This window comes from Odontesthes bonariensis, chromosome 6 (assembly GCF_027942865.1).
Source record: "Odontesthes bonariensis isolate fOdoBon6 chromosome 6, fOdoBon6.hap1, whole genome shotgun sequence".
Lineage (NCBI taxonomy): Eukaryota > Metazoa > Chordata > Actinopteri > Atheriniformes > Atherinopsidae > Odontesthes > Odontesthes bonariensis.
In genome coordinates, this window is record NC_134511.1 from 22310057 (window position 1) to 22378610 (window position 68554).

Consider the following 68554-nt stretch of genomic DNA (forward strand, 5'->3'; position numbering starts at 1 on the left):
AATGGCTTTACATGGTTTTAATGGCAATTCAGGCATTAGTTTAGGCCGAATAGGAGTTTAGGGGCACTTGGATTTTACTGAAGTGATTGTCAATTGTTGTTGTTGATTGGCTTATTACTGTGAGGGCAAGGATTATACGATAACTATCAAAACATAAACGCTGTCCTGTGGTGGCCCTTGAGGGTCAATTACCATTTGCTTCCTGTACGTGCTCCAAAAACATTGTTGTCAGAAACGACCTTGCTCATCATGATAATGCTAATGACCATGTCATCAAATGACTGCAGCCAAGGGTTGCTGCTCATAAAAGACCAAGAACCCAATGTTTGAGAATGGTTTAGACACCCAAATTTTTCACATAATCAACAGCAAAGTCAGCATTTTGTCACCTTTAAAACATGGTCAAAGTTCTTCATTATTCATGAATTAATTCATGTTTTTATCACAAGTAAGGCAAGGCAAGGCAATTTTATTTATAGAGCACAATTCATACACAGGGCAATTCAAAGTGCTTCACAGCTACATAAAATCACAAGAAGGCAATAAAACCATTAAATTGAAATAAAAAATAAAAATAAAATAAAAATAATATAATAAAAACCCATTAAAATAATCATTAATTAATTAAAAAGTGAAGAGTGCAGATAAAATACTTTCAGGTGTCATATGCACAGCTAAATAGAACTGTTTTCAGCCTGGATTTAAACAATGTCAGAGTTGAGGCCTGTCTCACATCTTCTGGAAGACTGTTCCAGATTTTAGGGGCATAAAACTGAAACGCAGCCTCACCTTGTTTAGTCCTGACTCTGGGCACCAGCAGGAGATCCCTCCCTGAGGTTCTCAGAGCCCGAGTTGGTTCATATGGCTTTAACATGTCAGAGATGTACTTTGGCGCTTGACCATGAAGAGATTTGTACACAAGCAGAGCTGTTTTAAAGTCTATTCTCTGAGCGACAGGAAGCCAGTGCAGAGACCTGAGCACTGGACTAATATGGTCGTATTTCCTGGTTCTAGTCAGGACTCGAGCAGCAGCGTTCTGGATGTACTACAGCTGTCTTAAGCCTGATTCTTACTCGGCGTAACCGCGCAACTGTTCTGGCTCGAGAACCATTAATGACGTCATCGAAAGCGCCAGCCCCTTCACAGTTCCTTCAGCTCATAAGCGCAGTTTGCGCCGAGTATGCGTCACATTTGCAGTTCTCTCCAGACCAGCGGAGAGGAAACAAGCTGAAGAACCGGACGAAGAAAAGCATACGAAGAAAGCATACACAATGCCACCTGTGGTGTCACGTCAGCAGAGGCTGGCACATCTGATGCGGATGCGGAATGAATTTACTCTGGGTGTAGAACTGTATATGTATCTCAGAGCTAAGCGGCTGCGGCAAAAACAGAATGCACGGATGCATTTCCATGTTTTCTTCACCTCCACCACCGACTGCCCCAGATGCCTGCCGATTTCCCCCCAGGAATTCGACACTGCCGTGTTGTCCCAGTGTAACTTCATAGACGTGTCGTACAGATGTTTGTAGAGGCGCACCCTCTCGGTCACCGCGGTCTCTGCAGTGTTCATGTTTCCTTTCTCTTGGTCAGCTGTTTCCGGTTGAGCTCGCGCGAAGTCAGAAAAAAAGACCTTGCGACGCGCACAGAACTTGCGCAATGTATCTACAGGTCCGTGTTCTCCTGCCGTCAGTGACACGTAGATCTGAGTGTCATCTGCATAGTTGTGGTAGGACACATTATAGTTGCGTATTAGCTGGCCTAGTGGAAGCATGTACAGATTGAACAATACGGGTCCCAGGATTGACCCCTGGGGAACCCCACAAGTCATAGCCATTTGGTCTGAGACACAGTTACCAATTTCAACAAAATATTTCCTGTCCTCCAGATAGGACTTGAACCAGTTTAAAGCACGCCCAGAGATTCCCACCCAGTCTTCTAACCTCTGTAATAAGATCGCATGGTCAACTGTGTCAAAGGCAGCACTCAGGTCCAGCAGAACTAAGACAGTGACTTTACTTGCATCTGTGTTCAGGCGGATGTCATTTGTCACCTTGATCAGATCTGTCTCAGTGCTGTGGTGGGGCCTAAAGCCTGATTGGAAAGTATCAAAAGCATTGTTAGTCAGGAGAAAGTCACTAAGCTGTTGGTATACAACTTTTTCTAGGACTTTGCCTAAGAATGGCAGGTTTGATATGGGCCGGTAGTTGTTCAGTACTGTGGCATCAAGATTGCTCTTCTTTAGAAGAGGCTTCATGACAGCGGTTTTTAAGGCCTTTGGAAATGTTCCAGTCTGGAGTGAGATATTGACTAGATGAGCGAGTTGTGGTAACAAACTGCTCAGCACAGACTTTAGGAATCTAGTGGGCAACTCATCAAGGCAGCACGTTGATGAACTCAGACTGCAGATGGTCTCTTCGACTGTTTTGTCAGTAACAGGTGTGAAATGTGTCAGCTCTAGGTGTCTAGCTGGCTGCAGAGTAGTTATTTGTGTTGTGGAAATTATTGCATTTTTAATGCCTTGAACTTTGTCATTAAAGAATGTTGCAAACTCATTACACTTAGATGTAGAAATGAGTTCTAAAGGCAGTGAAACTGGAGGGTTTGTTAATCTGTTTACTGTAGCAAACAGGACACGAGAGTTGTTACTGCAGTTTTTGATGATTTCAGAAAAATAACTCTCCCTTGTTCTACGCAAAGTCTGGTTGAACACACATAGCTTTTCTTTATAAGTCTCATAATGAACCTAGAGCTTTGACTTGCGCCATTTCCGTTCGGCTCTCCGGCACTCCCTTTTCTGTGCCCTGACCGACTCTTCTTTCCTCCATGGCGCCCTTTGCCTACTTTTAACCATTCTAACCTTGACAGGAGCAATGGTATCCAAAACATTTAAGAGACTTGATGTGTAAGAGTTGAACAGATCATCAACATCAGAACACAGGGTGTTCTCAAACCTAATCATTTCCATAAACTGTGTCCCTGTTCTGTCATTTATGAGTCTTCCCCGAACAACTGCAGACCCAGCTGCTGATTTGGGTAAAGTAGATAGGTCGAAGAAAACACAAAAATGATCAGATAAAGCAACATCGACGACATTCACGTTTGAAATAACAACACCCCTTGAAATGAGCACATCTAAAGTGTGCCCTCTGTTGTGGGTGGGCTTAGTCACATGCTGAGTTAGACCAAACATTTCAAGGACAGCAGTGAGCTCTTTAGCTTCCTTGTTATGCGCTACGTCCACATGCACATTCAAGTCCCCTGTTATGACTAAACAGTCAAAAGCAGTGCACACAATTGAAAGTAGTTCAGTAAAATCATCAATAAAACAATTCTGTGGTGGTTTATAAATGGTGATATAAAGTATGGAAGATTGTTTTATCTCCATTTTGAATGACACATACTCAAATGATGAAAAAAACCCAAATGACAACTTGTGGGTGGGTATATTGTCCCTGAACACGGCACAAACACCCCCACCCCTCCGGTTTTCTCGTTTCTCAGAAACAAAATTGAAGTGAGGTGGACTAGACTCAATCAGGACTGCAAGTAAACGGATGAGTAAGCATACGTTTCCTAAATGCTTAAAGCCTAAAGCTGTGTAATTTAGTCTAAGAGGTCGCTTAGATCAGTGAGCAGTGAACTGATAGTGGCATCAAGCTCCAAATTGATCACTGTTTACTGCCAAAAATTGTTTTCTAAACCATGACAAGGAACCATATTGCAGTTTCCCACTGAGAAAAATGACTACTTTTGCTCTTTTCTCTTATTTCTAAATGTTTTAATTTCTTGCCTTTTCATTGCTCTCATCTCCTGTGTTATTTTAACTCCAATGCTGCTGTTTTAGCTTCAAACTGAGTTTTTTTTAAATTCAGTTAATGTTAATGTTAACCTTTACAGCACGTTGAATCAAGTTGCATGTATAAAATGTGTTTTAAAAATTAAACTGCTGTGTCCAGAGTGAGCACTGTCTACATTTTGCACTGCACTGAAATCAATGTAACACATTTTTACAAATCACATAGCAAGAGAATGAAAACGTTAACTCCCCCTAACATGTACAAACTATTAAAGGAGTAAATTCCTCACCACATTCCATTGTAAGACGACCAAAGTTGACTGTCAGCGAAGAGACACACCTGGCAAACTAGTAAGTCACTTTTCCGGTTTAGAGTTTCCAATTACATGATGCATGCTTACCACAACCAAAGTGATCCTTTAAATACAATATTCAATTCACCTGAAGGCTCAGACAGCCTGCAACAAAACTTTTCTTTTTTTGCTTTTTACAAGCACGTTTCCATTTTTCAAAAAAAAAAAAATGTGAGACTTAAACCAAACAAGTAAGCCGCCAGATGGCTGATAGGTACGGAAGAGTATTAGGGCCAGGCATAAGAAAAAATATTTATATTTTGCCTGTCGAGAATAAAGTCAACATGTCGAGAATAAAGTCAAATAAAGTCTCGACATATCGACTTTATTCTCGACATGTTGACTTTAATCTCGACAGGCAAAATATAATTATTTTTTCTTATGCCTGGCCCTAATACTCTTCCGTAGATAGGAGATATCTATGACAAGATATCTTCAAATGTCAAACTGGTTCAAATTGCACTACACCCTATTTTGGGCATTATTTTGGTTGATTTGCTTTCCTCAAAAGCCTGACGTGCAAAAGGGAACAATGCAGTTACTGACGATGAAAAAGTTCCATCCACCAGATTTAGCAGCGAATTGGAGAAGAAATTGTATTTAGCAGAAGGCCCTTAAAACAAATAGATAAAAGCTTCACGTTGAGTCGTTGTCAGAATCTGGGACACGTCCTGCTGCATTATGGAACTGGTGCAGTTATTGTTGCTGTAAAACTGAGATACAATCAGAGAGCAGGGGCGAAAAATAGGCAGGGCAAAAAAATACAAGAGAGGTTTTACAAAAAGAGATGGCTGAAATATCTTTTCATCTGACATTTTTTTTATATCAATTCACTTCTTTCTCTTAAAAAACAATTTTATTGATAATGTGCAGCATCATGAAAATCACAAATTACTAAAAAATCTGCTTCTTTTCACTTAAAATCTGTATTACTGCAAACTGCTTAAAGGGATAGTTCGCCTCTTTTGACATGAAGCTGTATGACATCCCATAGTAGCAGTGTCATGCTTCAACATTGACTTACCCCCTACTGCGTCCTGTGAGTCGAGTTCCGGCCTCGTTTTGGTGTTGACGAAGGTAGTCCGGCTAGTTGGCTGGGGATACAAAAATAAAGAGTTTTGCTTCTCAAAACAATATGAGTTCAAAGGAGTAATAAATTTGCATCACAAAACCGTTGTCTGGGAAAAAGTCAGACCTCACAATCGTTTGGCGCTATTTTCTCTCCCTTCGTATCACTGCACGCTGCCGCCTGCCGACAGCTGCGCACATTTTCATCACCTTTTTCATGGTGTTTACATCATGGATGTATTATATTAGGTTTACATTCTCGGATGTCGACCGCTGTGACGCGAGAGAGTTAAGGCCTCGGTATGCTTCTCCGTCGCTATCCGTCAATCCGACTCCGTGGTCACTAAACCTTTCGAAGTTCTCCGTCGGGATGTCGGATACGCAAGGCAGTTCACTTCCCGATCAGTAGGCGTCGCTACGTTAGACGACCTAATCTCGCAACGTCTATCGTGAAAGTCGTTGATTGATTGTTAACCTTTCGGCTCTGTTCCACTCCTCACAGTGAACGATGGCGACCGAAAGAGAAAGACTGTTGTTGGAGTTGGAGCTTGTTGAAATTGAAATGCAAATAATTTTGACCAAATGTTGACCGGCACACAGTAAACTCTTTCAAAAATTGCGGTGTTGTTGTTCTGAGAGGAAGGAGCTAAACCGGAAAAGTGATTCCGGAAATTATGTTGTTAGGCGACCAATCGAAACCCTTGCGGTCTCCGCGAGTCTCCGTCGCCTAGACGGATAGATAGGAATTTTGGCCGACGCACGCAAGCATCGGAAAGCGTCTCCGGGAGGGTCTCTGTCGCTCTCCGTAGACGACCATAAATCAGGCTTTGGCTAGTGAAAAGTATATTGCGCGCAGTGATACGAAGGGAGAGAAAATAGCACCAAGCGATTGTGAGGTCTGACTTTTTCCTGGACAACGATTTTGTGATGCAAATGTATTCCTCCTTTGAACGCATATTGTTTTGAGAAGGAAAACGCTTTATTTTTGTGACCCCAGCCAACTAGCCGGACTACCTTCGTCAACACCAAAACGATCGGCTCACAGGACGCAGCAGGGGGTAAGTCAATGTTGATGCACAATATTGCTAGTATGGGATGTCATACAGCTTCATGTCAAAAGAGGCGAACTATCCCTTTAAGCAGAAAGAACCATAGGACATTAAGGTATCTTAAGAATATGACTGGAAACTGACTGTAAGACGGAAGCTGTTGTGATGATTAAACTTAAATGATCCTTTAAGTGAGTTGTCAGAACATAAAGGAAGTAAATTAGCTGACATCATACCTTACAGTAAATAAGATAATGATGATCATACCTGCCTCTGATGCCTGACGTGACAACAGGACATTGCTGAAAGTTATTCACTTTTTACCGTCAACCTTCAATTAACTCATGTCATCCAGATTCTTTCCTTAATTCCTTTTGGTCAGATACTCAATGTGGGCACACCCATACTTGGACCAGTCAGCCTGCATTCCAGCCTGAAAAGACCTGATCCTAACATGAAAGAGAAACTTCAGCTGCACAAGACAGATACGATTATGTTTAATAGATATCTGACACTGTTGTGGAGAAATTAGAGTCGAATCCCGCGTCGGTCAGCCGTCCATTGGGGAGTTTATTGAACAAACTGTCACAGCAAATATGCATACAGAATGTACAAAATGTCCGACGAGCTCATCTTGTGACACCCTTTTATACCGTTTTATCATAACAAGTGTACGTGGCCCTCTCTGGAGGCGCCTAGCTTTCGCCGTTTATCATAAACACGCTCATTCTAACTATCAACAATATTCATATGAACCAGTCAACAAGGCCCAGGATGTCACTAGGCCAGAAGTCATGAGCATGTCATGACATCCTTCTCCCACAACACTCCTATCTTTCCTGACAGTGAGACTGATTAAAACTGGGTAAGCACATTTTTAAACGAGTAATCTTAGTAGTGTTGGCATTAGAATGATCATTTTGTGAACACAAACACATGTAAAAGGTAAAAGGTCCATGCAGGGCAGACAGGGTCGGCTTTCCAAACTGTGCAGCCATCCCATCCATCCATTTTTTATACCCCATTTGATCCAATTCAGGTTTGCGATGGGGGCTGGAGCCTATCTCAGCTGTCACTGTGCGAGAGGTGGAGTACACCCAGGACAGGTTACCAGTCCATCACAGGCCACACAGAGACAGACGAGACAAACCAACATGCACACTCACACTCACTCCTAGGGTCAATTCAGAGGCACCAATTAACCTCCCATGCACGTTTTTTGACGGAAGGAGGAAGCTGGGGTACCTGGAGAGAACCACAGCTGCAGCCACAGCTTGTCTAATGTTTGGCTGCTGGACTTTGTAGCACATACAAATAAGCTGACTGATAAATTAAGCTGCAGGACAAATAGTGACTCTTTGCTACAAACCAAGCAGCATACAGAAGAATTTGCGATTGATCCGAGACGGTGATTTAATTTTGTTGTCAACATCAGAGGCAGCAGATGAAAGAAGAAAATACAAGAGCAGTATTTTAATTTCATGTTGACATTTATTCAGTCAATTATTCACTCATTTTCTTTCTTTCACATTGGAAAGAATAAAGGTGGGGAAAAATAAAAAGTTTTTTTTGCATTTGCATTTGCCAACATTTATTAGACTCTATTGTCATCTCATGAGGAAATTAGGTAATTCAATAAAAAAAAAAACAATTCTCTGCTCCACACAAAAGAAGCAAACAATCATCACTTCGTTAATTTGCAAGAAAGAATATGATCTCCAAACAACTCTCAGCGTCACCCATTTTTCCTGCGAATGATGTTTCCTCTATTTCACCGACAGACGAAGCTCTGTCAAATTCAAGCACTGTGACCTGAGTTTGTGAAGGAAAGAAAAGTTTTTCTAAAACTTTCCAAAATGATTGATTTAAGCAGCATATGTTTTCATTAAATCTTTTGATCTGTATATAGATATAAGAAGAATTACAGTACATGTTTAAGGAACCAGGAAAGAAATAGTTTTGACGGGTGAGTGCCACTGACTGCATGTGATGATGGCACATTCCTCATTATTTCCTGATCTACTGCACTTGTTTTTCTAACAACAGATTTATGACTTTTCACCTTTACAAGAAGCAGAAAAAGAATTAAAAGTGTGAAAAAGAAAGTAACACAAACAAAGCAAAGTTTTTTTTATTACGATATCGCTTTCCCAAATCTAGAAATGTTTTTTTTTTTAAATTAACATCAATGTAAATTACTACAAAAACATTGTTACATATGAACAGCGCAGACCCATAATCAATAGCACATCTTTGCAGAACTTTTCGGGACCCACAACAACGAGACTCAAACATTATTATTCTGTTCTTCTTCATGCTTTCATCATTATTCTACAAGAAAGACAGTTTTTTTATTTATCTTTTTTCAATCACTACCTTGTCATGCTGCCAATCATATACCGCAGCATTTACAAGCTTTAATGACTGCCAGTCATCCGCACATTGTTTCCTAACATTTCTATTTTAGGCTTTCAGGAAATCTTTTCACACACCACAAAGAGGAGGCGGAAAAAATAATGATCACTGACTTACACTAAATCCTCGGGCAAATATTCATTCATTCATTAAAGCCTTTGTTTGATAAAGCCAAAAACAACAAGTAGCTGACTAACTCTTTGAGTACGAAGACGGTTTTTCCTGTGAATCTTTTGGTGACTCTGAGTAATTACTCTACTTTGGTTTAAAACAAGGTATATTTATTTTCAATGGCCCCTCTAAACAGAAAAAAAACATTAAAATGCTTTTCACAACACACGAAAGACATTAGGACAAGACACACAACTCTAAAAAATAATTTAACTGAAGAAATGGGAGAATTTTATCAAACCGTTCACTATAAACAGCGGCCTAACTGTCACCATTAAAAACATTACAAAAATACAACTGATGTGTGACTGAGAGCAGTATGTGTATATTGAAATTAGTGAGTTTAGATCAAAGTCATGGCTGACACATGAATTTAAAGAATAGTGTACATTTGTGTCTTTAAACGATTAATGTTGAATTGGTCTAGTCAAAGTGCAGCCCTTTACCCACAATGAGGTACATCTGATGTGGCCTCCCCAGTTCAGTTCTTCATAGAATATTGGAGAAGGAGCACAGGGAGCCTTCAGCGTCTCACACTGGATTACCAGCCATTTACCTGTCTAACAGCCACTCTGCACCCCCACCATCTCTCTCTGTCTGGAGTTCAGCCGTTCAAAACCTCCAAAGGAAACTAAGCCTGATCAGATTCTCCTTTGGCGCAGCAGTTCGGATCCACTTGCTTGTTTCTGCACTATCTTCCCCTTTTGTAAAACAATTCCTTTTTACCCATCTCGTCTCTGGAGTTGTGTCTCTGTATTTTGGGTCCTGTCATGCAGCAATTCATAAGAAGTGGACACTAACAAAAGTATTCAGTCGTATACTGCTAATGGATTTAAGGTAAACAAAAGAAACTTGTGCTAAAGAAAAAATGGACAATACTCAGTGAATAATTCCCTATACTCCCTATATAGATCAATGAGCAGAGCTGACCAACATGTCATTGGGGTCATCAGGTGGGAACCTCCTTTCATCAGTGTTTCGTCTAGTTGGGTCCACAACACCTCCAGGAGGCTAGACAATGATCACTGGCGTCCCAGAGTCACCCCCCTAATGCCATCTTTTTTTTTCTTTCTTTACCCCAGCCTCTCACCAACTGCACACCAGTCACAGCGGGGTGGGGATACAAACCCTGGTTCGGGTAGGGGGTAATGACAGTATAGAGGGTGCCAGAAGTGGAGGCAGGACAAGACACACTAGCAAATTCAGACAAATTCACATAAACAGTCCTACAATCACTAAAAATGCCAGCAAAAACAAAGCCATACAAGCCAACTTACCTAAAATGGCCGCCTGGTTTAAAAAGGCTCACATGGGCCACACCCTACACTTAAATATCCTTAGATATTTCTTCACATAAAGTAGCAAAAAGTAGTATATGCAATCAGATAGAAAATGTAAGGAGGCAACCTGAATTGAGAGAAATACAATCCATTTGTTTTGAAACCTGTCCGAACAGGGGCACGGGATGTGTGTTGTCACGGAAACCACAAAAGTGCTCAATAATACACTGACTCAATAATACACTGACACGGCTAATGGATCAAACTTGAACTTGAGGGCAGCAGATGCATTTTTGCAGCTGTCCTTAATCATTTGTCAGAAAATTCTACAGACTTAAGTGTTTTTGTGCATTTGGTTATTTAAACAGTATACTTATATGGCAGGGCTCTATTAGTCTTTGTTTAGGAGAGGACATGGTTTGTGTGCATACATATGTGCATACATATAGGTATGCATGAAATAGTGTTTTTAGACAGTTTTTGTGTGATTCAGAAAGAGAAATAAATGTATAAAAGTGTGTTCATATGATTTTATGAATACTTTAAACTGCGTTTTGTGTTAAAGATCTTCAGTGACATAAGATAAGTCTCAGCTCTCCACACAATATAACCACTCGCCCCACTGCTGCGGAGGAATTTCTCAATGGACTTTTTGGCACACATGTCCTTTATTTGAAAGTTGCTTGAGAGGAAATGGAGGCAGAGAGAGAACAAGAGAGAGAGAGAGACGGGATAATATGCAAAAAAGAGCTCATGAAGGGACTCATACTAAGGCTAGCTGCATGTACATGGGACAGTTGTTCATCCAGTTGAGCTACCTGATGCCCCACTGCCACTTATTGTTATATGCATAAGTCAGTGAAACTAATCAACAGCTCTCTGGGAATGTGTCAAAAGCACTTAAAGGATAAGACCGTTTTTTTGACATTGGGCCCTTGATTTCACATTATAGCATGATGTTCTACTCACCCCTGCTTGTTGTTTGTCATTTGGAGCTGTTCCGAAGATATTCGCGAGGCGTCTGGCTGCTCTCTTGAGATATTCGGCCATGAAACGGTTTCCTATGGGCAAGCTCATACAGGCACAAACTATGCTGTTTATAATTTATTAATTACTCTACACTAGAACTGATAACGTGGAGGTGCGTCGCTTACTTAAAAAAATCCGGGTTATTGTAATTTTGATTTTTTTGTCGTAAAGTGGGTGTTACTGACGTCATCGTCGTGCTACTGCCACAGGCAGCCCACAGACCTGCTGCCTATTTATTCATTCGGCTAAAATTCAAAATTAGTAACCCGGATTTTTTTAAGTAAGCGACGCACCTCCACGTTATCAGTGCTGGTGTAGAGTAATTAATAAATTATAAACAGCATAGTTTGTACCTGTATAAGCTTGCCCATAGGAAACCGTTTCATGGCCGAATATCTCAAGAGAGCAGCCAGACGCCTCGCGAATATCTTCGGAACAGCTCCAAATGACCAACAACAAGCAGGGGTGAGTAGAACATCATGTTATAATGTGAAATCAAGGGCCCAATGTCAAAAAACCGGTCTTATCCTTTAATCACTGTTGCGCATCTAAAAGCAGTTATTTGAATTTTATGTGTGGGCAGTTTTCATTCATAGCTGATTTCTATTCCCTGTCTGTGCCATTAATATCTGATCTGAATTTGCAGATGTTTGCTAATTTATTACTCAATCTTGACAAGTTTCACCTGCAAGCAGCGTTCACAAAAACAGGTGTGGCAGTTTTCAAGTTGACAAATGGGGTAACCAGACAGAATACAAATAAAAGAGTGTCTACTACAAATTACCCTGCCCGTAAACTTTCCTCGCAGTTCGCTATCTTCATCTTTAACGTTGTTTCAAGAAGTTGAAAAACATGACAGGACTGCAGGAATTCCGATATCCTCTCTGGAAAATGACGTCAACAAAGTCAAAGGAAGGTACATGGTGTGGGTGGAGTGCACAGGTGCAAAACAATGAGAAAGATGAACTACTTTTATTTTCTTTCTTTGCCTTGCAAATACAACATGTTCGTTGACACGTGTCACCTGCTGACTCATTCCTGAATGTAAAAATTTCTCTCCTGTCATTCACTCTTCCAGTGAAGGTTTTAACTGATAGCCTTGCCCTTGACGTCACTTGTATTAAGAAAAGACAAGCAAGCATCTAAAGCACAAATACACACACACTGAATGCCAACTGCTGCCTTGCATCTAAACTAATTCCCAGAAAGATCCCATCTTTTGGTGGGCACTCAGATGAGTGTATTCCCTTTATCTGGTGACCACCGGCTTGTGTTCCTGCTGGTCATCAGTAGATAAACACTCTCACTTCCTTCAATAATGTGGGGCCAATTGCTTTAAAGCTGATGCTGCCTCTCTACAGATGTAAGCCTGTTGAGGGTCAACACAGGATATGATAATTGACTATGAGCTCCTGCCCCTCACCAACAGGAGCCCAAGCACATGATGACAGTCATACTGATGAGGTGCTCTGCTTTTTTTGCTGGAGAAGGGCTTTAAAATGTTCAAGCTTAGTAGCACAACATCTGATGCATTTGGTGACTGGATCTAAGGTGAGATCAGCTATCTTATTAGTCATTTTATACATCACACTTAACTAAGTTTACAGTTGTTTTTGTTGAGTTGCCTTATAATTCTCTGTGACTCGTTATTAGTCAAACAATAGCATAAGCAGTGATGATTCAAAATTAGAGACATACAAACCTAAAGTGAGTCTTAACATAGTCTAAATCCAACTGTTCCCCTGTCTTGTGCTCCTCAGGCAGGAACCAAATCCTGTGCTGAGTCACCTGGTCAGCAGCGTGATCACTCAACTGGATGAGAGATGAGCTGAAGCCTCCCTGGTATTGCTTTGATTAATTCAATCTTACTCCCCATCTCCAACTTTTCCTCTGCATTTGACTTTGTTGAGCTTGAATTCGTAGGTGCCGTGATTAACAGGTTTGAACTTGAATGTGTTACTAGATGCAGACCCCAACAAAGAAATAGGCAAGGAGTTGAGGTGCTCGGGCAGAATCCAGTGAGTCTTGGTCATCGCGCCAGAATCTAAAGAGTGCAGATACTGTCACAGTCTGAGGTTTTTTTGTCCAAGAATACAACAGGGGTGTGGTAGAATTGGGGTTTAGAAAACAAGGTGGGTAAATGTAATGTCTGGTGGAGTCTTGAAGTCTGAACCCACTCTTTATAGGAGGAGACGAGTGAAGATGACGAGGCTGATCACCTGGAGCAGCTTCTGTAATGAAGCAAGATTGTTCAAGAATAATGTTATGGAGGACCTTGAAGCAGGGACTGTGACATCCGTGGTGTTCAAGTTTCAAACATCCCAATGCAAAGGAACATGAGCAGTCCAAATAATCTGCTCTATTCAGTTTAATGACGTCTTTAATTCAGATGGAAGGAAAATGGGGTCATATCTTTCTGTACCACCATTTAGTAAGAAAGCATATATTGTAATTTTTTGGTTTCATCATTGTGATTTATTTTGATTATGCTCATTTTCTTCATTTTGAATTGATTTATATTTTTTTATTTTTATGATTACAACTAACTATTACAACTAATCAATGTTGTTTTTCTGCTGTTTTTGTAATTACTTAAGAACTACACAAGTTTTTTAAATGCAAGGTTTCATTAAGGGCAAAATCACATGTTATTCTCTGACCTAACGCTGATCTTGATATAGATTGGAGCTCTAGCCATTATGAACATAATGTTCGTTCTTCAAATTATGAGAAAATTTGTTTAAAAGGTATCATTTATTAGCTCTATACAATACTCTAGTTGAAGAACTGTGAGCTGGAAAATTGTCCATCAGATCTCCAGCTATTTGCCACGGATGTACCTTTAATCCAAAGAACAAAACAATGATAATAATAATAAAATAAACCTGTTCAACTATTAGCGCGCACACACCCAAACACGCACACGCACACACTTCAGCAACAGGAACCAACGGAAAAAAGGAAAAAAACCAACGAGCATTTTCTCCCTTCAGCTTACTGGCATTTATTTAGATGTCTATCTTTTAAAAGTATGCACAAAGTATAAAACTGTGCAACAACGTACCACTATGCAATATGTGATCAATGTTAATTAAGTAAAGCAACTTTAAATCCTTCACGATGCCATTCTGAAGGCACAATGTGACATAGTTGTCTGTTGTGGGTTTAACCTTGAACATGTTTACAGACAGCAGGAAAACAGCGTTGCAAATGAAAACAAGAATGTTTCCTTTCCACTGCATTATTCCAACAACAGTGACACAGCCCGGGTTTCATACAGAGACTGCGTGACATCGAAAACCTTGGACCTTTTCCCCTGTAATAAACGATCGTCTCTTCGGCCAACACTCAACTGGTTCGGGGGGGCTACAACAGGCTCAGGATTTGATTTATTTACCACGTATTTACCTTCTAACACTGACCCCACGGATAATTCTACTGTAGTTTCGTTACTTAAAGCTTCTGGGCTTCACCTAAATTTCATGCTGAGACTGAATTAAAAAAAAAAGTATCCTCAGAGGCAAATTGTGAAAAATTGGAATGACTGATGGTAAACCGAACAAACAAACAAACGAATAAAAAGACAGATTCGATTAATCTTTTTCAACACTTGTTGCAGTGAAGCTGAAGAGCCCTCTGACTGAAGACACCCTGCTCATGTTAGATTGTAAGCTGTGTTGTCCATAATGTCACATTCTTATAAACATTCTTCTCAGGAGATCCAGAGCAGTCCCCAGCAAAGAGCCATCCGTCTTTATCAATTAAATTCACATCACGTGTTGCATTACCGAGCTGAAGCTTCAATGAAGCGTGAACGAAACAAAGTCACACTAATGTTAAGTCGCTCCTGCTGGGGTAATTAGCCCACACCGCGGGACGCTTCGGGGATATAACTGATGCGTTTAAAATGCTCTGAGGTGGAAGCCAGTTGTCATTTGTCGTGTTTCTATTACGCAGTCGATTTAATCTAGACAATAATCATCATCAACTTCCTCAAATACAATTCTATCACCCTCCTGGCCTGATGGAAAGTGGTCTTCTTGATGAAGGCTGGGATTGATTCGTTGCAGAGGGAACATACCACGGCCTGCCGAGTTTAAATAAGCAGGCCCACTTTGCTCAGATGTCACGGTTGCAGCTCGTCAAACCCAACTCCGTAAATACAATTTAAAGATAAAAAAAAACACATGCGCATGATGTCACACCGGCACAAAATTGAGTTTCAGCGTCATCGTCTGCACAACAGGAAGCTGAAGACCTTTTCTTAATTGAGTATAAGTTAGGCTACATCAAGTTTTCTTCTAAATGTAACATACAGAGCAGGGAGACGCGCAATAAGATGCATGTATAAACAGCACACAGTTTGGACAGAAAGAGCAGCAGACCAACTGCAGGCTTTTTTTTTTTGTTGACTATGTGCAACAAGAAGCTGATTAAAGAAAATACAGAATGAACATCAAGCCTATGTTTCCTTCTTTTTTTTCTAATTACCCGAATTTAAAACGTTTTTGTTTTGTTTTAGGCTTCAAATAAACCAACAGGAAAATATGTCTCAGCTTATTTCCATCATCGCTGCATTATTTTCGTCTGTCACGGAGCATCCTCAGACGGCGGCGAGGCTGCTCTGAAACTTGGAATGTGCCTTCTCCAGGAAGCTGGGACATATCTGATGTTGTCGGAAATAGGGTTGTGTTTGACTTTAACATTGTAAGAATAAAACCACGGGCTTCAGCAGAGTAAAAACTGCACCACAGACGCGGTGTTACTGACCATAAACCGCGCGGTTTGATTTAAAAGCCTGCATGCAGTAAAACAAAAAACAAAAAAAAAAAAGACAAAAAGAAAGAAAAATAAGTGACCTTAAACTCAGGCAAGACAAAGCAAGATTTATTATTATTCAGAGCTATGAATATGAGACTTTGTGAGTGAAAACTTGGTTGGAAAAACACTTTGATTAATGTTTGTGGTCCAATAGCACTGCAGACATGAGCAATCAATGAAAAACAGCCATAATGTTAGAGCCAACAGAGGGTTGTCACACACAACAACATGTATGTGTGTGTGACAATGTAACTTTTTGTTCCGAAATTAAGAGTTTACAATGTGGCACGCAAATTGATAAAAATGGTATGAGGTATGATGTGTCATTCTGAACGAGAAAAGCATCTTGTCAAGTGAGACTTTTCCGCAAAAGTTAACAGGGATGCTACAGACGAGGAAGTAGGAAGGAGAAAATAGCAAATGCCTTTGTCTTGGCAAGATTTCAAATCTCTGGTGCAGATAAATATATAAAAGGTGTGACAGTGAGCAGTAGGAGACAGTGGCCTCTAGCAGCAGTTGCAGCAGTTGGAAGTCAAGGTGGATACAAAGGGACATTAGAGGACTGAAGCGCTACTTTTTTCAGAGGTTTTCAAAATTTTTTTTAAAAGATTTTCGTACCATAGGCTGCATATATATATGCAGCCTATGGTACGAATATATATATATATATATATATATATATATATATATATATATATATTTTTTTTTTACACATTTAATATCTTATAGGGTCATCTTTGATAATATTGCAGTGGATTTCGATTGTATCGCAACTATTTCACAATTTGGACAATATGCTTTTAAGAAAACTAACATATACAACAATCTAAAATATTTTATATCTTCTCAGAACCTAATTTGACTGGAGTGCCTCTTTTGCAGAGATGATTAGGTTTATTTGCCTACTGGCTGTGGGTCTTGCCCTGTGCTCGCAATGCCAGGTGGATGCAAGTAAGTATAGCTTTGGATTAATTACTTGTTTTACTAATTGAAAACAATATTTTTTTTTGGTCCTACTAGGCTTCACTATCTTTCATATTTTTTTCTGTCACGTTTATAAAGTCTCAGTGAATGTGCATGTCTGGATTTCTCTATAAATGTTTGCAAAAATGTTGTAAATGTGCCCTGAATCAAACGTACAAAGGGTCACGGGAGCATCAGCATTAAAACATTTTCATTTTCTTCCCTCTCAGAGACACGCTTGAGCAGGAGTTTTATTCTAAAGGCTGTGAACGAAGCCAAGGCGAATGTGGACGCAGCTTACACATACTCTCGCAAAGTGTGAGTGTTCAATTTTGCAGAAAGGCTCTGCTTGTTTTTTTTTATTTTATTTTTTTTATTTGGAACTGGAATGTTAAGAATGAAGATATCTAAACATATGAACTTTTTACACAACACAGGAGTGTTGAGCGTGTGAAGAGGAATACAGCCAGCCCTGCGGACGTGCTGCGGTTGCTGAAGCAACCTGCCGGACCTTCCCGTCAAGCCGTGCGCGCTGCGGACTACATGGACAATGCACTGGCCATCATCAGAAGGTCCTTGGCGAGACGTCACAAGCGCTCCATTAACGCCACAGGTCTGTCTCCGAAATCATCTTTTTTTTTTTTTTTTTTTTTTACAGTTTGCCCACAAGTGCCGCTTATTGTACTTTAATTCATGTTTCTTTACTCTGTCAATTAGACCTCGTCTCTGACGAGGATTTGGAAGTCCTTTCTGATTTGACAGGCTGCTCTGCCCAGCGCAAACCGCCTTCTTGCAATACGACTCCCAATCTAGGGAGGTTTCGCACAGCAGGCAGCACCTGTAACAACATGTAAGGAAGACTATTTACTGGCAAACTTTCATTTGATGTAGGATATTGGCTGTTTAAAACATTAGCAGTCTAGTATTGTCACTAATAATTCGTTCTACAATTTTATGTTTGGCTTTGAACATCTGTTGCATTTTACACATTATTTGAAGATGCACTGTGATTAAAGAGGCTTTTATTTCTAACGCTCATAGTAAAAACAGTCGCTGGGGATCCTCCAACGTTCCTTTCACCCGCTGGTTGCCTGCTGAATACGAGGATAGAGTCTCCAGTCCGAAAGGGTGGACCTCTGGCCTGCAAATCAACCGTAACATCTTGCCACTGGTATGCACATCGAAGTATGCTTTCCTCCTCCGTCTACCCTCTTCCCCCTAACACTTTCACTCATTGCCTCCATCCTTTCCTCAGGTAAGAGAAGTGTCCAACCGGATCCTGTCAGTGGCTAACGAATCTGTGGAAAGCGACCCCCTCTACACGCACCTGGTTACGATCTTCGGCCAGTGGACAGACCACGACCTGACCTTCACCCCTCACTCTCCTTCCATCCGCTCGTTCAGTAACGGGATTGACTGCGAACATAGCTGCGACCGCACAGAGCCCTGCTTCCCCATTGAAGTCAGTGTCCCCATATTTCTCATGGAAAGACATGCAAAGGTTAATTCTGAAGCACAAGTAATAACCACTTCTTATCTCCTGAACAGATTCCCGATGGCGACCCCCGCTTTAAGGGACGCTCAGAGAAATGCATGCCATTCTCCCGCTCTGCGCCCGCTTGCGGATCTGGAAACAATGGACATGTTTTCGGTGCCAGCACTGTCCGCCAGCAGATGAACACTCTCACGGCTTTCATTGATGTGGGTCAGGTCTACGGTTCCGACGAAGCTAAAGCTCGTGATCTCCGTGACCTTACTAATGATCTGGGCCTGATGAGAGTCAACACAGTCTTTAAAGACAACGGCCGTGAGCTCCTGCCCTTCACCCCCGCGATGGCCAACTTCTGCGCAACCCGACGCAAAATCACCAAAGACAATAACGCGCAGGAGGTGCAGTGCTTCCTCGCTGGTGAGTAGGACTAAATATTCTAAAAGTTGGTCTTTTAGAAATTAATCCAAACATTCAACAGGTCTGACAGCACTTTGTTCCACTTGTTTATTTTCTGTGACTTTTTAGGTGACGGGCGCTCCAACGAGAACATTGCGCTGGCTTCTCTCCACACTCTGATGCTTAGAGAGCACAACCGCCTGGCACGTGCCCTGGCTAAACTCAATCCCAATTGGGGTGGCGAGAGACTCTATCAGGAAACACGCAAGATCCTGGGGGGATACTTACAGGTAAGAGACAAACTAAGGAGCAAAAAGAGTACAAAGATCTGAGATTGTAGGCCTAATTTAATTCCATAAATTTCAATATTATTTATGGGGTTTAGGCTTCTATTTGACTTCAAAGAAACTCAGGATGTGAGGAAAGCCAGCTTAATGTTGCTGATATTGCCATAAATTCAGGCTCCACGTATACATTGGAAATGTCAGGCAAAGGCATTTGTGGATTTTGACTCAACAAAAAGATGAAAAAATTATAGACGTATAGAATATCTTCACAACTTGAGGTTGAGTCAGTTTCTCTCTTGTGTTTCAGGTTATCACCTTCAGGGACTACCTCGTCCATATTGTAGGCCCAGACTTCATTTCCAGGCAGCTCTCCACCTACCCTGGTTATGATGACAACGTGGATCCCAGCATCTCCAACGTGTTTGCCACAGCTGCCTACAGATTTGCTCACCTGATGGTTCAGCCTTTCATGTTCCGTCTGGATGACAAGTACAAGGACCACCCCGATTACCCCACTGAGTTGCTGCACAGAACCATGTTTACACCATGGAGAGTAACTTTTGAAGGTAAGACCTTACATTTATTGGTGCTCCCCCTAAGCACACAGTGAGTTTGTTGATCAAAATTGAATCGTGTCACGTGTTCCTCAGGTGGTCTGGATCCAATCATCAGGGGTCTTGTGGGTCGCCAGGCAAAGCTGAACACACAGGATCTCATGATGACTCGGGAGCTGACACAAAGGCTGTTTCAGTTCTCTGTTGATTTGGCTCTGGATCTGGGTTCACTGAACTTGCAAAGAGGCAGAGACCATGGACTCCCTGGTATATATTTAGTACATATACTATGTTTGATTGATAAATTGATCTTACTTAAACCTCTCAGTGTTTTTAGCTTCTACAGACCATGTTTCAGCTTTAATTGTGTGCACCCCTTTTAGGCTACAACAAATGGCGAGAGTTCTGTGGGCTGTCGCAGCCAAAAGATCTGAATGAGCTGGCGAGAGTGCTGAACAACACAGACCTGGCTCGTAGGCTGCTGGTCCTCTATGGTACCCCCAACAACATTGATGTGTTTCTGGGCGGAGTGGCTGAGCCATTTGTCCCTGGGGGAAGAGTGGGTCCCCTGTTTGCCTGCCTGATTGCCACTCAGTTCCAAAGGATCCGTCAGGGAGACCGGTAAGCAGACAGGAAGTTGCACAACAAACATTGCTACAGTCATAGAGATAGTTGTGTCAGCTGCACTTTTATACTCAGAGACTTTAAACTTTGACAAACTGTCCCATTTCAGTCTTTGGTGGGAGAAGGAGGGTGTCTTCACTGAGGCTCAGAGAGCATCCTTGAGAGAAACATCACTTGCCCGCATCATCTGTGACAACACTGGTATCACTGAAGTCCCAGAAAAACCCTTCCAGTACCGTCCTCGAGGCTCTGGTTATGCCCGGTGTGATGACATCCCCACCTTTGACCTCAGTCCATGGAGGGAGGGTGGTGAGTTGATGCTCTTATTGTCTTAAACCAAATACACTTTGGGAAATCAGTGTTGGTGCTGGTGTATCTAATTGTATAACTTTCCATTAACTTTTCCCTTTATTGTCTCTTTGACCAGCATCTGGTGAAACATCACAACTACCAAATCTACCAAATTCTATACTATTCTCTACTATTATCCACAGATGCTTAAGTTGGCATATTAAAAGTATTGCTTTAGGATATTGTGTAGGAGGTCCTTGTGGTGTAAGCCTTTGAGCTCTTTGAAAATACTGATTTCCTCTTTTCATTTTCTCCAAAAGAAAGTGAAGAAGGCCGACGCGGCCCACCAGGTAAATCTTCCACTTCCTGTATTATCTAACTGAACATTGTTACTGATATAATTTAAGTATAACTTTAAAATGATGTAAGTGGAGCATTCCTGAAAATAACTTTGCCCTGTCTTTATCCACAAAGGACCCAGGGGGCCGAGAGGACCTCAAGGACCCCCCGGCAACGCAGAGAATGTTGCTTTCTCTGTGCGCCTGGGCAACAACTTCCCCAAAGCTGGCGCACCCATCCCCTTCCATGATGTCATCTACAACGGACAGAACAGCTATGACCCCAAGACAGGCTTTTTCACCTGCCAGCATCCTGGTGTTTATGAGTTCGAGTTCCACGGCACAATCTACCAGAACGCAGCCAGCGTGGATTTGCTGCGCAACGGGGAGCTGATTCTGCACTCGTTCACCACCCGCCAAAATGGCTACATCACAGCCAGCGGCAGCATCTTCGTCAAGCTTGCGAGGGGAGACAGGGTCTGGTTGGTGGCTAACCACGGTGGGAACGGCCTCACCAGTGACAGCTTCTTCTCTGGGCATCTGCTGTTCACTGAGTAGGAGATCTGCTACAGCTGTTGACCCTGGAACCTGCAAAAAAAATCCAATCACAATTATTTTGTCTAATTTGCACCCCTCTCCAGATCTGAAAACATGAAGTGAATAAAGATGTGAGGTAACATGAAGTTTAAAATGGCTTGTTTTCTTGTGCTTTAAATCTTGCAAGCAGAAAATAGTGTTTAAAAAACAGTTACAGTGGTTGACCGCTCTTACTATTTGTTTTGAAGGAAGGAATAAATGTAATGCACAACAACTGTACTACACTGGCTCACATATAATCTTATTTATTTGACCAAAATGCATAAAACAATGTGATTTGCTACATTCTGATTTGAATGATTCATCTAATGGTCTCTTAATCATCTAGAAGTGATTGTACTGTAGCCTTTTTTTTGCAAATGAATGTAAACCACCAAGTAAACTTATAAAGGGTTATTTTTGAGTCACACTTGTGTTTGTCCTGTTAAACTCTTAAGTGTAAGACTTTGAGTCACATAAAATTTGATGGCAATAAAAGAAGGCTGAACAAATGATCTATGCCTGTGGATGGTGTATTACTGTGAAGAACATTGATCTCGTGTTTGGAGACTCAGAGGACAGTGTTCATGATCAGACCACTAGATGGCAATGACATACAATTTTCAGACAGGAAGAAAGCATCATTACACCCACCTCCTAATTGATTACACTTACTACACAACAGCAGGAACATATTGCTGACTTTAGTTGATTTTTTTTATTTTCATCATGACATATCACCAAAAAATGTACAAAAACTGAAAAGAAAGAAAATCACAGTACTCCGAATCTAAATTTTGAATCCAGTCCAAGTTAAAGAACAAAATTAGATGTAACCACTTGAGTTGAATTAAGAGAACTGATGTCAGAAAAAGGTTCACGTTACTCATATTTTCTGAATCTCAATATTATAATCGTTGCCAGAAACTCCTCACATTTACAGGATCATTCCTGAAAGTAGAAAGCCACTATTTCTCTGCTGGCCCCAAAACCAACAGAACAGAACAAATACTGATGTTTATGATTGTTTTTATCACGATAGTCTGCTTTAGAGTGCTGCGTTGGAGGAAGTTAGATCTTTTGCTTAAGTAAAAAACATTACTAATAGTCCACTATGAATAGAAGTCCAGTCTGGGAAAAAACATTGCCAAAAATGTTGAAAACCACTGGTTTGATCTAAACAATGTGTTGGATGCTGGCTACATGTTGTGTTAAACCCTAATCTTAAAAGTAGATTGTCACACAGATGTCCTTGGGTAAAGTACACAATTTGCCCTTGACTGATAGAATAGAGGTGGAGTTGTAGCATTAAATGGAATTACACAAAGAAATTAAGAGGCAACCCCATTCGTGCTCTAATAGTTGCTGTATCAATATGAGATGTTCTGATGAGATTTCTGATGCTTTTTCGCCATAGAAAATAAAACAAGATACTCCAAATAAGACCAATAACTGGCACACTCGAATTACTTAAAGGGAAGAAATACAAATGCAACACCTGTGTTTTTATGGTTGCCTATCACAAGTCACGCTGCTTGTAGTAAAGGTGAAAAGTAGGGAATGAGCAGATGTTAAGCTGCATCTATTATATTGCCAATTTACCAGAAAACCCAAATGTCTCGTTCCATGGAACAGAGTATGGAAGCTTTTTACAGATCCAACTGTTAAACTCCTGTTACATGTCCACACCTTTATGTTTCTGATCTTTTTGTTGTCATTTGTCTTTGAATTAAATCGTTTAACCCTGAATCAGACTCCGCATTTTTCTTTTCTTTTTTTAGAAATTAACCCAAACACTTTGTGATATTAAGGAGTGAGGACAAATTGCACATGCCGACACTCCCATGAGGATCTGCATCCTTCCCCAAAATATACGCGAACGCAAACGGGCGCAATAGAAAGCTGATCGATGGGTGACGTCAAGGGTCGCATTAGCTCTGTTGTTGTTTTCTGCACACTGGAGAGGAGGGACGGAAACCAGCTGCTGCGTCCCCCCGTCCCCCCCTCCTCTCTCCACGCACGTACATACACTCACGCGTGCACGCAAGCCACGCCCCTCGTGACCTCCGTGGACACAGTGCCATCCACACAGAGTGGCTGTGTGTCCCATGGGAGCAGGGGAATGCTGGAGAGGACGAGCGGCACACGATACCCCATTGTTTAGTTTAGCAGTCACTGATCCAACCCCTCCACCCCCACTCCACCCTACACCCCCCCCCCCCCCCAAAAAAAACAAAACAAAACAAAAAAAACACACGGACTGACCGTCTCAGCGGGTTAAATTGATTAGAAAGACGTTTGTGGTTCGACTAATCCCCTATTTTCGCTCTGGGTCTCCGCTCCAGCAAATTAGAAAAGCCACACATTCATTTAGACAGCAAGTCTTGTGAGTTGTGATCGTCTCAATAGTGCCTCGCGCACCTGTGGGGCTGAAGTGAGGGCACAAGGCAGTCCGCAAGAGTGAATCTTCTGCAAAGTGTCGTCCTCCACAGAAATGTGTAACAGTGTAGCTGCGCGCCGCGCAACATTCATTCTGCCACCAGTGAAACGGCAAAAGTGCAGAGGAGCCGTCGATGTGGGTTATCAGCAGAAACAGGGCTTTTAAGAAAGATACAAAAAGCTTTCATCTAAGGAAATAAACACGTGCAATTAAACGAAATGAAGATGAACATGACCTGCTTTGGCCTCTTATTGAAACAAAGTGTTCTCACTTGAAGAAATCTTGTGTGATCAGCGTAATGACTTCAGTCGCTCAGAAAGGATTTCTGGGGTTGAACTTCAGGTTGAAGTTTCTTAAAATAAATGTCAGCCTATTTCTATTCCACATATTGGCAGATGTTATGCACGAGATAATATCCATGCTCCTAAATGTATCTGTTTTGCTCGTATTTATTCGCGGGGGAACCATGAATTTTCTGCACATATTCAAGTGCCACTGACACCAAGAATGGATCGTCTTTAAATTTCCTTTGGTGCCTTTCACATGGGACAGTCAAAGAAGCAGTACAATATTTCATAGAGCACTTCAGGGACGAGTGAAGGAATTTTTACCAAAGTAGGTGTCATCATGTATAGATTTTTCATGGTTTCGAGGTTAAGTATAGCTGTCAGTCATGTTGGTGGAAGTGAGAGTCAGGCCGACAGGGCGGAGACTGGGCTGCGGGATTCCCCAAGACTGCTCTCATAATTGGGGGAACATCTGACTTTGTCCCGGGCTGGCAGATGGTGAGTTGAGGCGGGATCCAAGGGGGGAGATTTACATTCATTGTCCAGGCACACAAACTCCACACAGAGACAATAGTCTCAGTAAGGGGCAAGGAACCAGGATTGAGGGAGAGAGAGAGAGAAAGAGAGAGAGAGAGAGAGAGAGAGAAAACTTTCCTTTTCAAAGGCAGACGAATGGGAGCGGAAATTAATTTCAGCCTGCAAAATACCCCTGAAATATTATTCTTTTGCATTAAAAAAACGTTTTTCAAAAGTTTATTTTATTTTATTTGATCTAGCCTATACAGTAGCTATAAACTCCGGTGAACATAGTACAGTTTAACCAAAATAAAGCGATTTTAAAAAAGCAAATAGTGTCAATGAGAAATGTCCTTTATGAGCTTCACATATGGGCTCGTTACATCAGCTGGTCCAGGTTGAACTAAATCAGAAGCAACGGAAACTTCACAAAACTGAGTGAGATATGAAGTTATTTGTCCACGTATGGCATTTTCCTGTGTCACAATGACACTTGAAATTGTAGATAACTGTCACTGTTAACTGATTCCATGACTAGTCAGAATTTGAGATGATAGTCAGATGTACTCATTAAGAACTCATTTATGGCTCTGTCAGGCAGCGGCCAAAACGCCAATCAGAGCACAGCCCTGTCGGCTGCTGGCGGAGATTGATGAGCCAACCAGACGGCCATTGTTGCTGCTGACACTGATGCGATGCGTCCTCAGCGGAATCACCGCGTTCAAAGCAGCAGACGGTGGAGCTGCTGAATACGCGCCTGTCGAGAGCGCACTTGTCTTAAATGCTGACTTGAATGAATAGACCAAACAGGATTTTCTGTAGCTTACACGCTTCTGAGGGCAGTAGCTACCCGGTGCAGAGGAGAAAATAAGCCCAAATTCTATCAAGCCGCTGAATAATTTTTTTTTTAAAAGGTAAAAAAACTTCCACGGACAATAAAAATGAACATTTTCATAAGCTTCAATGTACATTTTTGAATAACTTTGAAAATGAAGAAAATTAGAAGTAATACAGATATCACCTCCCAGCTGCTCACCTGCACACACAAAGAAGACCTTTCATTTTTTGTACGTCAAATAAACTAAAGCTGGCTCCATAATTTACTAATTTCAGCCATATATATAGATATATCTATATAGATATATATTTATAGAGATAGATATGAAAATTTAAAATATTGTTATTTTATATAATAAAAAAAAGACCTATAGCCCACAACCTGATTGAACATATGTGTGAAAAAGTTTGCTGGGAGAATCACTGGTTGGATGCTGAATCTGGCAGGAGTCCAAACAACGGATGCACTTTACACCAATGAGAGCATCCATTTCAACAATCGGTCCCCCAAATGGCACTAAAGCCCCTCCTCCATGCTCTATCCCGGCTGAGGGTCTCATTCATGCTTCAAGACAGCGGTTCACTACAAGCCCCCCGGCCCTCGGATAAACTGTTTTGATCCGACCTGGCCTTGTGACAAAGGAACACTTTCTGACCACAAGTATTTTAAATAACGTTCACACTTGGTCCCCTCTGTCTTTGGAGCTGAACGCACCGAGCAGATGATATGCGCTAGAACTGACGCCGGAGATATGCGCTTGGACAATGCTCGCTGTCTGTGGAGAAATCTACTTCTGATCATCAACTGAACCTTAAAAGAAAGTTTGTGTGGATTTTTACCGAAACGCCTTCTGCGACATCACACAGCATCAGTCATTTCTTTTTCAAAGCTTTGCGAAAGCTCTTTTTTTTTTTTTTTTTTTGACAGCGCTCTGGAGGAGCGCAGCACCTTGAAGTGGACCTTCTGTTGTTTGCCAAAGTGCTTTAGCTGAACAGCTCTTCTTTTCTTCCAGAAGTTATAGAAAAAGTGCATCAAACGACCAGGACAGGGCTTAAATGTTCGGGATCCAGGAGCAGCTGATACGAGAAGTGAGCGGATTAAAAGAGAGAAGTCTTGGAGAGGAGATGGATTCAGTCCGGTCGTGGGTGCGCAATGTCGGGGTTGTGGATGCGAACGTCGCAGCGCAAAGGTACAGTGCAGACCTTGTTTATCTATTGGCATCACTTTCACGTCACTGTTTTAACAGCTGCGCTGGGGCTTGTATGTAGAAATGATTGCACTGCTCGTATCATTGTAGTTTATAATGCAAATTTGCAGTCGAACTGCTTTCTTTCAGAAAAAAAAAATGTGGAAACTACTTGTTGCAAAATGAGTTCCCTGTAAAACCAAACTGCTCCTAAACTCACAAAACTTCTTTAAATCATTAAGTTGTTCACAAGCTCAACAATTACTATTTCTTTTAAAACTGGGCTATGTTTGTGCTTAGGCCAATAACAGGGACTTTTACATGTAATCACATGCAATTCAGAGACAACTTACCTACAACTTACAAGCTTAGGCAATTTCTCCCAAACCTAAATAAAATTCAAATTAAATGACACGTTTTCCAATTTTATTCTCTTGCAGCTCAGTAAATACTTGAGCCCCTGAACACTTAAACACACACGTTGAATATCTGATCTTTCTTAAACAGAAATAACAGCTTACCACACCCTTACGGATATTCAATCAACCACTTCGAAATGTTTAATCTATTTAAGCACCAACACCCCATTGTTCCTATATTCCAAACTTTGAGAGCAACATTGAGGTAGCCTAAGTGTGTAAACAGTCACAAAAAAGCAGAAGCGTCTTTAAAAAAAAGTGCAGAAAACAAGTTGGCACGTCTAACACAGATGTTGATAGACATACAGATTGGCCACCGACAGCATTCGTTTGTTAAACTTATAAACGTGATCATTTATATTTGGCGTCAAAAGTGATTTAAAACACATCGACCGCAGCGAAACCAAATAAATAACATGAGGATTTTGGGCTCGTACATTTTTATTTTCTGAGGAAAATAAAAACGCGGCTGCAAGGAGAGCCCGCACATTATACTCAAGGGCGAATTGTTCGAGAAGATATAGAAGATTTAAAAACTGAAGTTAAATTCACAGAAAAACTGTGCAGACTCTATCGGTGTTTTCATTGTTCTGAACTGAGATAAAAGTCTTTTATACCGATCTCTAAAATGTATATTGATTTAACAATCCGTGGGTTACATGTTGTAAATTTGACCTCATCAAAAGTTTTGATCCAGTTGTGAATTTTACCCGTTTGAGGGTAAAATTGAGTTCCAACAAGTTTTGCTCTTCAGCATAAAAATGATTTTTAAATCCATGTAAAGTTATTATTATTTATTTTCTAATGACAGTTCAAATTGATTTTTTTCAATGCCAATATAATAATTGAAATGTTAACTTTACAAGTTATTTAAAAATAAGCTTCGTCACAGATTAAATATAAATCAGTTTTTTTTTTAACGTTTTAGATATTTGAATAACCACCTTTCTTCATAGTTGCTAACACATCAAACATATCTGAAATGCACGTTTTAAAATGTAGTTTTTAAGAAAAACCACCTCCCTTTTAGTTTTTCATCATTATTCCTTGAGATGTTCTAATCCCCAGTGGACTGGATTTGCTTGGAATTTGATTTAAAGAACATAATCAAGTTGTTGCTTAGCTGTATAAACCCGTCTCCTAAACATTGAATTCAGTTTAATTCAAGGATTTCTGAGAACTGATTGCCTTTTGCTGTTTTGTCCTCAGTGGAGTTGCTCTGTCAAGAGCTCATTTTGAGAAGCAGCCACCCTCAAATCTCAGAAAGTCCAACTTCTTCCACTTTGTCCTGGCGCTCTATGACAGACATGGCCAACCTGTGGAGGTGGAGAGGACAGCCTTTGTGGACTTTGTTGAGCACGACAAGGTGTGTGACACTTTTTAAATGACTATTTGTGGCTATCCTCAATTCACCACATATTTCTTATCTTTACACTTATTTCAAAGTGTTACACTTAAAACCCCAAATCACTATTGATTAAAAATCTGATTAATAATTACAGAATGTATCAGATAGTATTTCAGCTGTGACCAGGTGCTCAACTTAATCTTCCCCATCTCCAGTAAAGCCAAGCATATCGAACAGCTGACGGCTACATGTTTACACAAGCTTTAGCCTCAATGAGCTGATGATGTGGGATTGAAAAAGAATATCTAATGACTAATTAGCAGCTTGCCTCATTAGGAGGACATCACTACTTTTTAAAATGCAAATTATGCTTGCCCCTGTTAAGTTATACAGTGAACTAGTCATCAAAGTGTATTTTCCTTCATGCCCCCCTCCCATACTCTACCGCTGATGTCGGAGAGAGCTGGATTCCTCAAGTTGGATAAGACCAAAATAAGGAATGGTGCAGTTTGGAAACAGAGATAGAAATATAGAAGAGACTGCCCAGAGGGAGCGTCATCCCAGTGTTGATGGATGTTTTTGCCTGTGGCGATGGGAAGTGGCAGCATCTCTCCTGTGAGGAAGACAAGGGTACACCGTCCTGTCAAGTGAAGATGAATCTTAGTTTCTGGGCTGTAATTGATGGAGGTGGCAGCACAAATGCCAGGGCTGAAAGCTGTCACTGAGCTGCTCTTTGTGCCACATAGACCAATGCAGACTCATATGACGGCAGTGGAGAAGTTCATTTTCTGCATGGTTACCCTGGCATCTGTTTTTGCCTCGTAATTATGCAGCGGTAAAGTGATGGCAGGGCAAAATAAATGCTCCTCTGTGTATTTACAGAACTTATGAACCCAGGCAACCATTTATCACCTGAGGTGTCTCAGTCTCACTTCTCATATTAAGTTCGGAGCCTGTTACTTTCCAACTTATCTTCATGTATCTTAATTCTCACACTTTTCCATCGTCCCCCCCACCTTACAACCATTTCCTTTTCCAGGTTTCTTTTCTCTCCGAGTCTTCTTGTTCTATATCCACCTCTCTTGTGCTCATCTCTGTGATGCCAGCCTCCTGGGTTATTGGACCAGAGAGGATTCCTTTGAGACCACTTAGAAAGACCAGTATAGGTAGAGGAAGAGAAGGAAAGATGCGGAACAAGAGCCAGAGAGGGGAAAAGAGAGAAGAAGGGAAAGGCTAGGAGAGCCTGTGGGGAATGGGGGATAGTGGAAAGGAAGTTTTTCTGTCAAGGTCGACTGCTGCTCAGACTTACATGCAGCAGTGGAACATACTTTTCACACATGCACATACAACCATGCCTCCTACCTTGCTGCAGAGATGACCATACCATTTTATTTCAGGGTTTTAGGAGGTTTGTATGAGACACGATAATTCAACCTATACAAAGAGCATCCAGCTCAAGGTTAAGAGCTCAGCTAATGTGCACAATGTGTCCCACATGAGCTTTGAGCTTACTGCTCTCTGATCTTGAAGCTGCTCATCGGGAAGGACGAGCTGCAGGATTATGGGATACTCACTGTGCTTAACACTTTGTATTGATGCCCAGCTGTACTCATACACCCCAGTGTACTAAACTGCATGCCCCATGCTTGTGTGCGTCTCTGGTGTCTTTTTCCAAGGAGCAGACGGGAGAAAAGACCAACAACGGCACGCACTACAAGCTGCAGCTTCTCTACAGCAACGGTAAGGTTCGAACACCACCTCTCAGCCCGTGTGATGATTTTTTCCCTTCTCAGGTGTCTTGCTTGATCTATCAGACCCACTGCTAGGCCATGAAAAAGTTTAAGGTGATGCCAGCTTTCTAACATGACACACACTTCTCCCTGCATCCTCACCTCCCAGAGCTCATATAATACTTGCAGCTCGTTGTCAAATTAGTTTTTCTTTCTTTGTCTTTTTTTAAATTTAATTTCAAAATGTGAAAGTAGACACTTCTGGGCTCACATAGAGGGAAATGAGATGCTTGGTGCCATCCCATCAGAACCCCCTCCTCAACTCCTCCACTCACCCCCCACAGCGCCTCCACATCAGATCAGGGGATGCATAGAGAAATTTGGTTCCCATGAGCCACTGCTGCCCCTACTCTGCCATCACAGTGGCACCCATGGGAGAGAAGATAAAAGACATGCTCTAGAGCAACCTCCTCATAGACATACAGACACAAACACACTCACACACATATATACAAGCACACCAAAAGCCCTTCCTCTGCATCCCTTCCTCTCATCCCCTTCCCCTGAGCAATATCAAAGCATCTCAATTGAGACTTTGATGAGAGGAACACATTTTTAAAAGCAATACTCTCCAAAGTATTTTTAAAATGTCCATGGGTAATGCTTTCTTCTCTCAAGAAGCAGTTCATTACATGTTGTTTCCTTCTGCAGTGTGATTTATAGTGGAGGTTTGAAAGCATCCAGAGGTTCAGGTGTTTCTGGAATTTTAACTAGAAGTTTGCAAAAATTGTTAAAAAGACTGAAAGACCTCTGTTACATCTCTTAAAAAACAAAACAAAACAACAATTCAGATAATTTCCCTTTCTATCAATTGGTTTGTAAAGCGATCCCCTGCCATAGATGTATGCTTGAGACAAAATATTGCAAGTTAACACAGAAATAACCACAAAAAGAACAGCCTGACGAATCGTGAGAATCTCGGAAACTGTGGCAGGACATAACTAATGATCATCCAACATCAAATAACTCTCAATCCCCTAAGAAACCATCAAAGAAAAAAATATGAGCGCATGCCAATCTTGTTCCTCTAAGCTGTCTGGACTGAGTTCAATCCTCTTTTTAGAGGCTGTCCAGAGTTTGAGAAAAAATTTGATTTACATCATCAATCTGATTTTGTTTTGAGAATCCACAGCACAGTATATTTATTTAGCAAGTGGAGAGACCAGGTTTGAACATTTATGAACTCACAGTGACATACCGTAGTAATCCTTAGGATAGGATTTTTCAATCAAAATCAACTTCATGTGATGTATTGTTGATCACTGATATGGAAATGATTTGCACAATGATAACGTGTTTTTCTAGCTTAATGATTTCAAGCTCAGAATACATTATTATAAATTAACATAAGATCCACACTGTCTTAATTTCACAGGGGTTCGTACCGAACAAGATCTATACGCCCGACTTATCGACTCTGTCACCAAACAGGTAGGTAAACTCTTCTGAAGCTCTCTTGAAGGGCATTCAACTTTCAACTAAATGAACAGGAGTTCATTTTTCCTGCATGAAACTGAATCTGTCCTTTTGCTTCTAATTTCCTCCTCTCAGCCCATATCATATGAGGGACAAAACAAGAATCCAGAAATGTGCAGAGTTCTGCTCACACATGAGGTTATGTGCAGGTGAGTGACACACTCATTGAATGAAACCTTTGCCAACAGGGACTAAATCCAAATATCCATTAGTATCTTTCACTGTACTTTCCTCAGTCAGCTTGAAATGTGGTTTTGGGATGACGCTTGAGGCTCTACTTTTTTGAAAAATGTGTCTGTATTTGAACTATAAGTCTAGCTTGTCTGTCATCATCCTTGTTACAGCGGTAACCCCCCTGCTGCTTTCTGCTGTAATGCAGCATGTCATTGGGCCAGCTCCTGTTTCTTCACGGAACTCTTCTCTTTTTGGCCTGAGGTTTTGCAGCCAGACCTAGGCTGATGGCACCATGCACTTTAAGAAGAAAAGTCCACCTTTCGCTCATCTATTTACAACTTCTGCATTTGTATTATAGCCAAGACTGTGTGTGTTAACATGGGAAAAAAGCAAACGTTCATTAAGTTTAGCTATGACTTGGGGATCAAAGGGTTTTGGTTATTTGTTGAAAGAAAACAGGTGAAAAAAATGTTATGGATGGGGAGGAGCATGAAAAGAGCGGTCTGGAAGTGGGGTAGTGACCCAGGATTTGAGGGCAGCAGGGGGAAGCATAGAGGCCTGGGACATGGTGAGAGGGACTAAGACGGACTGGGTTTTGCCATTGTGTAGCCAGCAGATGCCCGAATGTGACTCACAGCTGGCTAATAACAGAGCCGAGGAGGCAGAGGGCAAGCGTCACAGCTGGGGAGTGAGGCCGTCTGACAGGGGGGCGGAGGGGGGGTAGGGCAGGGCCAAGCTGGGACACGAGAGGGCTGAGGCGAGGTGTAGGGGTGGCAGATGGTTAGGGGTGGGGGCACTTTTGTTATGCAGTGAAGGGGACTTTGGGGAGGAGGGGTGGGTGGCTGGCCAGCAGGCTTTTCGGACAGGACTGCTGACGAATGGTAGGACGTTGTGGGACGGTGTGTGTGAGTGTGCACGCAATGAGGCTGTATGGGGGCGAGTTTGATTTCAGAATCAATGTGACAGATTGCCTGGCTGGCTTTTCACTTTTTGAATGGTCTCTCACTGTTTGTAGGGTGTGTTGTTGTACCTTTTCTTCCTCTTTTATTCTTTTGTCTATTCTTCCCCTCCCCTCTCATGCCTCCTTTGTGTGTTCCTGGATTTTGGCCGACTGCGGGGCAGAGTTGTCTGGGCCTGTGGATGTGGATGAGCCAGACAAATAATGGTTGCTCCTGTTTAATTTTTTTGTCCCCAACACTGACTTTTCCCCCCTTTTTTCTGTTTCCTTAACGGTCCACTCAGTCGCTGTTGTGAGAAGAAAAGCTGCGGCAATCGAAATGAGACGCCCTCTGATCCAGTCATCATTGACAGGTAATGAGAAAAAAACCATGTCCCATACAATGTCCAACACCACAAACAAGCACCTCTTCACACTAAATGTTCAGTTTGACCCTCTTTGTGTAAAGGCACTTCACACACAGTGACATGAGGAAATCAGCTGTTTCACCTGCAGTCACAAAAACTACAGAGAGAAGTGGCTACAAAGAGTTTAGGTTACACTTTACAGTCTATTTACTTATAATATTCTTACTGTAGGTGCCTGTAAATAATTTAACCCTAGTGGAATTTTTGTTTAATCTTGGTCAATGTTTCTGCGATGTCAGTGTACACCACATTATTGTAAACAGGCTGTAATATACAATACAGAGTGTCTGACATCTTTCTTAGCTTTCTATTTATCTGTATCGTCAGCTTGCTGGGATCTATTTCAATCAGTTCACTCATTTTGACTTTGCACCTGAAACCTGACATAGGCATAGATTTCCTTTTATCAGAAGCATGTGTATCTTTCATTCCTCCAGACATCCTCACATATGTAATAAATGTTCACCCCCGACAGCCAGTTATCAGGCTTAAAGGCAGATGACCACCCCTGTAATCAGCGTGTGTGAGAGCCTTCACGTTCATGGGTTTTTGGAGGCCTCGCGCTGTCTGCCTGGCATTAACCAGCGTGATGAATGCTCGCAAGCAGACCGCATGTGAAATAGTTTCTCTGTGATGTCAGAGATACATCTTTCATCACCTCTTTCTCCCTCACTCCTACCTCTCTGCTCCTCTTCTTTCCCCCCTTCCCTACAATTGTCTGTCTCGAAAACACTCACTTCATATACGTCAAGGAGCCTTTTCTTTCCCCTCCTCAGTTCAAGCTGGCTGGCTGTTGACAGTGCGTCTCAAAGGATCTCAGCTGAAGATAGTTTTCATATAACGGAAAAATTGGACTGTTGTTTTTTGAATTTTCCCACAATAAGCTGGAGCAGCTGCTTTTCCCATTTACTGTAGCACATTTCTCTCACAATAACCCCCTTCACCCCCTTTTTATGCTTCCTTCTAACATGGCTGAACATATCTGAAAATTGTTTGTGAGTAGTTCTGTGTGGACAGAGACTTTTTTTTTCTTACTACTGATGTATGTGTGCGTAGGCTGATGTGCAGCTCTTCGGGATTGATTTAAATGAAATCATTGACCTACTGTACTCTCTAATCACACTGGGCATATCCCATCTTGACGGGGGCTTCTCCCTCTTGACTGGCCTCCGAAATCCTCTCCTGTGGGAGCAGTCTATATTAGCAGCCGTTTAATTTCTGATAAGCCAATGAAATTTTGCGTGGTGCTCATGCCCTTTTATCAGACTTTATTGGTACTTTCTCATGGTGTGTTCGCTAAAGTAGAGGGAAAGTAAAGTGACTGGCTGGGCACGGTATATGTGCATGTCCGTCACATGTATGTGCTGTTCGTGTGCACACAAAAGGATGTATATTTTCATGTGAATGGAGGGATCGTTGCACCGTTATTTATGTATGTATGTGGATGTATGTGCAATTGTCTACGTGTCTCTGTGACCCCTTACTCTGACCTCTTTCCCCAGTCACCACTTGGAGCTTAAATTATTCATGTGCGTAGGGGTGTGTGTCTGCATGCATGTGTTTCTGAGTGTGGAGTTGGGTGTGTGTGTGTGTGTGTGTGTGTGTGTGTGTGTGTTTCTGTGGCTCCAGTAATCAGCCTCCTGCTCCCAGCCCCAACACCTGTTCTCCAATTAACATGCAGTGTGCTGGGGCCCACTCGCTCCTGTCCCCCAGCCACTGGTTTCCACCCCTTTTCCTCCTTCTTTTCTCTTCATACTCGCACTCAGCCCTGTACTCCCTTCCTCCCAGCCCCTTCTTGTATCTGCACCTCTGCACAACCTTCTCACTCCTTCCATTAGCTTTCACATGCTTCTGTGTCCTTACTGTTTTCCCTCCCTATTGCTCAAATCCCCTGCTCCTCTTCTTTTTCCCTTACCATCTCCTTCACCACCACCCCCTATTCCCTTTAGCCTGTCTAATTTTGCCATAATTAGGCGGTGTCATTAGGACACCTACCCAAGCACAAGGGAGTTTGCAATTCCCCAAACGGCCCAAACCCCCACTTTTCTAATCTCCTTTCCATATTGTTTCAGTTTTCTCTCCCCCTTTCTCCTCCTGCTGCTACTGCACCCCCTCCACTCCCCTCTTCTCCCTAATCCTGATTTGAGAGAAAAGAGAAAGAGAGGATATCACAGCTGATCCATAGGGAGGGGTGAAGGGACAAAGGGTGAAGGGACCAAGAGATGAAGAGGGCAAGGGCAGCTGCCGACAAAGAGATGAGTCAAGATGCTTATTGGAGAGAATTATCTAATGCCTCTTTGGCTGCTGTGTATAATAGTTTTACATCTGTCTCATTTTAACACTGGTGAACTGTTGTTCTCACAGGTCTGATGTGACTTCTCTGTTAGCAGAAGGCCACATATCTTTGATTGATGGAGTGACTAGTTCACTGATTGGTTCAATGATTGATCAATAGAGAGGGATAGATTGATGCCTCAGGGCCCATGATTATAAATGTAACTCTTTAATGTCCTGCAATCAAGGTTTTACTACTTTTCTTTTTAAGTGGATCTTTTTGGCCAAGATCTTTTTGTTGGATAATATTTTAAAGCAAATTTTAGACTTTATCTTTCAAATATTTATCAAGCAAATCATCCAGTTTCTTCAAGAGGAGAATGTACTGTTTTGTACCTTACTTTCCAAACCATAGCAATCAGCAAATTAATTTGATTTAAAAAATGATAGTTTTTTTGAAAAAAGTAATATTTTCCATCATTCTTCATTGCTCCCACTGTGTCTTCAATATTAACCCAGGCAGATCTCTTAATAGTAGCGTTATTACCATGCTGACCTCTGACCTCTGAGAAACTATATTGGTTCTGGGCCTAAGTTGGCCTCAGCATTTATGAGTGAACTACGGGTTTTACAATGGAGACAAGCAGATGTCAGTATTAGCATTAGTCTGTGTGGTTTGCATGGGAGGGGTCAGCCCTCAGTCTGAGTGCACGCTTTTAAATTTGGCTAAGAAGCTATGATCAATAGTTGGTCATAAGGAGTGTGTGGAGGGATCCATTGTAAAGCAAGAACCTTGTGAGGGGCAGTCGGTTGATCAATGGCAAGCACTATCTCACTAATTGATCGTGTTTCCAAGAGGGCCCTTTTTTTTTTTAACAAGCTGGTGCTCAGAGAAAAGAAGAATAATCAATAAGAATTTTCCAATGTTGTCAATATGACTCTTCCCTCCCCCAGACCCGAAATGAGCTCACCAAGACTCACATTCTCACACTTATTATGTTTAAATCCTGGTTAAACATAATGAAAGAATATTTGGTCATTTCTTAATATTTCAATTACTTGTGGCCACACATCATAATTTTGTTATTTTACTCTTTTAAGAGTGACTACTTGTGTTGAAAAATGACTTGACTTCAGATGCTTGGCTCCAATCTATTACTCTTAATCTCAGGTTGTGGGCTGTATTGATCTGTTTTGTAGTCTTGGTTCTGGTTAGGTGCATATAACACAGGTTTGTTTTCAACTTGTGAGGACACTGTTTTTTTTTCCCCCACTGGCTAATCAATAAGCAGAAAATTGCTTTAGTTTAGGCTCAGTTACAAAATTCCCCAGTTTAGTGAATCTCATTGCTTTTATTATTTTTTAATCCCTTACAAATTCTTGAACCTAATTTTTCTGTAGAAAGAATACGCCTTACTTTATGGTAACGAGCATAGATGCATACGAAATCTCAGCTCTGCGGTGCAATAAAACTGTTTATGATTTAAGCTGCATGGATTAACTATATTAGTTAGATTATCATTAAGTTTGACTGTATTCAGTTACCATTTGTTGTTATTTGTAAATGTCTGTTTTTTGTAGGTAGGCTATGTGAGTCTCGCCGTCAGTTTTTAAGTTAGTCATTCCATGTGTTTGTTTTTTCCTGTCATAAATAAATAGAAAACATAATATATGACAATGTAGGGCCTCCCCCTGTGCTTCCTGCAAGCCATCTACCTGCCCTCACAGCGGGCCACATAGTTTCTCCTTGTCCTGCTAATGGTGGGGAACCGCAGCCTCCTCATTCTTCTGCTTCAGCCAAAAAGAAAATAGAAGCTGCAAGTCTTTGGGAAAAGAACATTAAACTATCAGCCAAAGAATAAATGCGGCAACATTTTTTGGACCGTGTCAGGGGTCGAATTCCTCCCCTCTCCCAGATGCATACTCAAATCTGCCGCCAAGTCGCCCTGTTGGGTCATTATATATGTACTTGAGAGTTTTATGTATGAGACAATAATGTAGTTTTAGAAGTCTGTTTTCTCATACTCCTACTATAAGATTCTTATTAGCTGTTTAATGGCTGTTTAATGAAACCCATAACTCCGCAAAGATACTGTTTTACATGTTCTGCCATAACCATTTTCAATGTTTTTAAGATCACTTTTCTGAAGTTTAATCAAAATCTTAAAGTTCATAATGATTATAATGATAATAATAAAAACAACTGTAATGATGATAATAATAATAATAATAATAATAATAATAGTAATACTTATCATCATTATGATAATCAATCAGGCAATGATAGCTTTGCTTTTCACAGATTTCTTTTCAAAGATGCCTTACCGGCAATTAGATAAAACACATTTATTTGGAAAGTCTGTTGTGGAGGGTCTCTTTTGTCTAAGGTCCAGTGTTTTGTCTTAAGTGGTGTGGACAGAAGCCATAAAAAAGCGGAGGCTGTGGGAAGGAGGGTGGTGATGGAGTAGGTCGGTGAAGTAAGCTGAGGGCCTGGTTATGCAGGCCTTTTTTGAGCAAAAAGGCCAACATTGACATGAATCTGTTATCGAACAGGATGCCTGACAGCTTGCTAAGGAGCAGAGGTTATGTGGTCAAGGGAGCTTATCCAGTCAAATATATCAAAACCTTTTGAATTAGTTCATCCTGAGACAAATCTTCAGTAAGTAACTTGCAACAACCTGTTGACAACAATTTGGATGTGGAAGAGGTGGTGTATTTTTTACTCTCAGTTACAAAATTCCCCAGTTTAGTGACATCCTTATTGCTTTGATGATGTTAGTAAAGTTGTTGCTAACCAGAGACGATATTAAGCCGATATTCATGCTGTTGGCTGTTTGATTTGCTAAATGACTTGAGATTCACTGGGTGAAAGACTTATCCTGTTGGAGGAAAGTTTAGCCCTTTTATTGGGCTGACAGGGTATTTATGCTTTCATAAGCAATGATAAATGGTGAGCTGTCTCTGAGAGCACAATAGATGAGAACCAGACTGAGATGACGTTACGTGTATTTCCACACAATAAGGAGTGTGTTACTACTCTCGTCGTTGCGTTTTCTTTAGTCACTTTTTGATGTGAGAACCACGAGGTAAAATAGAAAGAAATTAAGTATGCTGCTAAAGTAACTTGGAGTTTGATACTCTGCTTAATGGTCAGCGTGTTGGAGTTCTTCAGCCAATCAGAAACTTTTGAAGTTCTCGTTTTCTTTTACACTGAGCAGGCCCTCTCTGCTTTAAAGTTTCTGTTTCACTACCCTACACTGATCAGGTCAAACTGTTTTCTGCACTCACAATCATCCACAATACAAATTCATACTTTACCTGTCTGTCACACGTGCATACACGCACAGAGACAAAGTCAGGCACACTGCTCCGCTCGGTCCGCTGTCACAGGTCTCTCCCTGGTGGGTTACTACCGTCCGGTCCCTCCAGACACCCTGTCAGCGAGTCCCTCAGGCAGGCGGACCAGGCAGCATGGCGACCGGGCCCCGAGGCTCGAATGCACATGCACGGCCTCACACAGTGGAGCAGCACACAGGCTGGACCACTGAGCAGCTGGCACAGAAGCTTGGAGATGGCTCCTCCCTTGGGGCAAAGCAAGCAGTAAAATGACACAAAGACAGACAGGGATAGACGACACAATGTCCAGAATATCAAACTCACTGACAGGTACTGCTTCAAATAGTGAGACACTCACTCAGAGTCAGAAAGAGGAAAGTAAGATCAGGGACCTTTGGTAAAGCTGCTTTCTACAAAGTGGTCTGATGTGAACTGGGAAGATCCTGGACTCCAGTGTGCACAGGAAGTTTTTTAATGTGTAACAGGTTATGGGTTGAGTTTGTGTTTGGTCACCTTTGCTCTTCTTCAGCCCATGTTAGCTGTTGTGTCTTGAGCCCCGGCACAAGTATTAAGCCTGGTTTGTTTTCTTAGAGAGGCTACGGAGGAGGCACAAGGAGCCAGAGAGCAGTGGGGAAATGTTTTGACAGGAAATGGGAATGGACTACCAATGGGCTAATGTGGAGGAACAGCAGGGGGACTTTTAGAGTGGGTGGGATGCAAAGGGGTTGAGGGGGAATTAGAAGTTTTGAGTTGCTCCTCAATGGAATTTTAGAAGGTTTTTCACTCCTAGAGCTGCTGGGGCAAACCCTCCCATTTGTCTGGCCGCTAATAGGGTTCACCTTTGGCTGAGCAGTGGAGAGATTAAATAGGGGCACTCGGAGCATCAGGGGACAGATTATTGTGAGTTAGAGGTACTTCAGATTTATAGCAAGTGAAGGAACGCGTAGTTGTGTGTGTGCAACTTTGGAATTAATTGAAGAATTAATTGTCTTCTGGTCTTTTTCTCTAGTAAAACTCAAGTTTGCCATTATTTTGTAAACAGATCTTGTATCAGTGCAATCAGGATCTTGTCTGCATGTGTTTTTGTGTGTGGGTGGGATCGGAGTCAGAGGCCAGTTAGCAGTGGTATTTAGGAACAAGGACTGTTTTCTTTAGTTGGATGCTGCTGCTTGGGTGGAGCTACAATGATGTGTGTGTGTCACTGGGTTTGGTCAAACTCCTCCGTTAAGGTCTTAAATTTCACTAATGACTTAACAATGCCCCCTGGTGCTGGACTGGCCCTGCAAATCACCTTGTTTTTTCTTTGTTTATCTGAGATCTGGACAGACTGCGTTCTTCTCAAGGGTTAGATTTCTCTAAAATCCCCCTCCATTCACTTTCTGAAAACATATCCAAACACTAATATTTACATGTCTGGTGTATTTCTTAGATTAAATTGAATTTGAAGTGATCATTTTGGCTTAAGCTTGCAGCAGTAGTTTCAATAGTTGTGGGCCAAAAACATCACGGCAAGGATGTTGCATAAATACAGTTATAATACGATATATATCTTTTCTTTTGTGTCTGCAAAGGTATTCAATATACAATAGAAACAAACAATTATAATATGGATTACAGGGGTTCTGGACTAAAATGCAGTATGTAACACTTCTAAACTATTATCCATGTACTTAAGCTATTTGTTATAAAAACACCTACAGCACATTTTTGTGAAGGTCTCCAAGAATAGTTCAGTCACTGAGGCTGCATCATGCCACGCTGAAAAAAACAGATGTAACATTTATTAGGCTTAATTTCTGTTCCTATTCATTTTTGTATTATGAGTTTTAGGTTGAATAATATCAGTGCGACTGACACAATGTAATGAAGCAGAAAGTAGAAATGTAACGCTTTATGCATATCCATAACTTTTGCATTTCTATACTCTTAGCCGTTGATCCCAAAGGGGTTAAGTTTGATCATACAATTGTAAAGCTGTTACGCACTGAGAACTTTTTGTCTTTTGCTGCCTGAGTCACTTCTGCAACAGGACTCATATTATATAAATCCACTAACATTTAACAGTTCGTTAACTATGGTTATTTAGATAAAAATCAACTATCACAGAAGATCATAAGCAGTCGATGCTTCTGTGCTAATTGGGAATAGGAAAGCTGGATTATTGAAGCAAAATAATTTCCAAAATTCTTAATGAGTGTTGATAAGATGAGGATCCATAAAGTTAGTTAAGTTGTGCTTCCATGCATCAAAAAGGATAAATCCATGTACCTTTTCTTTCTAAACTTAGGATGGGAAATTCCTATAATACAGTCTCCGGTGTTGTGTTTTCTACATCATCCATTAAACTATAAAGTAAAAGATAACAGGAAGCAATTTTACAATTGTAATGTGACTTAAATCTTTTGGATTGGTGTGAGTGTGTCAGTGTGTAAATGGTAAATGGACTGTACTTGTATAGCGCTTTTCTAGTCTAGCTGACCACTCAAAGCGCTTTTAACACTACAGTGTGTGTGTGCAGTGGTCTTGATGAATCTGTCAGGGTTGAGGGCAGGGGGTGATGTGACTGCTGACAGGTTCCCAGCAGGCATGCTGAGAGCCCCGATAGTGTGCGTGCCCTCTCTTCAGCTCCCCCCAACCACCCAGCTCCTCTTCTCCTCTCACAGTCCTCGGCTCCCACACATTTGCTGTGTATTAGCTACGGACAGTAAATTACAGCACCCTGGACCTCTAAGCGATTCCTTTCCCATCTCCTCACACGTTCCTCCTCTCCCTTCCTTCAGCACTATTATCCAGCTCACCTTCTCTGCGTCTGTCTATCTTCCTTGTTTTCTCTCAGTTTGATCTGGTTTCCTCCCTCTGTCTGTCATATTCGTCCTGGCTCCTCGACTCCCTCAACCCTGTCAGATTTTTTCCCCCTGTCTGTCTTTCTCTCACTTCTGTTATACTCTCATCCTCCGTTCTTCTATTGTGTCACGCTACACAGCGTTCCCTCCCTCATACGCATCCCCTCCACTACCCATTTACTTTCTTACAAGCAGGTCCCTGTTGTCTCGGCTTCACAGGTTTCTCAGCCGCTTCTCGCTCTTGTCCTCCTTCCTCTCTCAAACCTCTCCCTCACTCTCCCTCTTTCACCCTCCTCCTCCTCTCTCTTTCTGGAAACAGATGTTGTTTGTCAGATCTTATCATTACTGGCTAATTAAGAAGACATCTCTTCTCCTTCTGTTGTTGCTTCTCTTTCCTCTCTTCTTCATTTCAGTGGCATCCATCCCAGATTCATTATTCTTCTCAGAGAAAGGTTTGGGTTGGGTTTTGATTCACTCGTTACTGCTAAGTCTGATAAGTGGCTGATTGATTGAAAGGGTATTGAAAAGGTAACATTTGTGTTATTGCAGATGACTTTCTGGAATGCTCGAAATCTATTCATTTGTTCAGGGTACTTTGCCTCCATCTGACAGTTATGAGAGTATATTTTGAATCCTTGTCCCTCAGGACACACCAAGCATGCTGGGATAGGTCAGGCCACTGATGGGATTTCTATTCCCTGTCCTGGTTGTGAATTCATGTTCTCTAGACTCTGAATATCTATCCATATCCCTCTATTTGGCAGAGCGAATGCAGTCCCATGTGGCCAAACTCTGTATGCAATCTATGCTTTTGGCTTAGCTCTGGAGACTGAAATGTTAATTCATCTGAAATTGTTGAAATGCACATTTAGCAGCAGGCGAGAGGTTATGCAGTAAAACACTTTGTACCCAAGAGAAACCTTGCTGAAATGTTGGAGGGCCTCTGGTCAACCCTTCCCATCAGCCTGCTTTTTCTCTTAGCTCTGCTGTGCCACAGTCATGAGGTGGCATGCCTGAAGTTTTTACAGCAGTACCAAGCTCTATAAATCAACGATAGTGGTTAAAAAGTTTGGCTTTGTCACAGTTCTCAAGTTTAGAGGCAGAGTGGGTCTGGCCTGAGGTTGAAGGGGTTGAAGCCAGCCTGAGAGAGAACAGAGAGGGACAATCTGAGCTAATGTGCTCACTGTCCATGTGAAGCTATACCTCAAGATGGCTTACTTACCTTGGCTATTCTTTTACCACAGATCAATACAAGACAATGTGTTTGATTTCGATATTTTTTTGTGTGTGTTTGATTATTTTTTTTACATTACATCTGTTCTAACCAAGTTAACAGATTATTGGAATTTAAATGTGGTAATCTAGCTAAACCAAGTCCAAAAAGAGTAGTTAAAAATAAGCATTTTAATGAGTAAGTATATTAGATTTGAATAGAAATAGGGCAGCAAGACTTTAAATGTGGCCTTGCATTTGGTTCTGTTTTTTGGTAGTTTACCCATTTATATTGTTTTATTTTACTTACAATAAAGATTGGAGTATTTTCCACACCACTTTCACTTGTCTGCTTTGGGTGCTGATGTTTAAAATCCTCCAGCTCACATAAGATAAGTGCGGCTTTCAAATCATATCAAGATAGTACAGTGACCACTTACTTTGTAGAAATACTTTAAAGTGCATGTATCTCATACAGATAAGGACATTATGAATTTCTAATGCTGATATAGATTACTGGATGTATTTGTTCAAAGACATCATAGAATTGAACGAGAATACTAACATGAGTTTGTGTGCTGTTTGCTGGTGAGAAGCAAGCAAAGCTGATGCCACGGATATCCCTGTATATTTTTGGAGGAGGAGGGGAGTGGATTGGGAGAACTGGTGTGAAAGGTCCTGTGGTGGTATGCGACAGAGGGGGTATCAGTTCGTGGAGGGTTTTCTGTGCCCCATTAGCAGTGTCAGAGGTCATGTGCCCCGGGTGTTAACCCTGGTGACCAGTCTAGCTTCCAGTCTGCCAGGGGACCCTGGTCCAGGGGTATTTATTACCTACCACCACCCCCACCCCTATCCCGCCAACTCACACAGTCACACATACACAGCCACCCTGCTCCATCCCCCAAACACAATTCTCCTCATGGAGGAAAACAAATCACCTCCATTCACTCCTCATGTACTAATTGGATGCATATCCATACAGTGATGCATGACGACCCATCTGTAGATCTGTTCCTTGGCTTGAAACATTCTTGAATCAACACTGGCCTATCAAAAATCTTCCTACACAGCTATGAGTAGCGGCGTATTCTGACTTATTACATGTATGTTTTATCAAAGATCGTGCAGCACTTTCATGCATATGATTTTTAGACATTTGTTTTTGAGGCATCCTTTTTGCTAATGTATATAATTTTGCATGACTGATTGTGCACACATGGTTGCATGTCTCTGTGTATGTTTCTGTGAACCCATTCATGTGTGTGCGGTTTGCACAGGCTTTCGTGTGACACATGCCTGCATGTATCTCGGCCTGCTGTATGAGTTAGTGCTCTCTGTGTGTTAGTGTGGCAGAGGAAGGCCCTCAGCATGTCAGTATGTTTTAATGCTTCACATCTGGTTTCCTAATTTTCTTCCCTCCCTGCCCTCCCTCCACTGCGATGTCAGGACACTGTTTTGTTTTTTCAGGGTGGCGGTGGGGTGGGGAGGGGGTGAGGGGGGTGATGGAGGGGATGTTTGATGAGTGATGGCCCTGCATACAGGACGTCAACATTCTCCCTCTCTTCCTCTGTCCCTGCCTCTTCTCTTCTTCACGTTTTTCTCTTGTGAACTCTCTTTATATTTCCAACACCCTATACCCATAAGGCATTATAGAGTGGATCAGGAGTAACATGTATAAAGAAGATGAAAAAAAGGCCTCTGTCCTCAGCATTCCTCTCTTTTTCTTATTTTTATGGAATAGCATCTCCTCCTCCTCCTTATTCTCTCTCTTTAAATTTCCCTCCAGTATTTTTACATTAAAGCATCAATTTATCAACTTCGGGGCATTAAATCTGACGTCGAAGCCCAAAAGTAATCCCAGAAGAATCTTTTACTTTCGAAGAGAGTTTTAAAGCTCTGCTGCTAACTAACCTCCACTCTGTATTAAAACCTTTTGCATCACATGCTTCAAGAGCCGATGATACCCGTAAACCTGCATTTAAAATGAGCACGGAGGGTGATGTGTTTTATGACTATGTGAAAAGGCAGTTTATGTCAACAGTGATTAGTGCTGATGAATGCCTATGAAAATTTTTGTTAAGTCCTGGGCTGCTTAGGTGCTCACTGCATGATTGAGGCCATGTGTAAAGCAAAGAGTAACACTTATGTATAACAGATGCTCCAACGGACTGAGAAATGTGAAACTGATCGTCCACTCTTGAAGAATGAAACTCTATAAAAACTGCCAATCTTTCATTGTTTTTAGTGTCAAGACTCGCTGTTTGGTCATTGAACTGTTTGGGATGTTCAGCTAGTGCTGCAAGGCTTGTGTTTAGTCTTGGGAACTGTCGCAGATGCAGACAAAAGGGATTGGAGGCTTTGACTGAGATGAAGAGGTGAAGACAGAATAGAAAAAAAACATGCTCCCTGTGGTGCTGTAGTGTAAAATGATCCCGAGGTTTAAGACTCGGTCTATGTTTTGTTTGTGTTTCCTGCTTTAAGTGTGTCTGCGGATGGAAGATGTGGCCGAAGATAAAGCTTGGTTTACATTGCTGAACACATGCTGCACATTGGGAAATTCAATTACTCTGAATTGTAATAAATTCAAAAACAAGAAAATAGATTTTTGAAGAAATAGTCCAATCTAATTTTAGTCTGATCAGTAATGATCTTAAAGCCTTTTTTCTGCACTAATGAATGCTCTTTGTAGAAATGTTCTTTTAAGAAATTAAAAAATGAGAACACAGTTTATAAGTTCATACTTCCTTGAAGTTTAATTTGCACTGCTACTCACTGTGTTTTATTGAAAGACAAACACCTGCATTTTAAAATGGAATAATCTGTAAATATACTGTATAACATTTACTCGTTTAATGTAAACACAATTACATTAGAGGAATCCTTTGAAAAAAGTCATTCTCAGCAATTTTCCCATAACATGAGAATCACCTCCAATTCTTTGCAAGTTCTCCTCATCTCTTTCTTGTGCATGGGGAGGTGTGTGGGTGTGTTACTTTACCAAAACAAAAACAAACAACGGCGATATTAAACTTTTGCATCCACAATAGAGGAGGGGATAAAAAACAGAGGGTCCTCGACTTCTTATTAATTATGCAAGATTAGTCTAATTATAATTCAGCAAATGAATGTGTGGCAGAAGGTGCGAGGCGACGGGGCTGGGAGATTTGCATGTTAAGTGGGCAGGGGGAAGCGGCTAATGCATGCTAATATATGCGTCAATGTCTCGCTTTAATTTCAGCATTTGCAGCTGTGTGCGTCCGAACTGAGGGGGTGAAAAGTTGACTCAATGGGTTTTTTGGGAAGGGAGGGGTGCAAAGGTGGGTGTGTCAGTGTATTCGAGTGTGTGCATGCATGCTTGTGAATGTGTTTGTGTTTTGCGTGCGCGTGAGGCATCTGGTGTCATATAAACAAGGAATGATGAGAAGTCAACAAACAAGGTCAAGAACCCTCAAAAAGTGCACAGATCGTGAAATGGATGTAGACAGCCTCGGAATTAAGTTTTTGATTTTTGGTACCTCATTGGAAATTTGACATGTCAGCCAGTTAAATGAGTGATGTCTGCTGGTTAGATTGTATGATGAGGAGGCTGGTGTTACCAAGCCCCAGCCAAGCCAAGGACATAAGAAACAAGGTATTTAAAAGACCTGCGATGTAAGAAACATAGCCCCAGAAATATATTCTACACTGTATGACTCTCAAAGGAGACAGTTCAATTCAACCTAACAATGGGGATAATGGTCCCCTCTCAGGGTCAGGTAACAAACTTTATAACTTTCTTCGAGTGATGCATTGCATTTATGATGACTATATCTTGATAGACTTATGCAAGGTGTCCACATGTCAGACATCAATGAGAAAATAAATGAAAGGAGGATGTGGGAGAGGCACAGATGTGCCCCTCAATATGTTTGCACCCAAAACGAAGGTTGGAGGTTTGAGCTCTCGCTGATAAATTGTATTCACCATCTGCCAAAAAAAATATTGATTGTTCCATGACAAAATAGCTCAAATCAAGAAATATTGGACATGCTGTGGTAATCGAGATCTTGTTGCAAGCCAAGTTCTGTTCACAAGGGAGGAAGCTGGAGGGAGTGAAGGAAGAATGGTGAGTAAAAGTTGAGAGAATGAGGGAAAGATTAGAATTCAATTGGAGAATTCAGGACTGTGGGGCCAATATGAAGTTCCTCTCCAAACAATCGCTCTCTATTAAGATGACTTACATTTTCAGAGTGAGCAGTGTGGGTGGGATTGGAGCTTACCATGAAGCCCAAAAAATACTTCCTCCCTCTGCAGCATTTTTGGGCTTCAATGTTTTTGTTTGTTTAGTAAGAACAGTCACAGTGATGGAAAAAGTACTCTGAGCCTTTGCTTAAGTAAAAGTATCAATATAGAAATAAAAATACTAAGAATTAATGGGTAAACACAAATTGACCAAAAGTGTAAAAGTAGTCTTTACAGAATGCAGTTTAAGTATCAAACTACTGGTTTGGTCAGTCTGATAAATACATTTACACACCTGTTTCAAGAAAAGTTGGAAAGTTTTCTAAGATGCAACAATAACTTAATTCTGTAACCAATGCAAGTACAATGGACATTATTTTCAGCGACTAAATTGACTGTATTTAGAAAATATAAACAAATCTAGAATTTAATGCCAGCAACTCAGTCAAAGTACCTGGGAGAGAGGTAAAGAAAGGTTTTTAGACTATCAGTAACATCATTTAATGCAAAACCACAAGTAACTCAAGCCTGTTAACTTCTACAGTGCATAATGTCATGAAAAGATTCTGAGAATCCGGAGAAATCTCAAGGTGTAAAGACTAAGGCACGAAATCACTGTTGGATGCATCTAATTTTCGAGGTCTCAGGCTGTACTGCATGAGAAACTGTCATGCTACCAACATGAGTTCTGTAGTACCTTGTAAAACCACTCAGCATACTTCCAGAGATGAAACCTGAAACTGTATTGCACAAGGAGAAAGCCACATATCAACTTCGCAAAGACACTTTCAAGTTCTCTGGGCACGAGCTCATCTCAGATGGACAAGAAAAACAGTGAACATATGTTATGTGTTCAGATGTGTCCACGTTTCATCTGCTTTTTTAGAAAGAACAGACATCTAGTTCTGCATGCTCAAGAAAAACAGAGTTTCAAGGCTTTTATTGATGCAAAATGCAAAAGCCAGTGTTTGTAAAATTATGAGGGTGCATGGGTGTCCATATCATGGGTGACTTGCATGGGTTTGGAGGTACCATTGATGCAGTGTGTGGGAATTCTGGAGACACATATGCTTTCATCAAGGTAGCACGTTTTCCAAGTAGAAAACTGCAAAAGTTAGCATCATCATATCTAAAACAATCAAGTGTGAATAAAATGAAGGATGATGTAACACTGTGGTAAACACACCTGTCTACGAACTTTTTGTGAAAGTGTTTGAATACAATTTTCTGAATACAGTAAAGTTGGTCAGGCACTAACAATGATTTTCTTTGTACTTGTCTGTAGAATAAATGTTCAAATTTATTAAAACATATTTTACGGAACTTTCCAAATTTGATAGTAATGGGGTTTGTAAATGATATGTTATTGTGAAACAATTTTTCTGTTTTTCAGCAGCATGTTACAATTGCAGCTGCTGCAGGGAAAGCTACTTTATATTCTGTTTTATAATCAGGGTTGTGAGGGGATTAATAGGAGCAGGAGAAAAGCAAAAACAAAGTTCTGATATACAAACCTGTTTTCTCACTTTTTACATCTGATTTTTGGTAAAATATTACATTATTTCTGAAATCAAGAAATCAAATTGCTGATAACAAGTCAAATTCGTATGAAATGTCTCACTTATTTTTGCATGACCTCAGAGACCACAAAGGTTGGAAAAACGTAAGGTCCCCCCCTCCGCTAACGTTTTTTTTACCATGTTAACATGTCCATGAGGAATTCTTTTTTATGCGATACAAGAGATATTATGAGCAAAAGTAACTATCAATGCTCTGGCTGAAGAGTACTGCTTTGAATCTGCAGAGCACAACTTGAAGATTGAGAAAGACAAGGTCAGACAGCCCAAATGTTTCATATAGAACACAGAAGAAACCAATCCTAACTACATACAGTTCAGATAATTTGTATGGAATGTGAGGAACCAATTAAATGAAAAGCTTGTGTTTAAGCTTCAACAAAAGATGTTTAACTACAGCAGAAGTTTATTTGGAGTCTTTGCAATGTCGAATAAAAAATATTGGAGAAGATATGAAGAAGATATGGATGTGCAGTTGTATGTGAGGATGGAGATCAGGAAAGCAAATTTGCCCCCAAACCAGCTTTGTTCTGCCACTTACATGTAACTAATTATGACCTGACATTCCAGTCTTTTATCTGGGAGACCAGCAGACATGTCGGTCAACCAATGCGTTTATCATTGTAATCTGCTAACTCTGTCCACTCTTGTTAGTGTTTCCTGCTCTAAAGCTGCTGGGGCTTAACCCTCAGACACATTGCTCGAGAGGCCCACCCTGACTTTACAGTCCTACTGCCCAGGGCAGAAGGCTAGGCTGCGGTGGCCGTCTGTGGGCTTGTTGCCCCGGCTGCTTGAGCGGGTTGTGCCACAAAAAGCCCATGACTCCTGAGCCCCTTGAGAGAAAGCTAGCAGCTCTCATGTTTATTTTATTGCTGTTTGGTCTTACAAAGTGAAAGTGGACTTTAAGGATGGGTTAATTTCCAACAATGTTTTGTATCTTATAATTTTTTTGTATATCTGAAAACTACTTTGGCAAGCTTTCAGATAAATGTATTTGAATAGAAAGTACAACATTTCCATCTGAAGTGTAGTGCTGGAAGTACAAAGTAGCACGAAATATAAATACAAGCAGTGTTTGGAATAAACTAGTTGTGACAGAGTAAGTACATTTATTTGCAAGATGAATTTAATCAGTTATCTGATAAATCCATAAAATCCATGGTATACTTCGAAACAACACTGGTCTTCAAAGCAGAAAATTTTGAGTTCAAAGCTTAAATTACCAGTATGTGCTAACATGTTGAACCGACCCCGTTCTTTTCCGATACCCCTTTGAAGTTGGCTGTAATATACCGGCAAGGCATAGAGCCTTTTTAGCTGCGAAAATATTGTCAACATAAAAATGCTTTTTGACAAACATCAACAGCCTGTAGAGGACTAAACCAAAGTTTATCAATTCCTAGGGAAAGTGATTAATGTTTTTACAGTTTCCGTTGTATTCTGTAACCTGTTACTTTCAAAAGCTAGCACAATCAGCTTGGCTTCAGAACTGTACTGATGCACAGCATGTGAGCAGATCTACAAATGGATTAGCTTTTCATTGGCAGAACAGGACGCGCTTGTATTGTCTGTGAGGTGGACACCTGGTGTGGGGAATAAATATTTGCTATAATAACATATTTTTATAACCTTATTTCCAGGCTCGACCTTGTTTTTATTTTGTTTAAACACAAATCTTCTGTTTGGTTTGTCATCACCATGACATTTGAATAGATCTCCTCATCTTCATCTGCACCTGCTATCTGTACATACTGTTTCGCCTCACAACTTGCACGGTCTCTCTCCTCCTTATCCTCCTTGCTGTATTTCAGTGATGGAATGTGCTCTTGTTACTGCCTTCTCTTTCCCTTTGCTGTCTTTGCCTCTCAGCATGGGGACTTTGGGATTGCGGCAGAGCTGCGTTGCCATGGCAGCTGGCTGCGTTGCCGAACTGTGTACACCTGGGATTTGGAGTCTCTCTCTCCATAGTCTCCCTCTCTGCTATTTATTCCACCTTTCTCTCAGGTTTTCTCCTGTGCAGCAGGGGCTATCAGCCACCCCATCTCCTTTTGCTTCTCCACAGTCTGTCACACTCAAACATAAACTCACATACGCAAAGAGGCACACACACTTGAAAACAAAATTCATGTCCAAGTGAGCGCTTGCACATACCTCTATTTCTACGTTCTTCCTTCCATCTCCTCATTTCACTTTTGTGGTTGTCTCTACTTTGTTTCCTCCTCCATTCCCTTTGGGGGGTTCAAATATGGCATTGTGGAATACCACAGTCCCCTGAGTCGGCTCGCAAACATCACTGTCTCTGGTTTACTTTGAAACACAGCAGCACTTTCCACTGGAGTGTGCTTCAAAATCTCATCACTTGATTTAAAATGTGATAACATTGATTTTAATACTAAACTAAACAGATGGGTTGTCTGCACTGTAATCAGATGCACACACATACACACACTGATGTCTGATGTCACAGGAAATGTCTGAAAAATATTTGATGTCTCTTTTGACTGCTATTGTGTTGGAGAGTAGCAAATAATCACACACAGGATTCTTTCGTGTCATTTCTTAGTTGCTGATGTACAAACATGCATCCGTTTGTTTACCTTTGCAGGTTTTTCTTGAAGTTTTTCCTGAAATGCAACCAGAATTGTCTGAAGACAGCAGGAAACCCGAGGGACATGAGGAGATTTCAGGTACAAATTGATATGTCCAAGTGTGTGCTTGTGCATGAGCAAAAAAAGGATGGTGATAACTTATAATGAAAACACAACCCTCATTTAATTTTCTCATGATGAAAGTGTGTAATCTTGCATCTAGTCTTTTCTTGTTCCATCTATATAATAAACTCTCATATGGCAAAGCTCTGGAAAAGTTTTCCTAGAGGAGACATAAAGTAGGGAGTTAAAGGTGAAAGTGAAAAATCAATAAGGAGTCAGAGAGATGGAAAGACAAACTAAAGGAGTTTGATATGTGGGAGACATGGTCGTGGGGGTGCCGGGTTGCAGGAAATAGGTTGAGGTGTTTCAGGAAGTTGTCAAGAATTGAGTGATTGGCTCCAGATGGAGGAGGTCATGATCCGTGACCCAGGAAGTGGTCACAGGGGACACTCCCGCCTCACTTCCTCTCCCGTCTTTCAGCACCAGCGGCCTCTGTCTGGCATTTTCCTTCTCCCGGCAAACCCTCTGTCCCTTCTCCTTCTTCATGCTCTGCCTGTCTCCCACCATGTTTGCTTAAACTCTTGTGATGTGACACATGCTGAGAAGTTATGAGCACACAGGCAGTCCAGGACTGTCATCTTTGGGTTAAAAGGTGATCAGCGCTGGACCAGAGTGAGCCTGATCGATAATTTACAGTTATTTTCCTTTCCTCTCCACCACCTATAGCACATATGCTTTTTGCCCTCTTTTTTTTTTTGCTCCTTCTCGTGCTAAGTCACAGCCACAAATTCATTTTGAAGGGAAAATGTTGTTTTTTTTAAATTGTGAAATATATATGGTTACAATTGAATTGAATTGTAAACTTCTCACTGACCAATTCCTCTTCACTCGCCAAACGTTCCATACAAACTCACAAACTCCCTATCACTTTTAGAAACTTTAATAAATACCCTAGCAGAAAAACCTTACAGAATCTGATCATTTATTGTATGTAAGTGTCATCCACAGAAGGCAGATGTGAGTAGGGACACACATATGCTGCAGGCAGAAAATCGAATTAGGGCTACTATATATCATGCTCTATTTTAACGGCCAGCTAAAATGGGAGATTTGGTCCATATGTTTGGTGTCATTGAGGGATCAGGAGAAGACAACAATGAGCCTGCTGCATGCTGTTTGAATAAAAAAAGTTAGACAAGAGGCAGAGGAGAGGCCATATGGAGGCCTGATGGAGGAATGGAGTGGTGTGTGCGCAGTGTCATCCCCGGAATGCAGACATATTATGGAAATCCCAGGGATGTCATATTACCTATTGAAAAATATGACTATCACCTGTACCACGAAACAAATTGTTGCTCAGGGATTTCACTGCTGTAACCTGAGATTTTGGCTCGCAGCGGGCTGTCCAAGTGCTTCATGTATGCTCATGTATCTTCCTCTTGGCTGCTGTCTTCTCATTCAGGTGGTCTTGTCCAGCACAGTGAGCGTAGACGGTCACGTCCTAGCCGTGTCTGACAACATGTTCGTCCACAACAATTCTAAACATGGTCGAAGAGCTCGCAGACTGGAGCCAGGCGAGTCTGTAGAGAATTCAATGGAATATGGTAAGACAATGATGTCTCAACACGACACCCAATTAACCTGTGTTTTTTTTCTTCATAGTATATTTACTCCATCACTTGAAGGAAAATAGGGCATTCTAACCTCACCGAAAGAACAGACCTAAGCTGTTTAATGTCCATTCATAATCACCGTGAAATATCATTGTGGTGCTGCTGAGGTCATTAACTAAACTAATTAATGCATTGATTAAATACTTGTCCATCTACCGTATGTTTTTTGAATACAAGCACAAAGAACAAAGTTAGAGTGATTCAAAGTCAGTCAAAAATCTAAACCAACAAACACTCATCACATTTGCCTGTGCATTGCAGGAAGGTTACTCAATTTCTGCGCTCAGGTGTATTTTGGGCTATTTTCCTGCATGTTAGTGATTTTTACTTTTTCCTGTATTGCTTTCATACTTAGATAAAGAATGCTTATACAATGCTAATAATCAAGCATTTCTACACTGCTTTATGACAACTTTCAGACAACTAAAAGAACCCATTGCTTTTGTCTGTATCTTTGTATTTATTTTATCTCACCTTTTCTCCTTTTTTGGTATTTTATATGAATTCATCACTTTAAGGTCACGTGACTTTTTGCTTTCATCTTTAGCCACCCCGTGTATCAAAGCCATCAGTCCCAGTGAGGGCTGGACCACCGGCGGGGCCATGGTCATAGTCATTGGAGAGAACTTCTTCGATGGGCTGCAGGTGGTGTTTGGAAGCATGCTAGTGTGGAGTGAGGTAAGAGTTGTCTTCTGAACATCTCACTAATGATGATACATATTGTGAAATGAAATACACAACATATGGCTTGTCTCATTATTTGGATGATTTATGGGCAGTTTTACCAAATTAATCTTTCCACAGTGTTGTGCTAGCCTAAATATTTACAAGGCATGGGAAGGATGGTTTGTGACACAATTTCTGTGTTTTATCCTCAGCTGATCACCCCGCACGCTATTCGTGTTCAGACGCCTCCTCGACACATCCCTGGGGTTGTGGAAGTTACGCTGTCTTATAAATCGAAGCAATTCTGCAAGGGAGCACCTGGGCGCTTCATCTACACAGGTATCAAAGGGGGACATATTATGGGAAAATCTGTTTTTTTCTGTGCTTGATAACATATAGCCTATTGGGGTGTCTGAGGTCAGTACTAATTTGAAAACTCACGACATTAGCATCTTGTTTTTGGACTCATATATCTCATATGTGACATTCACTGAGCTGTTCAGATTAGCAGGGGAAACTAGTGTCAATCTACAAAGTTATGCAGCTTCCATATCTCCGACTAACTTCATCTTCAGATGATGCTGCATTCTTTGGTGAGATGAAACACTTTAGCTTTTTGCTTTGCTATTAACATCAAATCTCATCAATAGTCACTTTGTTCACATAACATGAAAAGTTAATGAAGCAAAAGTTCTTAATGTTAGCTGTTAAAATAAACAAAACAAAACAAAACAAAAACTGAGGAATGGAGCCCAGAGTTTATGGAACCGATATGTGACGGATCTACAACTTGAGTTCTTAATGGTGTTATTAACCGGCCAGCAGTTCTGCTGCATATTCTAACTTCCTGGTTCAGTTCCACACACAATTCAAGACAATTCAAGACAATTCTATGCCTTAAAGAGGGATCAGTAGCCCACCAGCGCAACTTTGTCCGACTGCAGAAGTGGATAATGTACTTATGAGAATGAAATTGTCAGTTTTGTGTGTTCGGAGCTCTCAGGTTATTTACTGTATGCTCTCTCATACTCATTATGTCATTATGTGCTCCAAAGGTCTTTGAGTACTACATATCTCAAAAGGGGCAGATCATAAGGAAGAGAGGGGTGAAATGAAGTCAAGTGAGTCACTCCATACCTAAAATAATCTGTTTGAATAGGGGTGCGAATTAACAGATGAAAAAGGAGCTGCTGTGCTATCTCTCAGTGCTATTTTTTTTTTTTTTTTTACCAAGGACATGTCTTATGCCCTTCTCTCACAAGCCAACACAGTTTCCTGAAGTCGTTATAAAATGTCTGTGCTTTGGTAAAAATTACACAGCGAGACAGTACAACAGCTCCTCTTTCAAATTTACACCTCATTTCAGTACAGCCTGTTTTTGGACAAGTAGTGACCCACTCCCATACACTCAAGCTTTCTCTTCCATGGGATATGCCTCTCTTGAGATCAGTGGAACTAAATAACCCTTTAAACATCTTATTACCATATAAGAGAGCATACATAAACAAGCTGGAGAGCTCTCACTTACACGCACAGTAAACCAAGCTCAGAATTGGCAAGGCAAAAAGTGAGTGCAAAATACAATACAATGCAGCATGATTTAAAATTCAATCCTTGTGGAGATGAAGAGATGAATGAGCAGGCTAAATATTTCTACTTTGAACTCGGAGTGTGATACAGAAATGTCCTGCAAATCTGAATGGCTTATACGAGGTGAATATGTCATCTGGAAATGTGAAGTCTCCATCCAAATAACAAGGATTACAGAAAATGGTTTGTTTTGCGATGGTGAACGGGGACTTACTGACATTTTCAAACCTAGTCTGCCCCAAACCAAGTGCCATTTTTGATATTAGGTTTTTGTGAATGTTGACTCTAGTTTGACTTCCTATATGTTTTTTGTTTTTTTTGTAGCCCTAAATGAGCCAACTATAGACTACGGTTTTCAGCGTCTTCAGAAGGTAATTCCTCGACATCCTGGTGACCCAGAGAAACTAGCAAAGGTAAGAAACTTCAAAATTAGGAACCTAACTGTTGTAATTATTTTTCTAAATATTTTTAAGTGTTACGGTCATGTCTATTAAACAAGTTATTTTTCTTTGTAGGAGATCCTTTTGAAAAGAGCAGCAGATCTTGTGGAGGCCCTGTATGGAAATCCACACAGTAATCAGGTAAACAGAAAAATGTTTATCCCAAATGTTTGTCACTGATATCACAGAAAATTAACTGTATACGGAACGGGTTTGAATTTGTTCCCCCCTTTATCCATTGTGCTATACAAAGCATCACAGTTTACAATTTTCCAAACCAAATCGTCAACCCATAAATTGATTTCAAACAGTCATTTGTTTTCCTGCCGTTTACTTTGGTATGAAATAGTTGTACCATTCTCTTCAGGTTTTGCTTGGTGAAGATTCGAAGTCAATATTTCAGGAAGCTTTATCATACCAGAACGTATGGCATCGTGAAGCTGTGTTGTCAGGAACAAAGCTCATTAGATAAAACAATATACAAGCAGTGCACTGAACTTTCAGTTTGTGGCAGACAACTCGCTGTTTGGCAGCTGATTCTCAGTCCACAGATGAAATGAGAACACTTGAATGCACCAGCATAAGTCAGAAAATTGTCAGCAGAACTGTATATGCAACTTGTACTTAATGGGCTAATTGGGTATAGCTTACACATACTCAGTTTTAGAGATTAATTAGCGGACTCCTGTGTGCTGGCAGGAATAGCAGTAGGAACATCTTGTCCGCCCATCAGAACTGTGTTGTGACTGAAACTCTGACACTGACACATTGTTGGCTATTTTATGTATTTTTCCTTCAGGACATGCTGCTAAAGCGTGCAGCTGACATTGCTGAAGCTCTCTACAGCGTTCCCCGTCCCCACAGTCAGCTTCAGGCACTGCCTAGCTCACCGGCACATGGTAGCGTCATGGGCCTGGGCTCCTATCCTTCTCAGTTAGGTGTTAGCATCGGAGAGCAAAGCAGCCAAGGTAAACAAATCGAGCCATTAGCTATTCTGCTGTTCTGTTTTGCCACTAATTAAACCCAGAACTGACTCAAATATTTTCATTTTACCACCAGGTTACATTCGTAACTCCAGCAGTTTGTCACCAAGGGGTTATCCATCAGCCTCCACTCCCCAGCAGTCAGGCTATGGCGGCGGTGGAGGAATGACTGGAGGCTATGGAACAGTTCCCATGACAAGTCTAGGAGTTCCAGGATCTCCTGGCTTCACCAGTGCCTCCCCCACAAGCTCTCCCTACAGTAAGACTTTACATACTCTCTGGATAAATGTCACAAAGCTAAAGCTGACTGTCTGATTCTCAGGCTTAATATTGACTGTTACTCTCTTTTCCGCAGTAATGCCCTCCAGCCCGACCATACCAGGAAGCTCAAGCTCCTCTTCATCTCTCTTGCCTTTCTCCTCTTTCCCTTCTGCTGCTAAACAGAAGAGTGCATTTGCTCCCGTCCTCAGACCCCAAGGCTCCCCCTCCCCTGCCTGCCCCGCCTCAGGGGGGAACAGCTTCAGAGGTAGTCATCCAACTCACTATCTGACCCCGCTGTCTGAACTCACGAATGCAGTCTAACCCCTTATACTAACAAACTCGAAAGCTGTGACTGAGCAAGACAGAAAACTCTTGCTGGATGTACAATATTGAAAGACCTGACTGATCAGAATCATAGATTTTGTATATGTTTTTCTCTCCAGCGATGACGGGCCTGGTTGTTCCCCCGATGTAGCAAAGCACCTGCCCCAATCTACCCCAGACCACTGCTTCACTTAGCCCCTCTTTTGGCACTAAGGGGGCAGGGAGAATGGAAAACAGATCTCTTGCGACTATGTATAACTTTCCTCCCTGATCCCACCCGCCATCTCTTAGTCCCTTTTTCATCCAGTTGGATGAACAGAAAGGGACATGAAAAATGTCCAAAGACCAGTCATCTTCTTCAAATGCAGAGGAAATACTCCCCCCACATCTGCAGATAGACTCCTCCTTAGCAAACGGACTGGACCATATACTGCTGTGTGTGCGTGTGTAATGAAGTGTCTAAAAGGAAACTTTCCCGTCAAGCATCAAAAGGATCTAAACTGATCTCTGGTCCACTATCACATGCAGTATTCAATTCCTGCAGCATCTACGCAGACCTTGGTCAGACTTACAGGACGAGCTGTGAGAGCACTGAGCGCTGATGAATAACAGACAACTCTGATCAAATGTAGCAGCTCTAATAAGCAGGGTGCTATTTTGTCAATGTGTGGACACCTTAAATGGCATGTGTGTACACTGTCTGTGAGCTAGCGAGAGGTTTTGTTTTGTAGTAGACTTTTTGAAGACAATTTACATTCCAGAATATAGACCCTTTATTTTTTTGTTCCGATCTTTATGTTTTCATGGGAGAAATCTTTGTCTCATGGGTTATTACTAAAGGAATTCATATATTGATTTATTTAAAAACAAGTAATTTAACTTATTATAGTTAGTTTAGGGAATAATATAAATGTGTTTTTATAAGGTGGTCCCTTTTCCAACTGTTACTGAAATAAAGTTATCTCAGCATTTGCCAGTTAGTTTGATAAATGATCGTTGGGAATGGATGTTTCAGTGGAGCAGATCAATTCTTTTCTTTCTTTTTTTGATAAACCATCCTCTTATTATTGGTCATCACTAAGCAAAATTTATATGTTATGCCAACAATTAAAGAAGGTTATTGTCCTTGTGTAAAGGAAAATGTTAGTTAGCCATATTCTTTTAATTTCACTAAAATGCATGCTTTGTTACACGAATGCCCTGATATTTTTTCATCCCACATTTCAAACTTAAACTTATATAACTAGTCATAGATTTTGCAGTTTCATTATCAATGTGTCATACCCAGTGCAGGACTCTAGTCTCTATGCAGTACAGAAACTAAAAGCACAGCTCGAAAGAAAGGTTTTTTCTCATCCTGTTGCTACTGCTATCATTGATTTTTGTTATCACATCACAAATTGCTTTCTCAGGACGTGAAAATCAAGAACACAAAGAGTAGATGACATTTGCAAATTTGTTTCTAGAGTTTGGTTAATCTTATTTATTTAAAAGAATTATTAGCAATTTATTATTATTATTATTATTATTATTATTATGTCTTTTTTAAACCATCTTTCTTTGAAACAGTACAAAAATGGTGCAAATGTGATTTGTAAATTTTAAGGTGTAATTATATTTTGTGCCCCAAATAAAACAATTAAGCAAAAAAAAAAGGAAAGAAAAGTGGTCCCAGTTGAAGTTGTTTCAGTTCTTACACTCTATCCAATTGTCAATTGTGTGCAAAAACAGACTTCTACACTATTTCACATACAATGTGTTATGTGATGTTTCCTTGAACATTAAGATTTTCCTGCAAGGCTCCACATCCCAAGGTTGGGCTGAATCTATTTTTGACTGTGCCCATCACCTGTGTGCTTGTGCAGCTTGTTACACTGTTTTGTATACATAGCTGATGAGCCGCAGCATCTTAATTGTGATGCAAGCGTTAAAGACTGAGTAGAGCATGTCAAGATAAACAACATCCCCCTCCCATCTCTCTCCTCTCCAATAAGCCTGCTTTTCTCTGTGGACCAAGCCTCTGGGGGCCCAAGTGAGAACCACATGAGTCTCCCTCCAATGCGGCCTCTTCCTCTCTGTTTCTTTCTCTCTTTTAAAACTCTCGCTCACACACAGAGGCGTGCACCTCAGCACTGCCTTGTTTTTCAGTCTTTGTTTGGTACAGCTATATCCCTTCTTTCTTCCTCTACTGTCTTTTGCCATCTTGCAGTGGCCCTTCTCTGTTAATGTAATTAGCACTGCTAAAGAAGGGCAGTTAATTACCCACTCCATTTTGATCGGGTAATTAATGTTATGCCAGGAAACAGCAACTGTTTCATTAACATAGCCCTCAAAGCAGTGAGGGGGTAGGGTAGCACCCAGAGGATGCATGTCTGCATGTGTGTTTGTTTGATACACAAATGGGCAAATTTTATTTTAGCAGTGACAGTGACAGACGTGGACTTCAAACATCCGACACTGTCTGACCTCGACAGCAAATCACTGTTTCTCACTGTGTCGCCATTGAGTTGCGTTTGGCACCTGCGTCTTCCTCATCTCTCCCTCTCTGCTTTGATATGCTGTTAATTTGACAAGTTAAAGTCAGCTTTGTTGCCTGCACCTCAGCATTCATCTTGCTGAGTGCTCCTTCTGCCCAGTGGTGCAGGAGCCATATGCTCCACTTCCACATGACTGTCTTGTTGTTGCTGTTGTTGTGAGCGCAGCGGCACCATTTACCGTTTTCTGTTCACAGTTTGGATAAGGACAGCATGAGATGCCACCTGCCACCAAGCCTTTCCACATCCCACATCCACATCAGAGCATTCAGCTGCTGGGTATATGAGACCACAACCATGTCATCTCTCATCGCTACTGCTAAAATATGATGAGTTTCTTGTTTAAGTTAAAGTATTGTGTTTCTCACAATAGAGGGAGGAGAAAATACTCCCTTCCCTTCTTCTCTCTCAAGGGATATGTTTGTGTTTATATACCCAATTAGCCCTCTGGCCACAGCATGGCCATGCATTAGGCTGACATTAGCCCCGGGTGTGTGTGACGATGTGTGCATGTGTGTAAAATACAGTGTACCCCTTTCTCATTTGAGGCATAATTTCAGGGGTGTGCGTGCCTTATTAGGCAGAGCTTGACAGGGGTGGCCAACTGTTTTGTCAAATAGATTGGTAGATTGGCTTCCACACACCCAGCCAGTGTCCTTTGCCTTTGGCCCATCAGTAAAACCTGCATTGTTGCCCATTAGACCGATGGACCCCGATTCTCTTTTCCAAAATGAATCCCCCACCCCTTCTCTGCCATTCCCCTGGGTGTCAGCAGAGTGGGGTGGCAGATGGGACAGACACAGAGCTGCCCCATGAGACCACCCCCCAACCAAGAGCACACACCACATAGACACATACAAATATACACACATACGTGTTCACACATGCATTCACAAATAGGTGCATGCACATGCATTCAGACGTATACATGCACAAATGCACAAGCACCACGCACACACTTACATACGCACATCAGCAACACATAGATCCCCAGCCCCCAGACACAAACCTCATCTGTCAGCCTGCTGCTTTTGTCCAGACCACAGGAGTGAGTCCTGCGAACACAGAGTGACGTCTCTGTAACCTGCCTCACAATCTGTGCCCTGTGTTTGTGTGAGGGTGACTAAACTGGACAGAAACAGCTTCATGGGCTGACAGATGTAACTACAAATGACACTTTGAGGAGAAATTACATTAAATAAGTCATCATATAAGTTCTTTCATCTTGTATCTGATCTTGCTTTGAAAAAAAACTGTTAGCAAACCAGGCAAGTGTGCATGGACTCTTTTTCTTTACGGGCCGTTTGCCATTTGATCTTATTCTCAACAATTTTAGATTCACTGATATGAATGGTTTAATATATAAACTTTCGTATATATATCGTATTTGAACTTTGTTCAAAAAGTTTAGATTTAAAAAGCCATTAGCAGCGTTTGGTGGTGTCCTTATGAAGTCCTGACAAAATTTAGGGGAATCAGTCCAAGCCTACTTTTTTTATGTTGTAGTTACACTGAAGCTTCAGGTTATTGCCAGAATAAATAGAGTAATTAGTTTACTACAGCATGTATTTCAGAAACATAAAACCAAAAGTTTTTGTTGGACCCATTTGATATTTCATAATATGATATTTTTTTTATTTTACTAACAGCTGTAGTTTTACTTCCCTTTTTTTCTTTTTTCTTTGGTAGATTAGATTGGTAGGCTTGCCGAATTGTTCTGCTACAATAAAGTGTGACTGTGGTACAGTGGGATAGATCTGTATGTTGGAAAGGAAGCACTTTATGTCAGGATATTTCCCCTCCTATGGGTACAATATTGACAATTAGCCAGATTAGAAGAGTGGAGATGTAATTTGGGCCAAACGTACGTATTGGCTGTTTGTGCGCGCGGCTGCGTGAGGTGAGAAGGCCCCGCGCTGGTGATTAATTACAGCCAGGCCGCGTGACAGAGGTGGGAGCTCTCCCAGTGCTGTCTGCAGCTTACACGAAGGGAAACCCAGCCTGGCTAATTGACCCGGCTTCTGTAAGGCCATCCATCAACCGTGGCCCGAGTGGCCCCGTAAGAAACACATTATTCAGAGGTAAGTTAGTTAACCGACTAACGCTCCACCATTCATTACTGGCATTAGCCCCTCTCCTGTCTGATCCTGCAAACCACGCAGCGCCTCGCGAAATGGGATGAACGCCAAATGCGATCTCTTTCGGAATCGTGTCAAGTTTGAAAAAAAGTTACATTTTGTGGTTAGTTTTGATGGATATTCCCAGAAATTACACCCATTCGGCCTTGGAACTGCTGCAGCAGGCAGCTGGGCTCAGAATACACAGAAAACACGCCTTCCCAGTCCTCGTGTTTTACAAGATCACTTGTAGGATGAAATTGTTTTCAATACAGCTTTTAATCAAATGACAAAAGCCCGTTTAAATACCTATGAATTTGTTCTTCTCAACATAAATTGTTTAGGCTATTTAGCTGTTTAGGTTATTTTAAAGCGTAAGTCATTATTAGAAAAATTGCACCTAATAATTAAGACAGGTATAGTGTTCCGATCAGCTGACAGGGCAGTGTCTTGGTGGTGTGAGAGGGAGGAACAGTCCTGGGGTCTTTGGTGTTCACACTTAGTCAGGGCCCCCACATGTGCTTTCACTTGACTCCCCAAATGCAACAACCCCCCCCCCAAATATCTCACAAGAGAAGAAGAGAAGACATATGGAGACATATATTAAAGTCAGTGAGCAGTGGGGATGTTTCAAAGTAAACAAGAGACATGATTTCTTATCTCCAGAAGGCGATTTTTCAAACTGGAATCTACCCAAATATCCGCTCTCCTCTCTCTCTTTAAGTGTTGCAGAGGCAGAGAGTAACTGACACTCACATCTAGTTGTCACAGGTTGAACCTTTGTTACAGATGAAGTTACAACACAGTGTGTGTGTGGAAGTGCCCGTTTGTGCAGATGTTCAGTGTCTTTAGTTGAATTTTTTTTAAATTGCAGACTTTTAGTGATTTTTAAGGTTTAAGACCATTCCTGTGTGCTGTTGGGATTATCCTCATTCATGTAGACTTTGGGTCCAGTGCATAAGAGACAGCCCCATAGTGCCACCTACCTGTGAAAAAGCAGGGCTGGCTTTCTGTTTTCTTTCAGTTTAGTTTAGTATATCATCTCTTCAGTCATGGCCCTTTTCCTTTTAAGATTCGTTTCAGGTAATTTCACATGTGTTTATATTTGTATGTTTATGTTGGATACTGAGAGAGGTGAAGTCTTGATATGCCAGTAGTAGCAACACTAACAACAACCACAAACAACATTTTTCAATGTTTTGCCATATACAAGCCTGCATAAATATGCAGAAGGATATCTAATCAAATAAATCAATTCATTAAGGGAGCTGCTGCTATTTCTGCTTTTGCATTAATTACATAGTCATTACCATATCAATTAGAGAAATCAGAGATCATGTAATTAAGGTTTAACCAAAAGCACCTGCTGCCTCAGAGCTGTGATGTGTATGTGTGTACGTGTGTGTGTGTGTGTTCAGGCCTAATCTAATTTCTGGCCTTTGACAGGACTCCCCCTCATCAATCCTGAGCTGTCGGAATTTAAGCTTCGTTTTTTTGTTTTGTTTTTGTTTATAAGGGTAGGTGGTGGCAGCGGTTGCTGTGTTTGGAGGGGGCGTCACACAAAATGTTGTCATGGTGATCAAATTGATTGGCAGGGACGCCTGATTAGTAAGGAAGAATGGGGGACAGGTGGGATGAGGCGGGCTTTACATCTAAAGGAACAGATTGGGACAAAGTGAGGACTAGCTGGGTGTCACAAAGCGAGTCGCTGTCTTTTTTGGCTCTGATTATACCTTGTAAAAGATAACCAGTAATTACATTAACGCTCCACGGAGGGTGTTCTTGTATCTGGAAGGATCTGTGTTTGAAACAATATCAGATGCTCTTGTTTTTGGCTTTTAATGTAGCTAAAATGAGCCAAACCAGAGGGATATTGATACATTTTTACTGCGGTGATAGATGAATTTCTACAAGCTCCACAGGCAAGTGTTTTGTGCTTAGTGGTGTTGGTTTGCCACCTGTGAGGAAAAGATAGATGGAGCTGAGGGGTGATTGGAATAAATAATTTTGAGGAAGGGGGTCCAAGGAGACTTACTATGTGTAAGGAATCTCTGGAAGAAAAATAGACACACAAAGAGATATGGGGTTCATGAGGAGATGAGGAATGACAGCAGGGGAAAGTGAGAGGAAGGGAATTGGACCCAGGGGGACGGGTCTCGATTGCTGGGGTGACACCAGCCTCCGGCCTCCTCCTCCTCTGAGCTTCCTGTTCCATTTCCTTTCTTCTCCTAATTTTCCCTCTCTGCCCCTCTTATTTTTGCTGACTACTTCGCTTTTTTTTCTCATTGAACCATCCTGGGGTCTGCTCAGTCAAGCTCATTCAGTTCAAGAAATGGGCTCAAGGTGAAAATGATTCAATTTGATTGTGTTGTTGGTGGTTTTATGGATCTTAGGAATATTTTTACATTACAACTGACCATTTCCTAAAGTATGGCTACATTTTTACAAAAATCTTATTTCTCATCTCTCAGCATGTCTTCAATGAGGAAGAAAAGCTGAAGGAAAAGGTTTTTCAAATTTTTAAAGATATTTACTTGGGGCAGTAATAACCAGAATTACTGTTGTTGTTGTTTTAAAAAAAATAAATGTTCAGGATGATGCTTTATATTTAAAGTATCACATTTTTAAAAGCAATGACATGACGTACACCTTCTAAATTTAAATTGAGTGGTACTGATGGCTAAGGATGGTTTACTGCCACAAATATTGAATAAGACACAGTAAAGTAAGAGAAAAATGTGCTCTTTGTTAGGTTTTTGTTTTACTTGATTTTTTATTATATATCGAAAACATTGTAAGATGTCTACAGCACAGTACAACATATCAGACTTCATTATGGATATATCAATTAAATAAAAAAGGTCTTCTTTTCACCCATGTTGTTATTCATGTATATAAGTGCATTTAAAGTTCCAATAAACAGTGTTTTTAACCCAAGTACAGCAGCAAAAAAATACAAGCTATTGTGAAGATGTAGTGATGTATCAATGTTCTTACTTGAGCGCGCAGTTTCTTTTCCTCAGTGTGCCCCAATTGACCTGATCATGAGTTCTCTGTTTTCATAATGCTGGATGGCTGTGCACGTGTGTTTTGTGCACTTGGTTTGAGTTTTCATTTCTAAATATATGTTGGAGCGAGCAAAGTTCAAGCTTTTCCCCTACTAAACAACTTCAGTCCATATAGGTAAAGGTTTTTACCAAGCGATAGGGATCTAAAAGCTGTTTTTGGGCTCCAAGTTAGGTTTTAGTCTTTGTTTTGTGCTTGTTTGTTTTGGAGTTAATTTGTGCAGCTCAAGAGTGAAACCAGGAGTTTCCACGCTGTAGAGAAATTTAAGTTGACAGGGTTCCAGAGTGCGATTGGTTTGGTTGCACATGTGAGCAAAAATCTGCCACTAACTTTTCTTCTTGGTCGCACTGGTTCATCTAACATTCAGCAGTTAGGTTCTGCAACGAAAGCCGCTCATGCTAGCAGCTTGTAAAACAAAAACATGCTATCCACTGGTAACCAAAGAAGTTTTGTTATTTATTTATTTTTGTTAAAGAAATTGCTGTGCTGCATTTACACATATCTATAATCCTAGCTTTGAAAGCCCCAACTGAGACATGGATGACCTCCATCTGTGGACGTCTCCCCTTTCTACGAAAGGACGACAATAGCAACAGATTCAGAGCCAGTGACATCTAAGAACTAAAAAAGAAAATGTGTATAATTTAGTTACACTGGTGTCTCTGAGGCTCAGGTACCATAAAATGTCCAATGTGATTCAAAAACACATCTAAAAGAGCGGCAGCAGCAACCTGAAACAGAAGCAGTGATAAGTCAGAGGAGATTTAACATTACTTATAAAATAGCTATACAAGAGAATTGCTTATTACTTCATTTAGGTCACAAATCATCTTCTTCAAAAAGAATGGGTCAAATTTGAACAATTATGCACACACACACACAACACATCAATAGATACCCGTTAACTGTTAAAATGTATCAGTGTGACACTAAAGATGCCATGAAAAATTTGGAGCGCTGTGAAATTTTGTGGCGTAGTACCTAAAAAAAAAGAAGTTAGTCTGGAGCCCTGGCTGACATCAGTTTGTTTAGATCCATCCATCCATTGTAAAGCTGATTTTCTATTCATCCATCCATCAATTTTCTATACCGGCTTAATCGAATTCAGGGTCACGGGGGGCTAGAACCACGGTTTGTTTAGGTGCCATATTGTGTTACCACTTGCTCTGAGGGTGGCTTTTGTTTACACAGACCTGAACTCTAACTTCAGGAAAGCGTCAAACGGTCAAACTGTAGAATCAGCCTCTAAAATATCCCAGTCATTTCTATTCCTAATAAACCAAGTGTTAAACATGTCTGCCCACTGTAAGTTAAAAAAACACGTCTAATTTTTCACATCCTTATTATAGATATGTTGACACATAAAATTCTCTTCAAATAATTGTATATAAAATATATATATATTTGTAAATAATACAATTTGTTAACTTTAATAAATTACCCAAAAAAAGGGGCTTGAATTTTTCCGGGTATCAGACCTTGGCATAAAACCGGCTTGTTTCTTCGGAGATCTGGCATTCAGAAGTGCAAATCAGTTTATCCTGGTAAGGTCCATATTTTTTCTCATTTTGTTTTTTTTTAGATCTCTTTGCTTTTCACCAAATTGAGTTGCCTTTAGACAAACAAAACAAAAGCTCAAAGCCGTAGCAAATGATCTTATGCGTAGGTTGCATGCTGATTGGTGGACAGTTAGCCAAACCCAGATGGGGGGCTGACAGCAACCAGTTTCATCACAAAAAAGACTAAGCAACAAAAACATAAAATGCCAACAGCTGCATTGAAAGATCTTTATTATTTTGATTATTTGTTTCACTCCATCACAAAGTAACTCTTTGTCTACTTTGGCTTCTGTCTTTTTTTTAAGGCAGAGCAAAGCTAAAGGACCAACAACAGCACCAACACAAGTAATAGCAGCCCGCAGCCCAGATTGTTGCTCTCCAGTGGCAACAAAATGCTATAACATGTAGGTGTGTGTTTGTGAAGCCCCACCATAGAGATGTTGAAGAAACATGTCAGAACCTCAAGACGTTGTGGGAAATTCCAGCAGCCACAGTGAAGGTATTTGTTTTTTTAATGTAATACAGGGAGTACAAGTCATGTACCTCCATGAGTTGATTTCATGACTGTTCAAATTTAATCTTATTCTATTCTGTCTTCAAAACAGTTCACTGTAAATTAAAAGTATTGAATTTATTGAAGAAATTTGATTGGCAATGATTAAGCACTATAAATGACCTTCTAACTCCACCACACCTTCCAAATACATCCATCTGATGTTTGCGTTCATCTTTTTATCTGAACAGATGATATTGGGTTCACACAGTCTTTGCGTGCCAGTTAAACTTTTAGGTTGTAAATCTCTCTTTGTTCTCCCGTCCCTCATACGGTTCAGATTACTTTGTCAGTCACTGAACACAAATCACATGATTATTTTTGCTAAATTATTGTAATATTGAATCACAAAAAGCAATATGATGAATCTGAATACTTTTGGATAACTTTCAAATCATTTTTATTTTACAGTTCAAAGAAAAAAATAAAATAATATTCCACCACCCCCCGACAGAACAGGATTCCATGTACCATTGTTGTTGTTGTCTTGTTCGTCTCCATGACATAGTTGTGTTGTACTGCCGTTACACGCCAGGGGCCCAGTACATCCATCTTCAGTGTTGGTTTTCTTGCAAGAAAGGCGATAATGCTAACCACCACACTACCGTGCAGCCCATGTACTGTTGAAAACAGAGAAAACTGAGAAAACCCTGAAGTTTTAGATTATTAATTATTTCCTCTGGCAGATATATGTTGGAGGGTTGGGTAAGTTTCTAGTCAAGCAATATCAGTGTCTGAGCTGGAAGGGTCATAAAAGCTAGAGCCTGCATTGTTACAGCAAAGAGTCAAGACAGATTTGAGGGATAAAGTGACCGTAGGCTTTGCTTATTGTGTTGAACACTCCTCCAAAAAGTTCCCAGTTTGGAGAAAGATCAAAACGTATAAATGCGATTGGTTGGGGGTTGTTTGAATCTGTCGCTGGCATCCCTAACTGCAGGGCTAATGTGCATTTATGCATTTGGTACATAGGGTGAGAGGTGTTTGGGGTTGTTGCTGATTACTTTTATCACAGATAACTTTTTTTTTGTAAACAGAAAACTTTATTCAGCTTGAAAAATAAGTTCAAACAGTATTACGTGACCATGACAATGACTGCCCACCTGTAAGGAAACACAGCTTTTGATAGATCGAGTTCTAGCATTTCAAAGTGGTCAAACCAAATTGTCCCAGTTCAAAATGTGGGCCCCTAAAATAGTTTTTTTTTTTGGTGTATAAAAACACTGACAGTTTGTGGTCTTGGGAGGTTCACACAACATCACCCTGGCCCCTCAGTTGCTTTGCAGTATTCAGAGGTAATGTGCACTGTGTCACCACTAGATGGCAGAAGAACAC

General features: G+C 41.0%; 2 protein-coding genes across 20 annotated transcripts; both read left to right on the forward strand.

The window, feature by feature from the left end:
* The first annotated feature begins 16452 nt into the window (after positions 1-16452).
* Positions 16453-22018, forward strand: LOC142382258 (eosinophil peroxidase-like). 2 transcript variants are annotated; one of them, XM_075467920.1, is made up of 15 exons: positions 16453-16567; positions 16833-16933; positions 17176-17263; positions 17383-17558; positions 17663-17795; positions 17987-18116; positions 18201-18407; positions 18494-18854; positions 18963-19123; positions 19428-19686; positions 19771-19941; positions 20058-20295; positions 20408-20607; positions 20910-20939; positions 21064-22018. In XM_075467920.1, the coding sequence occupies exons 2-15, from the start codon at positions 16867-16869 to the stop codon at positions 21483-21485; spliced, it is 2643 nt and encodes an 880-aa protein (XP_075324035.1). In that variant the 5' UTR covers positions 16453-16567; positions 16833-16866; the 3' UTR covers positions 21486-22018. The 2 variants fall into 2 exon arrangements, with proteins under 2 accessions (XP_075324035.1, XP_075324036.1); XM_075467921.1 differs by having other exon boundaries at positions 16865-16933.
* Positions 22019-26632: 4614 nt separating this feature from the next.
* ebf2 (EBF transcription factor 2) lies at positions 26633-57678 on the forward strand. 18 transcript variants are annotated; one of them, XM_075467937.1, is made up of 16 exons: positions 26633-26773; positions 28399-28555; positions 30214-30277; positions 31703-31758; positions 31879-31952; positions 33220-33288; positions 51411-51492; positions 52919-53060; positions 53677-53807; positions 54008-54134; positions 55710-55798; positions 55901-55966; positions 56625-56809; positions 57054-57067; positions 57164-57334; positions 57513-57678. In XM_075467937.1, the coding sequence occupies exons 1-16, from the start codon at positions 26640-26642 to the stop codon at positions 57542-57544; spliced, it is 1593 nt and encodes a 530-aa protein (XP_075324052.1). In that variant the 5' UTR covers positions 26633-26639; the 3' UTR covers positions 57545-57678. The 18 variants fall into 18 exon arrangements, with proteins under 18 accessions (XP_075324052.1, XP_075324044.1, XP_075324050.1 ...); XM_075467929.1 differs by having other exon boundaries at positions 56625-56803; positions 56883-57067; XM_075467935.1 differs by having other exon boundaries at positions 56625-56803; positions 56883-57065; positions 57240-57334.
* The last annotated feature ends 10876 nt before the right edge of the window (positions 57679-68554 follow it).

Excerpts from the sequence above, each read along its gene's own strand:
- ebf2 (XM_075467922.1), top strand. The coding sequence starts at position 26,640 with ATGTTCGGGATCCAGGAGCAGCTGATACGAGAAGTGAGCGGATTAAAA. Across the intron at positions 53,100-53,676 it reads ACACGACACCCAATTAACCT|CCACCCCGTGTATCAAAGCC; the intron begins GTGTTTTTTTTC and ends TTTCATCTTTAG. Across the intron at positions 56,794-56,884 it reads CGGAGAGCAAAGCAGCCAAG|GTTACATTCGTAACTCCAGC; the intron begins GTAAACAAATCG and ends TTTTACCACCAG.
- LOC142382258 (XM_075467920.1), top strand. The coding sequence starts at position 16,867 with ATGATTAGGTTTATTTGCCTACTGGCTGTGGGTCTTGCCCTGTGCTCG. Across the intron at positions 19,124-19,427 it reads TCCTGGGGGGATACTTACAG|GTTATCACCTTCAGGGACTA; the intron begins GTAAGAGACAAA and ends CTTGTGTTTCAG. Across the intron at positions 20,608-20,909 it reads CAGTCCATGGAGGGAGGGTG|AAAGTGAAGAAGGCCGACGC; the intron begins GTGAGTTGATGC and ends TTTCTCCAAAAG.